Raw genomic sequence first — 52,656 nt, forward strand, 5'->3', positions numbered from 1 at the left:
AGTGTGCGCTCCCTGGTTTAGAGTCGCTGCCTCACAGCGCCAGAGACCCCCGGTTCAATCCCGCCTACGGGCGCTGTCTGTACGGAGTTTGTACGTTCTGCCCGTGACCTGCGTGGGTTTTCCCCGACATCTTCGCTTTCCTCCCACACTCCAAAGACGTGCAGGTTTGCAGGGGTCACAGTGTAAGGATAAGGGGGAAGTCATTTAGGACCGAGATGAGAAAATCATTTTTTACACAGAGAGTGGTGAATCTGTGGAATTCTCTGCCACGGAAGGTAGTTGAGGCCACAGTTCATTGGCTATATTTAAGAGGGAGTTAGATGTGACCCTTGTGGCTAAAGGGATCAGGGGGTATGGAGAGAAGGCAGGGATGGGATACTGAGTTGGATGATCAGCCCATGATCATATTGAATGGCGGTGCAGGCTCGAATGGCCTACTCCTGCACCTATTTTCTATGTTTTCTATGTGAATTGGCTAGGGCATAATATAAATAGGCAACGTAGTGGGTAGGACCCCTTCGGGATTCGGCCCGCTGGTCGGTTTCGGCCTCAGTTTCCTTCGCTCGCATAGATCTCTGCTGCACTACACTAAAAGTTGGAGGGGACCCAGCCATGATCACTATTGAATGGCGATGGCAGGTCCACGAAGCACCTCAAATGGCCTTATCACTGCAGTTTATTGTCACGTGTTTCGAGGTACATGAAAAGGTTTGTTGCATGCTATCCAGTCATAAAGACAATAATGATTATAATCGGGCCATTCAGTGTGTGTAGCCAAGTGCTTAATGACCTGGGATCGCTACCCTCCTACCATCAGGGGGGCGCTACAGCGCTCTCTCTAAACTAAAACCAGCAGGTCAAGGAGCAGCAGGGGGAACTTCTTTCCGGTGGCTGTCACTCTACGTCAACACTTACCTCGGGATGCCAATTGGCACCCCCCACCAAGCCGGACACTTATTATTTTTTTATTCAAATCGTTTGCTATGTCGCTCTTCAAGGGAGATGCTAAATGCATTTTGTTGTCTCTGTACTGTACACTGACAATGACAATTAAAATTGAATCTGAATCTGAATCCGGTACAGATACAGGATAAGGGAATAACGTTTAGTGCAAGGTAAAGCCAGCAAAGTCCGATCAAGGATAGTTCGAGGGGTCACCAATGAGGTAGATAGTGGTACAGCTCTGCTCTCTGGTTGTGGTAGGATGGTTCAGTTGCCTGATAACAGCTGGGAAGAAACTGTCCCTGAATCTGGAGGTGTGCGTTTTCACACTGAGGGTTATTAGTGTCTAACGTTGGGTGGGCCTTCACACCCCAGCCACCGGAAGACTCCACAGAGAAAACCTTCGGTCCTATGGCGTGGCAATCCAAGATGTTCCAAGACACACACATGCACACTGGCACACGCACACACATGTGCATTGACAACCACACGTGTGCATATATACCTACATGTGTGCATGCACACCTACATGCACACAAACACGAGCACGCACACACAGGCACACGCATGCACATGAACACAAGCATGCACGCACACACACGCTCATGAACATATACATGCACGCACATGCACACGTGAACATAAGCATGCTTAAAAATAAGGGGGTCACCCATTTAGGACTGAGACGAGGAAGAACTTTTTTTACCCAGAGATTTGTGAATCTGTGAAATTCTCTGCCACAGAAGGCAGTGGAGGCCAATTCTCTGGATGTTTTCAAGAGATAGCTAGATAGGGCTCTTAAAATTAGCGGAGTCTGGGCAAATGGGGAGAAGGCAGGAACGGAGTACTGATTGTGGATGATCAGCCGTGATCACATTGAATGGCGGTGCTGGCTCGAAGGGCCGAATGGCCTACTCCTGCACCTATTGTCTACGGTTTGGAGTGACATGGGCCAGACACAGGCAGGTGGGCCTAGTGTGGATGGGGCATGTTGGTCGGCATGGGCAAGTTGGGCCGAAGGGCCTGTTTTCCATGCTGCATGACTCTAGAACATAGTTTTTTTTGTTTTTTTTTAATTTTATTAGAAATTAATACAGTACAAAGCAATACAGTGGGGCCTAATTTTAGGTGCCAACTACGTCATAATGTCATACATTCTATGTCCAACCTCTAGTTTTATGCTTTTGAAAAGGAAGTAAAAACAAAATGTTTTAAATAGAGAGAAGAAAAAGAGGAAAAGTAGATAGTAGAAAATAGAAAAAGGTGAAGTGTGTGTGTGTATAGAAAAGAAAAATTACAAAGTAGATATAGGAGAGAAGGCCCCTTAAAAAAGAAAATTTCAAATCTTTGTTCGGAGATGTAGATCTATCCACGACCTGACCTGAAATCAGAAATGGTTACAGTCCCGCTGCATCACATGATTGCAAAAAGTCAATGACAGGGGACCAACTCCTTAAGAATTGGTCATATTTATATATTAGGCAGAGTCTCATTTCTTCAAGGTGTGCTATGTCCATCATATTCCTAATCCACATTTTAATAGTTGGTATAGCTGTATTTTTCCAAAATTTAAGTATCAATTTCTAATAATTGGAAAGAACACAGTTTTAAGGACCCGTTTTCCGAAAACAGTGCAGAGACTTTCTCAAGGGCAACCAGGGAAGGGAGGTGTAGTGTTGGCATTGTTGGGAACTCCCACAGTGTGGCTGAACGCAAGAAAAAGGATGGATTGTCAGCACTTGGGATGAAAAATAAAGTAATTACTTTGACAAGGTCACCAAATGTGGACTCCTTAATTGGTTTATACACCAGTGGCAACTTGGCATTTTCAATGGAGACAGAGAGAAAGATGACTTCATTACTGCACCCACCCCCTGTCAGAGTCCTTGATCACACCGTTGCTTACCAAGTTGAAAGCAAGAGGCAATAAAGCATGACACAAGCACATCTATTTCTCAGCCAGCGCAGCCAGGGGCAAGGGGCTGTGCTTTAAGCTGGGCTGTGGGGAGAACGCAGTGGGTAGAGTCGCTGCCTCACAGCGCTGGAGACCCGGGTTCGATCCTGACTACGGGTGCTGCCTGTACACAGTTTGTACGTTCTCCCCGTGACTTGCGTGGGTTTTCTCCGAGACTCTCACACTCCAAAGACGTGCGGGTTTGCAGGTTAATTGGCTTGGTGGCATTGTAAATTGTCCCTCGTGTGTGTGGGATAGTGTTAGTTGGTGGGGATCGCTGGTCGGCGCGGACTCTGTGGGCCGAAGGGCCTGTTTCCGCGCTGTATCTCTAAACTAAACTATTGATTCAATGAGACGTTCGATGTTGCGAGCAAATGGACGTGCAGACGTTGGTGCGATGGGGAGGAAGGAACTGCAGACGCTGGTTTTAACCGAAGATAGACACGAAATGCTGGAGTAACTCAGCGGGACAGGCAGCATCTGTGGAGAGAAGGAATGGGTGACGTTTCGCGGAGTAGACTTGATGGGCCGAATGGCCTAATTCTACTTTTATGACCTGATGACTCAAAGGGGGGGGAATATTTCTTTAGTCGAGAAACGTCACCCATTCCTTCTCTCCAGAGATGCTGCCTGTCCCGCTGAGTTACTCCAGCATTTTGTGTCTATCTTCGGTGTGTGATGTGACACCTTGGAATGTTTTGATTTGTTAAAGATCCCGATATCTGTGGAACTAGTTTCTGTTGCAGGAATCCCCACTCAGAGGGTTAATGCATTCCTAATATTACTAACAGAGGTGATGTGGCCTTTCTATCCAACCTGCCGAGTGCCGCCAGCATTTTCTCTTTTTATTTCACAAGTCCTGCCAAGGCATTACGTTCACCTTAACTAATGCAGTTTGTAGAACAAGAGGATTGTTATGGAACTGAATGAGGCCATTTGGCCCATCGTCGATTCTTTAGTTTAGTTTAGAGAATTCGGCGCTGTGAGGCAGCGACTCTGCCGCTGCGCCACCGTGACCGCCCATTTCAGCCTCGTCATCCAATGCTGATGGATCGAGATACAGCATGGAAACAGGCCCTTCGGCCCACCCAGTCTACACAGATCCATTCACTGAGAGCCAGGCGAAAGGGAAACAAGAGACATAGATGATGGCATCGAGAGATATAGAAATATCTTTCCTTCATTTTCCATCGCTCCATATTGCCGCCTATATCTCTCGTTTCCCTTCCCCCCCCGACTGTCAGACTGAAGAAGGGTCTCGACCCGAAACGTCACCTGTTCCTTTTCTCCAGAGATGTTGCCCGACCCGCTGAGTTACTGTGGACAAGCATGGACCTTCTTTTAGGAAGGAGATGAGGAGAAATGTCTTCAGTCAATTGAATCTGTGGAATTCTTTGCCACAGACGGCTGTGGAGGCCAAGTCAATGGATATTTTTTAGGCAGAGATAGATAGATTGTTGATCAGTACGGGTGTCAGGGGTTATGGGGGAGAAGGCAGGAGAATGGGGTTAGGAGGGAGTGATAGATCAGCCATGGTTGAACGGTGGAGTAGACTTGATGGGCCGAATGGCCTAATTCTACTTTTATGACCTGATGACTCAAGGGGGGGGGTGGAATTGGAATTGTCAAACTGTCTGAAACTATTCAGCAACCGAGCTGCGATCTCACCAAGGCTGCTTTGAAAGATCAAAGATCACGGGTCTCGGACGACTAAGCAGTTAATCCTTTGGGTGGAGCTTTCCTGGCCGTGACCTCTAGAGGCCGGTGAAGTCATGAAAGGACTGCAGTCACCACTGTGGGTTTCCATTCAGGACGTCACTGTCCGGAGGCATCATAGACGTGGCTCTAATCATCATCATAATCAGACTTTATTAGCCGAGTGTGTTTTGCAAAACACGAGGAATTTCATTTGCCATTTGCCGCACAGTCACACCAATGAAAAGCAACAAGACACACAAAATACATTTTTAACATCAACATCCACCACAGCGACTCCTCCACATTCCTCACTGTGATGGGAGGTGAAAGGTTAATGCATTTCGTTGTCTCTGTACTGTACACTGACAATGACAATTAAAATTGAATCTGAATCTGAAAAAAAGTCCAATCTCTTCCCTTCTTTGTTCTCCCGCGGTCGGGGGCCTCGAACCTTCTGTGGCCGGGACGATCTTGACTCCCGGGGCCTCCTGGTTGGGGCGATCAAGCTCCTGCATTGGGCAAGCCCCTGGGGGGGGGGGGAATCTCAGCTCCCCCGCACCAGGCGATCTACCCCGGGTCGGGGCTAGTCGAACAACGTGAGGCTTTTGGAGATTCCCGACGTCGGTCTCCACCCGAGACTGCGAGCTCCTCGATGTTAAAGTTCACCCCTTCCCGTCAGCAGAGATGCCTCTATCTGACGACCGCCAGCCAACAATGGACCATTGTGGGCTCCACCCATCCTTGGTCATCTGCTGCCCCACCTGCTTTGTTCTGGCCATTTCTCACCTCCAGTTCCCTCCCTTCCTCTTCTTTCAGTCTGAAGAATGGTCTTAACTCGAAACTTACTGACTTATTCCATTTTCTCCAGAGATGCTGCCTGTCCCGCTGAGTTACTCCAGCATTTTATGTCTATTTTCGGTGTAAACCTGCATCTGCAGTTCCTTCCTGCACCACAGATTTCTTGATTATTTCCACCATTCTGTGTTTCGATCCACAGAATTATACGGGGGTCTGGCATTATAAATGAGAATTGTAGTCCAGAGTTCTCTGCTGGGTTCCGCACACCCTATACACCTCTAAGATTTATTCTGCATCAAAGTATCCACCAGCCTTTCAACTTTGTTGTGTCGGAAGATTCAGATTCAGATTCAGATTCAATTTTAATTGTCATTGTCAGTGTACAGTACAGAGACAACGAAATGCATTAAGGAAGGAACTGCAGATGCTGGTTTACACTGAAGTTAGACACAAAATGCTGGAGTAACTGAGTGGGACAGGCAGTATCTCTGGAGAGAAGGTTTTGTCTCGACCTGAAACGTCACCCAATCCTTCTATCCAGAGATGCTGCCTGTTCCGCAGTTACTCCAGCATTTTGTGTCTATTATTTTTTTCTCCACAGCCAAAGGTCTCCAGCAAAGCGACATTGTCAATGATTCCAACCCAAAAATATCATCTATCCATGTTTTCCAGAGGTACTGCCTGACTGCCTGAATTACTCCAGCACTTTGTGTCTTTTAGGTTGTAAGACGGCATCTGCAGTTCCTTGCATCACCAACCATGTCAACTGCTGCTCAGCAGCACCATCTTGTGGTATTACATTGTATTACATAGAAACATAGAAAATAGGTGCAGGAGTAGAGGCCATTCGGCCCTTCGAGCCTGCACCGCATATTCAATATGATCATGGCTGATAATCCAACTCAGTATCCTGTACCTGTCGTCTCCCCATACCCCCTGATCCCTTTAGCCACAAGGGCCATATCTATAAATATCTTAAATATAGCCAATGAACTGGCCTCAATTACCTTCTGTAGCAGAGAATTCCACAGATTGTATATTGTATTGTACATTGTATTGTATATCTTTATTGTCATTTCCTGAGTATTTGCATACCCAGAGGAAACAAAAAAACGTTGCTCAACCAGTGTCCATTCAGTGTACATGAAAAAATAAATAGAAATAAAAATAAAAAATACACCACTCTCTGTGTGAAAAATGTTTTTCTCATCTCGGTCCTAAAAGATTTCCCCCTTATCCTTAAACTGTGACCCCTTGTTCTGGACTTCCCCAACATCGGGAACAATCTTCCTGAATCTAGCCAGTCCAACCCCTTAAGAATTTTGTAAGTTTCTATAAGATCCTCCCTCAGTCTTCTAAATTCTAGCGAGTACAAACCGAGTCTATCCAGTCTTTCTTCATATGAAAGTCCTGACATCCCAGGAATCAGTCTGGTGAACCTTCTCTGTACTCCCTCTATGGCAAGAATGTCTTTTCTCAGATTAGGGGACCAAAACTGTACGCAATACTCCAGGTGTGGTCTCACCAAGACCCTGTACAACTGCAGTAGAACCTCCCTGCTCCTATACTCAAATCCTTTTGCTATGAATGCTAACATACCATTCGCTTTATTCACTGCCTGCTGCACCTGCATGCTTACTTTCAATGACTGGTGTACCTTCAAGGATTACCCCAGGCAACGTAAAAGACATTGGAGCAGAATTAGGCCATTCGGCCCATCGTGTCAGCTCCGCCATTCGATCATGGCTGATCTATCTCTCCCTCTCAACCCTATTCTCCTCCTTCCTCCCCATCACCTCTGACACCCGTATTAATCAAGAATCTATCTATCTCTGCTATAAAAATATCCATTGACTTGGCCTCCACAGCCGCCTGTGGCAATGAATTCCACAGATTCACCAGCCTCTGGCTAAAGGAATTTCTCTTCATGGAGCAGTGCCAAACAATTATAATAAACAGCTAACATTGTTCAGAAATTCTGCACCCCAGTCTCTGAGAAAAAAAATGGAATTGATGTCATTTTATGCACAAACATTCTTGCACATTCATAGGGCATTTGTGAGTGATCGAATAGCCCAGGATATTTCCCCAGTATTACCAAACTGTGGTAGCAACACCAACAAACAATTTTTAAAAAGCCAGAAATACTCAGAAAGTCCCTGTGTCCCACCTGGATGCATTTATTTCTCCCCTGCCCCATCCCCATCCGCCTACATTCATTCCTCTGGCTTCACTATTTGCAAGTCTTCTTTCCTTAGCTTTTGTCTTTTTCATCGCTGGGCTTTGCCAAACTATCTGAGAATAAGGATAAGGGGTAAGCCATTTAGAATGGAGACGAGGAAACACTTTTTCTCACAGAGAGTGGTGAGTCTGTGGAATTCCCTGCCTCAGAGGACGGCGGAGGCCGGTTCTCTGGATACTTTCAAGAGAGATAGATAGGGCTCTTAAAAATAGCGGAGTCAGGGGATATGGGGAGAAGGCAGGAACGGGGTACTGATTGGGGATGATCAGCCATGATCACATTGAATGGTGGTGCTGGCTCAAAGGGCCGAATAGCCTACTCCTGCACCTATTGTCTATTAATAATCCTTGTTCACTTGTATCCACCTATCATATGCCACATTTTGTCCTCTCTTCCAGCTTTCTTCCGTCTGAAGAAGGTGCCTGACCTGCAGGGTCCCAACCAGAAACATCACTTTCTTTTTCTCCAAAGATGCTGCCTGACCCACTGAGTTACTCCAGCGTTTTCTGTGGGTTTTTTCTTTCCCCATCTGACTCAACATCTTGTGTAAGAAAAAACTGTAGATGCTGGTAAATCGAAGGTAGACACAAAATGCTGGAGTAACTCAGAGGGCGAGGCAGCATCCCTGGAGAGAAGGAATGGGCGACATTTCGGGTCGAGACCCTTCTTCAGATTGATCAAGGGTCTCGACCCGAAACGTCACCCATTCCTTCTCTCCAGAGATACTGCCTGTCCCGCTGAGTTACTCCAGCATTTTGTGTCTGACTCAATCTCTTTACCTGGATCTGCCTAACACTCGTGTAGGAAGGAACTGCAGATGCTGGTTTGCACCGAAGATAGACACAACATGCTGGAGTAACTCAGCGGGACAGGCAGCATCTCGGGAGAGAAGGACAATTCGGGTCGAGACCCTTCTTGAGACATGACCCGAAACGTCACCCATTCCTTCTATCCAGAGATACTGCCTGTGTCAATGAGTTACTCCAGCATTTTGTGTCTATCTGCTGAACACTTGCCAGCTATCTCCCCTCTACTCTAACAACCTGAAGAGGAGTTTAGTTTTATTTGGAGACACAGTCCGTGGTCACCAGCGATTATCCTGCATACTAGCATTATCCTACACACTAGGGATAATTTACCATTTTTACCTATTAACCTATAAACCTGTACGTCTTTGGAATGCGGGAGGAAACCAGAGCACCTGGAGAAAACCCACGTGGTCACAGGAAGAACATACAAACTCCATACAGAGGGCACCCGTAGTCAGGATCGAACCCGGGTCTCTGGCGCTGTAAGGTAGCTACTCTACTGCTGTGCCACCGTGCCGCACGCCCTGGGTCTCGACCTGAAAGACTTCTCTCCGTGTCCCTCCACACTTGCTGCGGGACCCGCTAAATTCCTCTACAGTTAGTTGTTTGCTCCAAATACAATGTGTTCTCAGTCTACAGTGACTAAGTGTAGACCATATGGTACACAGATGAACAGTTGGCTCAAGCACCCAGCATTGCAGCCAACTCCTCACTCCCAGGCTAGTGCAAGAAAAAAAAGATTCCAAGCAAGTGTCAATGGAACAACAATCTCCACTTGGTTAGCGGCACCTTTACTAAAAGCACCTCAAACTGCTGCGTGAGATGGCACAGCAGCTGTAGAGTTGCTGCCTCACAGCGCCAGAGACCCGGGTTCAATCCTGACTATGGGCGCTGTCTGTACGGAGTTTGTACCTTCTCCCCGTGACCTGCGTGGGTTTTCACCAAGTGCTCTGGTTTCCTCCCACATTCCAAAGACGTACAGGTTTGTTGGTTAATTGGCTTCGGTAAATTGTCCCTAGTGTGTGTAGGGTAGTGCTAGGATCGCTGAAAGAGTGGGGAGTATTTTTTTCTTCAACTTTGGCTGAGAGTTGAAGGAAATGAGCAGGATTAGTGTACAGGTTTCACAACATAGAACGCAGGTGATGAATTATGGAACAATATTTGCACTACAGTAAGGGGCAACAACCATTTTGCTACCAGTTAGCTGAGGCAGGCCTTTTGGTCCACCGAGTCAGTGCCGAGCAGCAATCCCTGTTACACTACGCTGCACTCCCTGTTGCTATTGAGGGAGTGCAGCGTGGGTTTACAAGGTTAATTCCCGGGATGGCGGGACTGACATGTGCTGAGAGAATGGAGCGGCTGGACTTGTATACTCTGGAGTTTAGAAGGGTGAGAGGGGATTTTATTGAAACATAAAAGAGTATTAAGGGTTTGGACACACTAGAGGCAGGAAACATGTTCCCGATGTTGGGGGAGTCCAGAACCAGGGCCACAGTTTAAGAATAAGGGGTAAGCCATTTAGAACAGAGATGAGGAAACACTTTTTCTCACAGAGAGCGGTGAGTCTGTGGAATTCTCTGCCTCAGAGGGCGGTGGAGGCAGGTTCTCTGGAAACTTTCAAGAGTGAGCTAGATAGGGCTCTTGAAGATAGCGGAGTCAGGGGATATGGGGAGAAGGCAGGAACGGGGTACTGATTGGGGATGATCAGCCATGATCACATTGAATGGTGGTGCTGGCTCGAAGGGCCGAATGGCCTACACCTGCACCTATTGTCTAATAGTCACCTGTGTTGGGTATATGTGACAATAAAAATTCTATTGAACTATTGAAACGTCACCTATCCATGTTCTCCACAGATGCTGCCTGACCCGCTGAGTTACTCCAGCGCCTTGTGTCCTTTCGGAGAATTAAAAGCCCATTGACAGCACAGGTCCATTTCCCTATCCAAATAAAACAAATGTGGAAAATGAGGAGAGGTGGTGTGGTGTGGGAGGAAGAGGGTGGGCCATTATATTTAATCGATCACCCAAAATTAAGGAAAGTTACCTCCTATGTTTTAATCTGGCAGCAGTTGTCAAAATACATCTCATATCAAATCTCCATCACTTCTTCTTCTTGTCGAGTCCACATACAAGATTAGAAGTTGTTCAGCCAGATCTGAACACACTTCTTGGCACCTGCGTACAATGGTGTCTGTCTTGTTGGTTCTTGTATGTGGTGGTGGAAAGATTGGCTGCGACGTGAATGCTCTTTCCTTCTCCCCTCTCCGTCACTAAACCAGTGTGATTTTTTTTACTGTGCAGGAAGGAACTGCAGATGCTGGTTTAAACTGAAGGTAGACACAAAATGCTGGAGTAACTCAGCGTGACAGGCAGCATCTCCGGAGAGAAGGAATGGGAGACTTTTCGGGTGGAGACCCTTCTTCAGACTGAAAGTCATGGAAAAGGGAGAGATATAGACGATGATTTACTGCTAAGATACAAGTTTAAAAAACGTAGAGTCGCATTAAGTGCTAAATATTGTCTTCCGACCACCGGCCTGAGGCCTATAACATCCTGAAGCAACGGTCTCAGGTAGGGAAGTGCCGAATCAGGACCTCCAAGCTGCAGAGTGTGTTTGATCATCCCGACGTCGGAGTTTCGAACATCCCAACGAGACGGCCTGTACATCGGGCCGTCCACAGCAGCAACTACGGAGGGTTCATGGCCCTGACCACAGGTGAACAAAGGAGGAGGACTGGCTGAACTTTGTTGCCTTCCACCACAGTGAAGAATGCTGTGGTGGATGTTTGTGTTAAATTCTATTTAACACAAACTATATTTAAGAGGGAGTTAGATGTGGCCCTTGTGGCTAAAGGAATCAGGGGGTATGGAGAGAAAGCAGGTACAGGATACCGAGTTGAATGATCAGCCATGATCATATTGAATGGTGGTGCAGACTCGAAGAGCCGAATGGCCTACTCCTGCACCTATTTTCTATGTTTCTATGTTTCTATTGTGTATTGTGTGTTCTTTTTTTAAGTGTGTCGCTGCTGGCAAATTCATTTCACTGCACCTTCGGGTGCATGTGACAAATAAAATTGACTTTGACTTTGAATTCAAACAAACTGTTATACATTAAGTGAAACAAAATGCAAATTAAAACCATACTTCCAAAAATCATTTGAACTGTTGGTTCAGATACACATTAACCAGATTACACTGTGTAAATAATGCTTCTGCTGCCAACATGGTATTTTAAAACCTATTACTACAGACAGGATACAGACTCACACTGAAGATAGACAAAATGCTGGAGTAATTCAGCAGGTCAGGCAGCATCTCTGGAGAAAAACATAGAAACATAGAAATTAGGTGCAGGAGTAGGCCATTCGGCCCTTCGAGCCTGCACCGCCATTCAATATGATCATGGCTGATCATCCAACTCAGTATCCCGTACCTGCCTTCTCTCCATACCCTCTGATCCCCTTAGCCACAAGGGCCACATCTAACACCCTCTTAAATATAGCCAATGAACTGGCCTCGACTACCCTCTGCGGCAGAGAGTTCCAGAGATTCACCACTCTCTGTGTGAAAAAGGTTCTTCTCATCTCGGTTTTAAAGGATTTCCCCCTTATCCTTAAGCTGTGACCCCTTGTCCTGGACTTCCCCAACATCGGGAACAATCTTCCTGCATCTAGCCTGTCCAACCCCTTAAGAATTTTGTAAGTTTCTATAAGATCCCCTCTCAATCTCCTAAATTCTAGAGAGTATAAACCAAGTCTATCCAGTCTTTCTTCATAAGACAGTCCTGACATCCCAGGAATCAGTCTGGTGAACCTTCTCTGCACTCCCTCTATGGCAATAATGTCCTTCCTCAGATTAGGAGACCAAAACTGTACGCAATACTCCAGGTGTGGTCTCACCAAGACCCTGTACAACTGCAGTAGAACCTCCCTGCTCCTATACTCAAATGCTTTTGCTATGAAAGCCAACATACCATTCGCTTTCTTTACTGCCTGCTGCATTTTGGGTTGAGATATATAAAAGGAATAGGTGGTGTATAAGATCCTGAGAGGATTAGACGAAATAGATGCACAGAGTCTCTTACTCAGAGTAGAGGAATCGAGGACCAGAGGACATAGGTTCAAGGTGAAGGGGAAAAAGTTTAATAGGAATCTGAGGGGTAACTTTTTCACACAAAGGGGTGGTGGGTGTATGGAGCAAGCTGCCAGAGGAGGTGGTTGAGGCTGGGACTATCCCAATATTTAAGAAACAGTTTGACACGTACATGGATATGGAGAGATATGGACCAAACACAGGCAGGTGGGACCAGTGTAGCTGGGACATGCTAGCCAGTGTGGGCAAGTTGGGGCCGAAGGGCCTGCATCCGCCCGTTATCCCCCTATGACTTTTCGGGTCAAGACCCTTAGTCTGACTTCAGAAATGCAGAAGAAGAGAGACCTGTCCCGAAACGTCACCTAATCTGTTTCTCCAGAGATGCTGCCTGGCCCGCTGAGTTACTCCAACTTTTTGTGTCTATCCCTTGGTGTAAACCAGCATCTGCAGTTCCTTTCTACACACTCACATTGATCATTACAACTACCATCGTACTTTTGTTTTACTCTGGATCCAACTCGCCTTTTAATATCAGCCGTTATCCTCAATTCCCCATCTGCTCGAGTCTTCCACATCACCCACTGAAGCTACCAAGCCCCCATAAGCAGGTGTAACAAATGTTTAAATGTTTTATAAAAAAGAAAAGTGCGTGTGGGTAGAGTTGCTGCCTTACAGCGCCGGAGACCCGGGTTCGATCCTGACTAGGGGTGCTGTCTATACGGAGTTCGCATGTTCTCCCTGTGGCTTCTCTCAGAGATCTCCGATTTCCTCCAACACTGCAAAGACGTGCAGGTATGTAGGCTAATTGGCTTGGCGTATGTGCAAATTGTCCAGCGTGTGTGTAGGATAGTGTTAGTGTGCGGGGATCACTGGTCATGCGCAGACTCGGTGGGCCGAAGGGCCTGTTTCCACGCTGTTTCTTTAAACTAAACCAGAAAGGTGAAATGATCGCCAAATGCAGCTTTTTACCGCAAACATCCAGAGAAACAAGCTGGAGATGATGATGATAAGATACTGATACTTTATGACAAAACTAGCGTTATTGTAAGATATATTTTCCATTTGGTTATTTATAGCGAAAAAAAACATCTTGCATTGTAAGTTGCTACAAATCTTCTTGAAAACTGTTGTAGGAAAGATGTTGTCAAGCTGGAAATGGTGCAGAGATTTGAGGATGTTGCCAGAATTCGAGGGCCTGAGGTATAGGTAGTGGCTGAAAATTTCCATTCAGTTTTAATCTTTCGAGATAGTGTGGAAATAGGCCACTCGGCCCACCGAGTCTGTGCCGTCTGGTAATCACCCCATACGCCAACACCATCCAACACACTAGGGACAATTTTACAACTTACCAAAGCCAATTAACCTACAAACCTGTATATCTTTGAAATGTGGGAGGAATCTGGAGCACTCGATGAAACCTCACGCAGGTCACTCGGGTAGACTCTCAGAAAACGCACGCTGTGATGTAGCGACTCTATTGCAGCGCCACTCTGCCGCCCAATGGTTGAAATAAATTTGGAATTAAAAATCTAGTCCCATGAATAACAACGCAACTGCAATATTCTTGTATAAATCCACCTAATGTTCCTTAGGGAGGGAAACCTACTGCCCTCACAGACTCACAAGAGAACTCCACTCTCACAATACACGTGGCTCTGAATTAGGCTTCTAATAGACAATAGACAATAAGTGCAGGAGGAAGCCATTCTGCCCTTCGAGCCAGCACCGCCATTCACTGAGATCACGGCTGATCACCCACAACCCCGTTCCTGCCTCCTCCACATAACCCTTGACTCCGATATCTTTAAGAGCTCTATCAAACTCTCTCTTTAAAGCATCCAGAATGGAGATGAGGAAACACTTTTTCTCACAGAGAGTTGTGAGTCTGTGGAACCCGAGGCAGAGAATGCCTCTGAAGGCGGTGGAGGCGGGTTCTATGGATGCTTTCAAGAGAGAGCTCGAAAGGGCTCTTAAAGATAGTGGAGTCAGGGGATATGGGGAGAAGGCAGGAACGGGGTACTGATTGGGGATGATCAGCCATGATCACATTGAATGGCGGTGCTAGCTCGAAGGGCCAAATGGCCTGCTCCTGCACCTATTGTCTATTGAATCTGGAGGTGTGCGTTTTCACACTTCTGTAGCTCTTGCCCGATGGGAGAGGGGAGAAGAGGGAGTGTCCGGGGTGAGACTGGTCCTTGATTTTGCTGCTGGCCTTGCAGAGGCAGCGTGAGGTGTAGATGGAGGCAGTGGGAGGGAGGTTGGTTTGTGTGATGGACTGTGTCCACAATTCTCTGCGATTTCTTGCAGTCTTGGATGGAGCGGTTTCCGAACTATGCTGCGATGCATCATGATAAAATGCTATCTACTGCACTCCCCCATATCTTTCCCAGCAACAGCACTTTAAGTAAGTAAGTTTATTGGCCAAGTATTCACATACAAGGAATTTGCCTTGGTGCTCCGCCCACAAGTAACAACATGACAGTTACATATGACTCAGAAAACATTAATAATAATAAAACATTCATGATAAAACACCATTGATCAAGCATGTGAACCAACAAAATACCAGATCAAAGGGAGGCTACAGATTCTTGGCTGTTGAGTAGAGGAACTACTCGTGGATAAAAACTGTTTTTATGTCTGGCTGTGGCAGTTGCCTTCCAGAGGGAAGTGATTCAAAGAGTTTGTGGCCAGGGTGAGAGGGGTCCTGAACATTTCCCGAACATGCACTAACCTCCCAATTATTATAGCACCAAATTCAATTTCGATAATAATCCTTGTACACATCTCCAGCATTCACTGCCTCTCTCTCTTGGTAAACTTCAAATTTCATTGACCATTTTATTTACACCACTCCTTTAGTTAGCTTCGTTTATTATAGTGACATGTACTGCGATGCGGTGCGAACTGTTGTTGCATGCTATCCAGTCGGTGAATAGACTATACCCATGTGAGGCTTATAACTGGACCGCACATTATACAAACAAGAAGATGCAAGAATAGATTTGCTGTGATTAGTGTGTGTATCGAATTTCAGTGAGACTGGGGGTTAACTGATTTCCTCTGCTGGCATATTAATTAAATATTAAATAATTTGTTTTGTTGGGGTCAAGGAAAGAGCATTCACGTCGCGGCCCCGTTTCCACCAATCTTTCCACCAGCACGCACAAGAAGCAGCAAGACAGACACCATCGTATGCAGAAGCTGACAAGTGTGTCAGCTCTGGCTGAACAAGTTCTAATCGTGTGTGTGGACTCGACAAGAAAAAGATTAGTTTTGTTAATTTATTGTCACGCGTACCAAGGTACAGTGAAAAACATTTGTATCCAGTCAGTGGAAAGACTACACATGATTACAATAAAGCTGTCCACAGACAGCAGATACAGGATGAAGTTGTATAACGCTTAGTGTAAGATATGTTCAAACTTGAATGAAAATTAAAAATTGCTGTTGTTGAGAATTTGAAAGGCAGACCCAAAACATTCATTCTGCTTCTTTCCGCAGAGGATGCCAGACCTGCTGTTTCCAGCAATTAAAAAAAATCTCCCAATCATCCATTACTTGCCAGTCCCACCCTTTGTCAGTCGGCACCTGTAGATCAAACTCCCCAACATCCTTCCCTTCGAGAAGGAAGTTCTGAAGAAGGTTCACTCACCTAAAATATCAACCATTTCTCTCTCTGCAAATGTTGCTTTTTTTCCTCCCTTCTGAGTATTTTCTGCACCTCTGCTCATTTGGTTTCGAGCTATGCATTTTGAAGTGTCCTATTAGTTGCAGATGCTGCCAATTGAATGCTTATTAAGATTGCAGGCTTTTTGTGCAACTCCAATTGTGAACAGCTATATTTAATTTGGGAACATTCCAGTTCATCACAGCTGCAAGGTTTGTTGGGCACCTAGAATAATTTAAAAAATATATATAATTGCTTATAGGGTGTATTCTATAGGTATAGACCAAATATCTATTAATCAATTCATTCTGGAAAAATCGAAGGTAGATAAAATTGCTGGAGAAACTCAGCGGGTGAGGCAGCATCTATGGAGCGAAGGAAATAGGTGACGTTTCGGGTCGAGACCCTTCTTCAGCTGTGATGTTTAGCGGGCATTTAACATTACCGGTCGGTTTTCCTTGGTTCTGAAAACTTGTGCTTAATTTTTTTCCCCCAATGAGCCTATGAAAATGCCCAGTCAACAAAGGAGATTAACTAAAACTACCTATGACTACCTACAACATGGCGACCCCACTACCACTGCACCTATGACTACAAAATAATTGATTTTCCCCATTGCGACCAATTTTCAACATTTGCTGCGACCATACTGAGGCCGCGACTAGTTCCCAGAATGCGGGAACGCCTCACGTCCATGAAGGAGAATCACCTGAGACCATCAGCGAACATATGGTGACCATGAGGCGAGCGCAGTCTCCTGCACTCGCCTAAAGATAGCGGAGTCAGGGGATATGGGGAGAAGGCAGGAACAAGGTACTGATATGGTACTTGGCTTCATATCTTCCCATTGCAATGTTGGAAACTAGCTGCAGGTAGCAAAGATTACTTATCAATTTAGTGGACTGTCTTTGGTTGCACTCAGGGCATCTGGTAAAATGTGTAAAGGTGTGCGCTTTACATGCAACAGACAATTGTTTCTTTACTACCACACCATAAAGTTCAGAAATGTTGATGTGCTTTTCACATGATACATCTGGGAGGCACGGTGGCGCAGCGCCCGAGACCCAGGTTCGATCCTGACGGCAGGTGCTGTCGGTACGGAGTTTGTACGTTCTCCCTGTGACCGCGTGGGTTTTCTTTGGATGCTCCGGTTTCCTCCCACATTCCAAAGACGTACAGGTTTGTAGGTTAATTGGCTTCGGTAAAATTGTCCCTAGTGTGTAGGATAGTGTTAGCGTATGGGGAAATCATGGAAAAATGGGCAGTGATTATTAACCAGGTATTGCACAAGGTTCTGGAACATCCAAAGGATATTGAATAATCTTAAACCAATTGACCTACTTTTTATATTTCTAGAATGCTAGATTTCTTCACTTCTTGTGAAAGACTCCAATGTGAAAAAAAAACCCAACAGGTAATATAGGGTCTGGGACAAAATTAAGTAGGATATTTAAGAAATAATATTTAAGTTCGACTTTTTGGAATCATGTGATGCAGCGGTACCGTAAAGATTGCTGATTTCAGTTCATGACGCGGGTAGATCTACATCTCCGAATACAGATTTGAAAAATTCTCTTTTAAGGGGCCTTCTCTTCTATTTCTACTTTCCACTTTCTATCTTCTTTTTATTTTTTATATACACACTTCACGTTTTTCTACTCTCTACCATCTATTATTCCACTTTTTCCTCTTTCTATTGTTTTCTTTTTCTTGGCTTGCTTACTTCCTTCTCATAACATAAAACTAGAGGTTGTACATAGAATGGATTACGGTATTACATAGTTGGCACCTAAAATTAGGTTCCACTGTACTGTTTTGTGCTGTATTAACTTCTAATAAAATAAACAAAACAAAAAAAAAAAAGAAATAATATTTAAGTATATTAAGTATTATTTCAACGAGTTTAAACTTTGAATAACATGGATGTAAATTGTTTGACTGAGCCCCGTAGCTCAATTATGAAACTTTGTAAGCACACCAGGCTCAGGGACAGTTTCTTCCCAGCTGTTATCAGGCAACTAAACCACCCTATCAATGACTAGAACGCAGTCCTGAGCTACTATCTACCTCATTGGAGTCCTTTGGACTATCTTTAAATCTGACTTTATCACTAAACATAATTCCCTTTATCATGTATCTGTACAATGTGGACGGCTCGATTGTAATCATGTATCGTCATTCTGTTAACTGGCTAGCATGCAACAAAAAGCTTTTCACTGGACTTTGGTACACGTGACAATAAACTAAACTAAATTAAACCTTCCTTAAGTTAAATGTCAGGACCGGCAAAATGCCCGAATTTTATCTGCACATAAATCTTAGTATTAAGTGTTAAAGTAGTGATGTGTACCCGTCAAATTTTCCAAGACCTCTCAAAGTAGCTTTTAGTCCATTTGACACCAACTCAGCTATTTATTTATCCACAAGTCTAAATTAAATGCCTTCCACACCTACCAGATGCTTTTTTGAAAGGGGTTTATGGTGCCAAGAAAGTCATAAGATTAGTATCTATTTGCACTCCAGTCTGCATAACTTCAACAACTGAACTTTTCATTCTCCCAAATGTTTCTTTTGAAACATATCTGCAGAAATCAAAGTAAGGCAGTTTGATACACAGCAGGGTGGTAAATGGATTTAAATTAAACAGGTCAAAGCAATATGTAGAGTAGAAAAAAAAATCTTAATATAAAAGTAAATCTTAAACAAATATAAATGGGAGTGGTTGCTCAAAATGAATCCCATCACTGTATGATCCAATCTTCAAAGAAATGCTGAATATATTCAGATTTATAATGTCTAAATTAAAAATAGAGTTACACTCACACTTACAAATGAAAAAGCACTGAAATGCAAACATCTGTTCCAACTTGACCTTTTGAGGGAAAATAAAAATCAGTTTTCGTACAACTGAGGGGATATTTGGACATTCATCGCAAAAAACATCTTCATTTCCCAATTGGCAGCAAATTACAAACTGTTCTGTCTTGAAGATTTTAGAAGCAGTGTTCAGATCCACAGGCAAAGTATCAACACTTCACATGGTGATATACCCTCACAAAATCTGTGGAATTCTCTGCCTCAGAGGGCGGTGGAGGCAGGTTCTCTGGATGATTTCAAGAGAGAGAGCTTGATAGTGCTCTTAAAGATAGCGGAGTCAGGGGATATGGGGAGGAGGCAGGAACGGGGTACTGATTGGGGATGATCAGCCATGATCACATTGAATGGCAGTGCTGGCTCAAAGGGCCGAATGGCCTACTCCTGCACCTATTGTCTAAAATCATTGACTTACATGACAAGCCAGTTCAGAAACCAGTTGTTTAGGATTTCATGTAACAGACAAAAAAATTAAATTCTAATGTACACACGAACACTTTCCCGAGAGCGCTGCAGCCTTGTTGCACACTAAATCACTCCAGTCCGTGTATAAAACCGTTTGTCCAGTCTGAATTACCAGCTGGACATTTTACGTCACTATCTAAAAGAGAGATGCAAAAGATAAAAGGTGGACGAAAATGCTGGTGAAACTCAGCGGGTGAGGCAGCATCTATGGAGCGAAGGAAATAGGCGATGTTTCAGGTCGAGACCCTGCTTCAGACAAAAGATAAAGGTTGTTTTGTCCACCTCAGGAAGAGGACTAGTACTTGAAAGCTTAAAAGCTTGCTAAATTATTTAGTTATCGCAAACCAAAAAAAATACTGTGGGGTATTAAATTAAAAACTCTTTTATTCACATCTCCTAGTAACAGAATCTGCTCAATTTTCTTTAGTATTTACTGTGGAAACATTTATTTAGTATTTACTATGGAAACGTGCAATGCGACTCGTTAAGCTGATGATTTTACCGATATACTTTGTCCACTCGCAATATCATTGCATCTCTACCTCCACCACTCTTAATTCCACACTGGTTTTTCTTAGCTGCACAGAATCAAATCCTTTTGCGTACATGTATAGCAACTGCTGATGATTGTAAATAACTAGTACTACACTAAAAATACTAAACCGTACACGGGTGTTTCACTTACAACAACATTCGGTTTGGAGGAGTTTTCTTAAAGCTGGAAGTTCCAAAGGTTCCAAAATAACAACATGTCAGGATTCTTGTCACAGGGACCTTCGTTTAGTCTAAATGGCCCCAAGAAGAACCAGTCTCTTGCCGAACTCCTGGATCTTTCCCAGCTCCTGCAAGTCCACGTTTTCTTTTTGGCAAAAGATGCAGAATCACCTGTGCTGTTAAGTTTCAAAATGTTTCAGAAGCTCTCAGCATCAATTTAAAATGATCTACAATTCATCAATTTATTTGTTTTCGGAGAAACCCAAATCAGCCCTTGTTACAAGAGAATACAGTGGTATTTTATTAGGAGGTAAAAGTGTTATTGTCTGTCTGAACCAGCCGATAACTGGTCGATGGCAGCACTACACAGTATCCGAGGCATTCCCATAACCAGTAACACTTCAGTTTTAAAACAAACTATACTAATCTGTCAATGTGAAAATAGACATGGTATTATTTGTATTTCGATAAGCAGCACGATTTTGGTCACATCCATGCAATCAAAAACTCGACATTTCACGAAATCCACAAGAAATGAGGGAATTGATAAAAAAAACCACTAGCTTAGCAAGGAAAAATACAATCCCAAGTAGTGAAATTCTCAGACTGTGGTATCCGAACTACAGTATATTACCGAAGGTAGACAAAATGCTGGAGTAACTCAGCAGGTCAAGCAGCATCCCTGGGGAGAATGGGTGACGTTTCGGGTCAAGACCTTTCTTCAGACTGATGTCAAGGGAGGGGGCGGGACAAAGATAGAATGTAGTCGGAGACAGTAAGACTAGTGGGAGAACTGGGAAGGGGGATGGGGATATAGAGGGAAAGCAAGGGCTGTCTGAAGTTAGAGAATGTTCATACCACTGGGGTGTAAACTACCCATGCGAAATATGAAGTGCCGTCCCTCCAATTGGCGCTGGGCCTCACTCTGACAATGGAGGAGGCCCGGGACAGAAAGGACAGATTGGGAATGGGAGGGGGAGTTGAAGTGCTGAGCCACTGGGAGATCAGGTAGGTTAAGACGGACTGAGTGGAGGTAGTCAGCGAAACGATCGCCGAGCCTGCGCTTGGTCTCGCCGATGTAGAGAAGTTGACACCTGGAACAGCGAATACAGTAGATGAAGTTGGAGGAGGTGCAAGTGAACCTCTGCCGTATTAGCAACATGTTCATGCTCACCACTTATCCTACATGGTATTTAACAAATGATATTGCAAACACCTGTTAAAATTAATAAGGGTGTCAGAATTCATCAAAGTATTTATCCCAAAGCATTTTTCACCTTTAAAAATCAGGTTTAGTACATCATCCTCGTCCAATGTCGGGCGAAGCCAATTCGAAGCATAAATGTAATAGGTCTGCAAATAAAGAGTTTTTCCCCCCATTTAATCAAGTTCTTGTGGTGATCAAAGCGGGTTTGTAACAATGGATCTCAAACCAATTTTGGAAAATTTATTTTTTAAATGCAAAATGATTTTATCCTTTCTGGATACAGTGTAAAGTTTGAAAAAAAATGTTACTTTCTCCCTTTTACATACAAACCAGGAGATAAACGTAGTGTGCACATTAAAAGTACCACGGACAGGAAACACAGAACCAAAATTCACAATTCCTGGCTGAAAAGAGGTAAACGCAAAAAAAAAAAAAAAAAAAAAAAAAAAAAAACCTAAGTCAGGCTATGGAAACAGATTTAATTATTTGCTCACAGAATTACTTTGGGAACGAATTTCTGAAAAAAAATATTGCAGCGAAGAGCATCGATTCATTCAAATGCAACGATATGAAAAATGTGATATTTAGGCGGGACAGTATCTTTGGTTCTCAATTTCTCCATACTTGGAGGCTTGTCCCCATCTCCTGTGGCTCTGTTGCACAAATCGATTGCTAGTAGACAGCTTGCATATAACCGTAAGGATATGTAGAAAACAAACTAGATATATGTTCTAGTATAGCAACTCTATTCCAAGCGTGCGAGTTAGAATAGAGCAGTTTGAAATTGTCTGAGCTGTCTATTTTTATATAAAATGTACAGCTAATACTCTTCATCTTTAAATCTATTGCCTCATGCGGATTGCAAATAAACTTTAACACTTTTACTGTGCTCCCTCACCAAATGAGTTCACAAATAGTTTTCAACTCACATCATAGTTTATACTGATGTTATGATATATAATTTATTCCAAATTGAATCATAAAATGAATCTGTAATAAATCATTGCAACAATGTGGTGTTTAAAATAAAAAGCACAAGAGATTATTGGATCAGAAGGGATAGTGGATAATGAGGCAAGATTGGCAAATGCTGCTGAAATAATAATGAAGTTAAATTTGAATACTGGTGCTTCCAAAAAATTAGAAAAATATAATTATGAAATTCAAATTAATTTCAGCATGGATTCTTTTTTTCAACTATTCATATGAAAAAAAACAATGAACAATTCTTAAAATATCCCAAGGGACATCGAGCTTGTTGCTTATAACCATCGACAGTCATATCCAAGTAAAATGGATACCATAATATAAATTGGACATAAAGGGGAGATATCCATCAGTGCTAACGAAATCAACATGAAAAAAACATTTTTCTTTTTGAGTAGAAACAGCACATTTATCATATAGGAATCTCAACCCGTCCTTCACATGGGCCACTGGTACAAGTTAAATTTACAGACTGCCAAATTATTTTAGAGTTTAGAATATTACTATACTCCAGGTAAAGTTCGAAAACATATTCATCAATAGATAAGGCAGCAATATGGGGCTCTTCATAACTACTTTTACCAAGATGCAACCATTTTCTAACCCAAACTCTATTGTTAGAAACACCTGATCAAAACCTTACGAGTGCAGATGACTTCAGTCTATTGGATGGTGCAATATTGTATTCACCCAAATACAATCGCTATCTTAAAAACTTTAAAAGTTTGGACAAAAAAAAAAATCTAGCTTACTATTACGATATACTAGAGTAGATTGTGTTTTTTTTAAGTTAAAAAAAAAAAAATTGGTGTTGGGGGGGGGGGGGATCTAATATACTTTGCACATCATAGGACATGATCCTTATTTTAATTTTTAATTGACTGGAAATGTGGAATGCAACTGGGGTATATGAGAAGACTATCAATATTTTTCAACCTATTACAGAACAGAAAACACAAACACCCAAAATATTCCAGGATACAAATCTTGAAATACAACTATAATGTTTTTTTTTTAAACAGACCTCAGCACAGGCCAAGAATTCTAAGCTACTCTCAAAGTTATAAGTGTACTATACTAATGACCCATTAAAAAAAAAAAATCTCCTTTCCTACCTAATTAAATCTTTTTTTTTTTTTTAACACAGCCTTCAAAATAATTGAGCAAAGAAACCATTTTACATCAGCAGACATTTAATGTTCTGTAGCGAAAATAAAAACAAAAGAAATTGAAAGCCCACTTGAATTGAATGTCAACATTAAGAATTGGCTGTACAAGTTTTTCTTTCTGTAACTTACAAAGATATGGCTGCTTTGACAAAATGCTGATAAAGACAAACAAATGCGCAGTTTTTTCAGGATTCGATCACATTCATTTTTAAATGTTTCAATCTGCAAAAAAACAAAAACAATTCAGTTCACAAGATCAGACCTGATGACTAAGTGATTGTTGGTGGTGCATAGCCGTTTCTCCCCCCCTTTCAATATTAAACACCTAAGTGTTTACGGTAAAAGTAGCAATGAGAACCGTGTAGTAGTGTTACAGGATTATCGCAACCCACACCATCACTCATTTACTTGAGCAACTTGACCATAATATTTTAAATCCAATCATCAGCTGCACTGGAGGATTTCCTTTTTGTGAACCGGCTAGATTTGAACTGCAGAACACCGAGCCCTTTTAGATCCCAGTAGTTTAAAAACAAGTATTGGCTGAAACTAACCGTATTTTTATTTTTTATTAAAATTGTACATTAATTTTCCTTGCAAATTTACACATCTCAAATGAGACTGTAGCAGCTGACTGGGGGTTACATGTTATCATTTGATCTTTAGTTATGCTGGAAAAATGCCATGCGGTTCACATTTTCAATTTAAATGGATGGTTCGGTTCAAGAAGAGTATTCAAATCACGAGATAACTGGCTACAAATGACTAAAATATTTGAGATGAATTTTAGAAAATTCCTTGGGTAATATACTGAGGTACGGAGGGCAATCAGTCAGCATCGCTGCTCATGACAGATGCCGGTCCTTAAGATGCCACAGACACTTTCATTTGGTCTGTTATCACATTTCATTGAAGCCATGTGCAAAAACTACACCTGCTTTTAGTGAAGCTACATTTATAATTTGTTGTTCATTTCGCTATTTGTATTTACAGCATTTAAATTTTACAAGGTTGAGATAGTTAAGCTAATGTTATATATTTACAGGAGCCTTTGATCTTGTTGTTTGTTATCAGACCTTTCAAACAACGGAATCCACAGGAATGATTTATTCAATGGGCAACGCAACAAGAGAACGAGGAAATTTATACCATTTTGCTGACAACATGAATTGAGTGTCATGTTTTATAAAATAAACAAGTTTCATCCATTTCATCCTTTTTTTTGTACCCAATTAGATGCTATAATTGGGAAGTTGTGTTAACTTCTTGGAAGGCAGAGATCAAACAAGCAGAGAGGTTTGCCTGAACATAAGCAGGGTGTTCCCGCTGTTGTTAAAATATTTTTGTAGCTTGGTACGACTTTTCATTTGAAATTGTCATTGAACAGTCAAAGTAATTTGCCAAAAACACGGGCAGTTTCTACCGACTGCAGATTCTAATTTTGAAAAGATCAAAGCAACTCCTATAAAATAGCAAGCCAAATTTAAAATTTGATTTTGTTACAAACTGCAGGATACAAAAAGGGACACAGCCTTTTAAAAACAGCGCACACACACACACACAAGTCCCGTGTCTAAACCTTGTGAACCAAGCTGTCAGTGAAGTTGTATTCTAAGTCTACTTATATAAAAAATATCCCCTTGTATTGTTCAGTCATCCCCAGAATTAACTTCCTCCTCTTCCTCCTCCTCATCTTCTTCCTCTTCCTCCTCCTCATCATCTTCTGGCTCTTCTTCCTCGTTTGTTTCTGGTGGAGGGCTCTTCTCCTTCTTTGATTCTTTAGCAGGACTTTCAGGTGGTTGCCCCTTAGAAGGTGGTGATGCCTTTGTGGCAGCAACCCGTCCTTTTCCTTTGCCTTTTACCGGACTGGGGGTTGCAGGGGTGACTTAGAAATAATTTAAAAAGAGGCACAATTCAGTCATTAAGCACGTTCGCTAATGCAACACAAATCATTTATATTCAAAATAATTCAATACACACTTAAGATTGACAGATTATTAGTACAAGAATAACTTTGATACAACAAGGGGCAGTATAGTGGTGCAGTGGTAGAGCTGCTGTCTTAACAGTGCTGGGGACAGGTTTGATCCGACTACGGGTGCTGTCTGCATGGAGTTTGTACTTTCTCCCTGTGACTCACCGAGTGCTCCGGTTTCTTCCCACACTCCAAAGATGGACAGGTTTGTAGGTTATTGGCTTTGGTAAAACTTGTAAATTGACGGTAGTGTGCGATAATAGACAATAGGTGCAGGAGTAGGCCATTCAGCCCTTCAGCCAGCACCACCATTCAATGTGATCAATGCTGATCATCCCCAATCAGTACCCCGTTCCTGCCTTCTCCCCATATCCCCTGACTCCGCTATCTTTAAGAGCCCTATCTAGCTCTCTCTTGAAAGCATCCAGAGAACCGGCCTCCACTGCCCTCTGAGGCAGAGAATTCCACAGACTCACAACTCTCTGTGAGAAAAAGTGTTTCCTCGGCTCCGTTCTAAATGGCTTACCCCTTATTCTTAAACTGTGACCCCTGGTTCTGGACTCCCCCAACATCGGGAACATGTTTCCTACTTCTAGTGTGTCCAAACCCTTAATAATCTTATATGTTTCAATGAGATCCCCTCTCATTAACACTAATTTATTTCACTAAATAAGGCACCATTGACAAAGGGTGTTTTAGGTCCCTGTGTGTTTATGGAAAAGACTGCCAACCTTTAATAATCTTATATGTTTCAATAAGATCCTCTCTCATCCTTCTAAACTCCAGAGTATACAAGCCCAACCGCTCCATTCTCTAAGCATACGACAGTCCCGTCATCCTGGGAATTAACCTTGTAAACCCACGCTGCACTCCCTCAATAGCAACAGGGAGTGCAGCGTAGTGTAACAGGGATTGCTGCTCAACACCGACTCGGTGGACCAAAAGGCCTGCTTCCGCACTGCATCTTTAAACTAAAACAATTAAATGCTCAGCTAACTGGTAGCAAAAAAAAAAAAACTTGTTGCCCCTTACTGTAGTGTAAATATTGTTCCATAATTCATCATTCGCGTTATAGCCAATTCTATGTTGTGAAACCGTTACACTAATCCTGCTCATTTCCTTCAACTCTCAGCCAAGGTGGAAGAAAAAAAAGTCCCCACTCTTTCAGAAAGTTGTTTGTCAATCATGGAGTAGTTAAAACATGAGAACTTTTCAAAATGCTGAGGCTAAAATAACAATGAAAAAGGCCCGTCATTTTTCTTGGTTGCAGATACAGTTGAGATACAATCATCCTTTGACTTTTGCTCAGGCCCCAAGACATACCAACACACTTATAAGGAATGAAAACTTAAGTTTACCTCCACATCTTATGAACCCAACTTCACAAACCAAGTATCTAGCCTTCTCCTTTGGACCCACTGATTCTGAACTACCCGATCATATGTCTGTCTTTACTTCAGTTTAAGGAAACACGAGACAACCTTTTCATTTAGCTTTTCCGTGATCAGCTTACCTGTAGCGCTGAGTCTCGGCTTAGGTGTCTTCTTTTCCTTTTTCTCAGGTACCGTTTTAGTTTTCCTTCCTTTTTTGCTTTTCTTCAAAGAACTCTCATAGTCGCTGTCATCATCCTCCTCCACATAGAAGTCGGCATCGCTTCCAGAATCCCCTTCTGCAATAACATTGTACAACTGTGAATTTCAGCCATACAATCATTTATTTTAATTTCGATCTGATCAAGCACTATTAAGAATTTTTTGGATCTGTATTGTTTTTTGGGAATTAATAACCATTTGGGGCTCCTTGACGACGCTAACACAAATGGTGCACACCACATTACATGGTGGCAAAACAGTGACAATTCTGGTCAAGAAATAGTCTACAAATTCAAAGGCCACCAGGATAAGCCACGAAACTGACTGACCTACTAAGCAACATGAAGGAGGCCATACATGACCATTTACAACGTTCAGCAATAAAGCTATATCAATTTTAAAGGATTAGCTATGATCCTTTGTCCTTTACTCATCCAATACACAGTAGCCAAAATGAAATTACTCTACATGTATTCTAGTGACACGCACCAAGTTTTAAATAAAACTCATCTAACCTCAGCTCACCATGTGAAAGTTTATTTAACATCTGCAGATAGAAAACTGATACGAATACCATATGGTCGTAAAAAAACAATTAAAATTACTAGGTATTTAAGACCTGTGTACTTTGTGCATTGTATGCAAAACAAAGACTTTCACTGTACCTAGGTACATGCGACAATGAAGTATCATTGAATAACTCTTAATTCAAACCTCAGTTAATAGACAACAGGTGCAGGAGGAGGTCATTTGGCCCTTCGATCATGGCTGATCATCTACAATCAGTACCCCGTTCCTGCCATCTCCGCATATCACTTGACTCTGCTATCTTCAAGAGCTCTATCTAACTCTCTCTTGAAAGCATCCAGAGAACTGGCCTCCACCGCCCTCTGAGGCAGAGAATTCCACAGACTCACAACTCTCTGTGAGAAAAAGTGTTGCCTCATCTCTGTTCTAAAAGGCTTACTCCTTATTCTTAAACTGTGGCCCCCTGGTTCTGGACTCCCCCAACATCGGGAACATGTTTCCTGCCTCTAGCGTGCCCAAACCCTTAATAATCTTATGTTTCAATAAGATATCCCCTCATCCTTCTAAATTCCAGAGTATACAAGCACAGCCGCTCCATTCTATCAGCATATGACAGTCCCGCCATCTCGGGAATTAACCTTGTGAACCTACACTGCACTCCCTCAATAGCAATTAAGTAGATGTTACATCTTTTTAATTAAACCAGCAAATTAACTTAGTACATCTGATGTACAGCAAGCAGCCGCCCAAATTCAATTGACTCACGCAGACCGGAAAAACATATCACATGTTATGATAAGTATCACAAGCCATTAAGGAACAGGTATCAACAGAAAGTAATGCATTCTACTTCCACCCATCGGGCACTGAAGTTTACAAATCTCAAATTGTGGAGTGCAGAGGCAAATAAATAAATTATGGGTCTATATCCCAAACATTATAGAGGGCACTGTATATGCTTCAATCAGGACTAAAACCACAATCTTTTATTATTCTTAACATAATTTTAGGCTGCACAAATTAAATCACTCACTTTCCTGAACAGCCTCTTCATCATCTTCATGTTCCTCTTCGCTTCCACCATCATCCAACAGGATTTCTCTCTGTTTGCTTGCAGCTTTGGACGCAGCTTGCCTTTTCTGACGACCATCTTTCTGGCCTTTTTCATCTTCACTCTCATCGTCGCCTGCTGAAAGATGCAAGTAGGCAGGATTAAAATTTAGGATCACAAATTCATGCCACTGGAAGACGTGACAAATACCAGCAACAAAGGCTTGCACCTTTATGAAGTTGTGATGTTGAAATCAAGACCATAAAAGATGGTGCAAGGCATAGAAAATGTATACCAATTCAAGGGTCTCGACCCAAAACGTCACCCATTCCTTCTCTCCAGAGATGCTGCCTGTTACTCCAGCTTTTTGTGTCTATCTCCGGTTTAAACCAGCATCTGCAGGTTCTTCTTACACAATCGGAATTGATACTGCGTCAACTTAGAGGTCTACAGTAATAGGATTTTTCATACGAAGTTAGACAGGCATACAGTCATGCAGCATGAAAATAGGCCCTTCGGCCCAGCCTGCACACGCTGACCAATATGCCCCATCTACACTCATTCTACCTGCCTGCTTTAGGGCCATATCCCTCTAAATCTACCTTATCCACTGACCCGTCTAAATGTTTCTTAAACAGGTTTGCAGTGATGTAGACATGTTCATTTTATGCAAGATAAAATGAACACCTTACATTTCTCCAAATGCTAACATTGGAATGCCACTATCCTTACCAATGTTCTTCCAAGATACCAAACTTTGCAGGAAATAAATGGCAGCATTGCATATCACCTTAATTATCATTCTTTAGGAGAAAAGACCAAGGAGCTCATTGTAGACTTCAGGAAGTCCAGAGGCGGCACGCATACCCCCATCCACATTAACGGGACGGAGGTGGAACGTGTTTCTAGCTTCAGGTTCCTGGGAGTCAACATCTCCGATGACCTCTCTTGGACCCACAATACCTCTACTCTGATCAAGAAGGCTCATCAGCGTCTCTTCTTCCCGAGGAGACTGAAGAAGGTCCATCTGTCTCCTCAGATCCTGGTGAACTTCTACCGCTGCACCATCGAGAGCATCCTTACCAACTGCATCACAGTATGGTATGGCAACTGCTCTGTCTCCGACCGGAAGGCATTGCAGAGGGTGGTGAAAATTGCCCAACGCATCACCGGTTCCACGCTCCCCTCCATTGAGTCTGTCCAAAGCAAGCGCTATCTGCGGAGGGCGCTCAGCATCGCCAGGGACTGCTCTCACCCCAACCATGGACTGTTTACCCTCCTACCATCCGGGAGGCGCTACAGGTCTCTCCGTTGCCGAACCAGCAGGTCGAGGAACAGCCTCTTTCCGGCGGCTGTCACTCTACTCAACAACGTACCTCGGTGACTGCCACCCCCCCCCCCACCCCCCCCCCCCCCCACCCCCCCCCCCCCCCCCCCCCCCCCCCCCCCCCCCCCCCCCCCCCCCCCCCCCCCCCCGGACACTTTTTTTTTTTTTTTTTTTCAAATTGTTTGCTATGTCGCTCTTCAAGGGAGATGCTAAATGCATTTCGTTGTCTCTGTACTGTACACTGACAATGACAATTAAAATTGAATCTGAATCTGAATCTGAATCTGAAAAGGTCCTCATTGGTGCTTCACAGCCAAGGCAAATTATTTCCTCTGGCACACTGGTTGGGATGTGGCTTGTTATTTGGAAAGTCAAGCATCCAGTTGAAAAGAGATGTGCAGAGACCCAGTTTGCCGAGCTTGGTAACAACTTTGAAAAGGATGATGGCGTTATATGCCAAGATGTAGTTCATTTTCCAGGTGTTTGTAAAAACTCCACCCAGTTGGTCCGTGTTTGTTGAGAGAACACGACCAGGTACACCATCAGATCCAGGCACACTTAGGGTTCATCCTCACAAAGAATCTTCTCCGTTGGCCTCAGCGTCTGAGATTACAATGCCTATGGGGTACCGAGAGGGCACATCAGTGATCTCCCTTCCCAAGTTTGAGTAGAACGCATTGAGCTCATCTGGGAGTGACGTCTCGCTGACGCTAGATCTGCCACTTGATTCATCTTTTAGGAAGTAAATGGGTGCAAGCCCCGTCACAGTTGCTGAATGTCCATCTCACTCTCCAATTTACAGCAAGTCCCTTTCAGCCTTTTTGATGGCCTCGGAGGTCATACTTAAGACTTCCTGTTTGAAACTGTGTTGCCAGGTTCGAAGGGCTGAGATCTAGTTCTCATTTGCAGGCCTCTTGTGGGTCATTTGCAGGTCTGATAGTGCATATAATTTCTGTTTTACTGCAAGAGTTATAATCATATCCAGTATTCCTTACTCCATGGGAGCACCAAGCACCAGTATCCTCCTCATCTAAAAGCACAGGATAAAACATACCTTCAGCTGATTTCCTGGGTTTTTTGAGTGTCCTTTTCTCTTTCTTATCTGCTTTAACCCTTTTTCCTTTTTTGCCCTTTTTCTTTGAAGCTTCATAATCACTGTCGCCGTGATCCCGATCTTCTTCACTCCCCATGTCCTCATCTGAAAGCAAATTGAAGAAAATTCTTACAAAGGCAAACTGGACCAATTACTATTTTGACAAATACACCAGGTAATTTAGTGACAAAACCTAGAGAATGTCTCAGCTGCATTGACAAATGAAACACAAATCAATGGTATTCACAATTTCTCTGAGAAGATGAAAAGAACTAAGATTAAGAGACTTCATTCAGCCCTGTTGTATATAACTCCTCTCTCGAAACTAAGGTTAAAAAAGCCATTAACAGCAAGCCCTGTGACTAATTCGGCTGTAATCAATAATCTTGACCAAATATCCAACATCTGTATCATTCTATCTCTACTACCCCAGGCCCACATCCACTTTGGCCTCTTCCCCATCTTGCAGTCCTGGAATCACAAAGGGAGAGAAAATTAAATCTTGCAACTCTGCACCATATATTAGTCTCCCAAACTATCAGAACGCACGTTAAATCGCTCTAGAGTGCATAGGATGCATAAGAAGCATGCATGGTAAAACAAAAGCAGGACATGCATGCACAATCACCTAGGAAATTTAAGTAGTGCATACGCCTGCAAAAAGGCGAAAAATTAGACTGAAAAAGTGTGACTGCGGTCATAGGAAGCTTTTTCTGTTGGCCCTAGTGTGGCCTTTTAATATTTAAAATTCCCTTGTTCTTGCAAGCGAAAGCGTAAACACATATGATATTCCCTTTCTACAGAGTACACAACTTGGAATTACATTTAGGTACAAGAACTTTGGCTAAAACAGAGCTGAATTCAACCGTGCTACTATTGTAAAGTATAAACTCAGGATTTTGGGGAGGGGGGGGGGGGGGGGGGGGGTCATGTTTGCAGCTAAAAGCCTCCCCTACCCTCCAAAGATTTAAATTTAACGAGTATCATTGACCACAACTGCTAAATTTTGAAAATCAGGAGGGACGAAATAGGACATCATAGCAAGGCAGGAACGTAATTGTCTGGCACTTTTTCTCCTCCTCCACTTTATACCTTGAAACGATATTGACTAGACTAATTCGCAACTAAAAATTATCAATAGCCAACTGAAACAAATCACCAACTAATTTCAAATTATCACACCGTTCTAAGCTGCAGTTGTAGCAACTGTCTACAGTTAGAGAAGTATCGGCTCACAATTGACGAGGCAGGGCTACTGCTTCAAACAGGGCTATGCACTAAGGAAAGCAAAACATTTTCTGTGGGGTTACACACTGTAGCTCTGAAAAGGGCCAGGGTCTATGAGCAAGGCAGATAGAGGGATCCAAGGGAAGCAGTAGCTTTGGTAAATATTGTAGAATGAGACAGGGAAACAATGAACTGGCAGAGATATGAACAAATATTTTGTACAGCATCACTGTAAAAGCATCATAGTAATAACAATATCGGCAGAGAAGGAAAATGTTCAAAAGGTAGTTACTGGAGAAGTATTGGACACATTAATTGAATTAATGTACAAGCCATGTAAATCTGGTGGCCTTTTCTATCATTATCTAAATCGAAAAGCTGCAAAGATAGCGGATGTATTGATTACAAACTAGAAAAAGATTCTTCAGAAGTCCTAATAGTTTTGGAAAATTGCAGAAGTTACTCTCGGATTCAACAATTGAAGGCAAGCAGGATAACAGGCTGGTAACAGTGAGGAAAAGCTGGAATGCACTGTTGGGGAAATGCTGAAGAACATTTAATCATGACACAAGCAGATTTTACTAGCCTGATGAATGGGAAATCACTTTTTAATAAAATGATTAGCAGTCTTTAGGAATGGATAAAGGAGAACCAATGTATTTACATTTCCAAAAGTAATTCAATAGAGTAGCACATAAAGATTGCTGCACTGGTTGAGAGCTTATGACATTGGGGGAAATACATTAACATGGATAGTGGATTGATGAAAGGTAATTGTACTGAAACACAAACTAACAGAAAACAGCTGCTATAAATGTTAGCTTTCCGGTTGACAAGCTGTAACAACGGCATTGCCACAGGAATCAATGCTGAGCTGCAACTATTTACAATCTATATTTAAGGACTTGGATGACGAGACCAAGTGTATTTTGCTGATAATACACGGATAAATGAGAAAGCAAGTTGTGAGCACAAATTTTTTTAAAGGATATAGACAGGTTAAGCGGGCAAAATTTTGGGAGAGGAGTATCATGTCCAGAAATGTGAAGTTATCCATTTTGATAACAAAATAGAAAAGCAGAATATCGTTTAGAGATAGAAACCTATTACACTTAATTTGGATGTACTTGTACATATAAACAACATTGACATAAAGAAAGAACAGGTTAACACTGAGACAAATGGAAAGGTGGTCTCTGTGTCAAAGTAGGGCAGTCTTCCTGCAGTCTCTGACTAGACTGCACACAGATAACTGTTTACACTTCGAAGGTTCATTGCGAAAAGATTGCATAAGCCTGAGTTTGTTAGGATGAAAAGGTAATCATACTGAAACAAAAAACTCTGAGGCAGCCTGTCAAGGTATATGATGGGAGGATATTTCCTTAGTAGAGAAACAAAGAACAAGGGGCATATTTTTAGAAACCTCAAAGCGGGCAAAAGGAACAAGTTTGGAACATGATGGAATACTTTCCACTTGCCTGGAGAAATGCTGATACAATAATAATAATGTCACCTCCACCTCCGCCCGAACCTCCAGACTCAGAAACAGCTTTATTCCCAGAGCTATAGCGGTTCTGAACCGACCCTGCTGAGTGCCCCCCATCCCACCTGGACTGTCTCCCTCGGATGGTCACGTCGCAGTTTATTTATTTAATTTTCTTTTTACATCGGTTGGAAGCAGCATACTAAATCTCGTTGCACTGATGTTACAAGATATTATTCGTTACAAGATATTATTATTATTATGATATGTTCACACCACCCAGAATAGAGGAATAGATAGGGTAAATCAATTTTCTATTTCCCAGAGTGGGGGAAATCAAGAACTATAGGTTTAAAATGAGGGAATAAAGATTTAATAAGAACCTGAAGGGCACCGTTTTTTAATAAATACAAAGGATGGTGGGTATTTGGAACGAGCTGCCAGAGGAGGTCGCTGAGGTAGGTACCATCACAACGTTTAAAACACATTTGTACATATATATGGATAGGATAAGTTTAGAGGAATATGGGCCAAACGCTGTCAGGTGGGACTAGTGTAGGTGGGGCATGTTGGTCAGTCTGGGCGCATTGGGTCGAAGGGTCTGTTTCCACACTATATGACTCTAATAAGGCAGCTTGTTTGCTTGGCACTCCACCATTTGTCTATAGAATGTATCATCTACATATAACATGCTCTGCAGTTATTCGCCAAGGCTCCACATCAGTAGCTCTCGCGTCACGTAATGAAATTAAAGAACTATTACAATATATTGCTAGGGACCAAGGTACCCCAAAGATGTTAAATATAAGTGCAGCAAGTGACTACACGTTTTAGGTGAACCTGAATTTCAAGCACAGCGAGCCATGTCATTTCAGATCTCTCTAACTACAAATCAGCTTGTTCTTTGTTGAAAAATGTTTATTCTGATTTTTAAAAGTTTGTTTCCTACGTAAGTCAGGAAACTGAAAAATGTGCCATATGTAAAAGACCCACATATATTTTTTTGCCCCCAGTTATTTACTTAAAAAAGATTAGCTTGGAATGACACATTGCCTTAGCTCAATTAGCTGCCAAGATATTGGTGTATTCAAAAAATGTATTCTCTCTCCAAAAGACCCATCTCTAGGAATTTATGTCAATCATAAAAAGGTGGCACATTTACCGCCAGGAATAATCCAAACCTACAAATGCAGAGCAATGAGACAGACACCTACACTTACATTAGGTTGCTTCCTTCGGTCTGACTTTTAACCTGTACCATACAGTTTAATGTAAACCCACCAGGTGAATGGGATGTCTCCTTCTTGGACAATGCAATGGCAGCCTTCAGGTCCTTCTCATAAAGCTTGTCGTCTGATTCCTCACTGCCAAATAAATAAGAACACGTGCCAATCCAAAAACTTATACTACATAAATATAATGTGCCATAACTTATTCTAACTTTGACAATGATGCATCACATCAGAGAAACAAGTTTCAGTTCTGGTAATGAAGCTGTGCTGAATGGGGTTTTAAACTGTCAAAGTCTAATTGCTGCTTGCTCATTAAATTAGTCTGTATAACCTGGGTGGTCTCTTTTGTAGGCAAGGGTTCACTAACAACAAATCAGCCAAGAAACCATTTCAGGATTCAAGAGACTGCTGAATCGTGTGTAAAAAAACAAAGCACTAGTGAAGCATTAGATGCACAGAGTCTCTTGTCCAGAGTAGGCGAACCGAGGACCAGAGGACATAGGTTCAAGGTGAAGGGGGAGAGATTTAATAGGAATCTGAGGGGTAACTTTTGGATGTATGAAACATGCTGCCAGAGGAGGTAGTTGAGGCAGGGACAATCCTAACATTTAAGAAGCAGTTTGACAGGTACATGGATAGGTCAGGTTTGTAGGGATATGGACCAAATGCTGGCAGGTGGGACATGTTGGCTGGTGTGGGCAAGTTGGGCCGAAGGGCCTGCTTCCACAATGTATCACTCTATGATTCTATAAACTCAGCGGCTCAAGCAGCATCTGTCCTACCAAGTCAAAACATAGTCCGTGGATTCCTCCACAGATGTTGCCTGACCTACTAAGTTCAACCAGCACTTTGTTCTTTTGCCTCTAGAAACTATTTCTATCATTTTGGCATCCATAGTTGAATTTAAACGTGTGCTTCAGAGTACAAACAGCATGTTTAACCCAAACACAAACCACTATCTGTACACAAAATGAATTGGAAGTGAGAAATTAAAAGCACATTTATACACCTACGCCAACAAAAAGGATCAGAAATGTATCAACATAAGATAGGCTTTTGAAGAAAGAACCAGGAAAATGAAGAGTTCCCATAAAAGCTACCTTTCGTCTCGCGCATTTTTCGCAGACTTTCGTTTGTTTTTTCCTTCCCTGGGAGATGCTCGTGCTTTCTTAGCCGGAGGGGGTGAATCTCTTCCATAGGCTTCATCTACAAGCAGAAATCCAGGTTAATACTGTTATTCTTCCAAAGCCCAAGAAACACCAGAAATAGCATGATTCACTTCCCCATTCTGAAAGAGGAATACAAGATAATATCCAAACCACAGTTTCAATTGAAAGGCAAACAAGATTCAGACCCTATTAGCCCCAAACCATAGTATTTTTATAAACATGCCTCTGCAAAAAACTAAATACAGTAATGGTAACATGGATGCAAAAATAAACCGTATAATTAAAATATCAAGATTGCAATAATAATTTGTGTCCTTTTTTTAAAATTGCATTTCTGGGTTACTCTTCCATAAATCGCCTTCAATGTCAAAACATACTTGGTGCTGTCAATACATCGAGTAGGAAGTACTAAAGGTGAATGTTGGTAGCTCAGTCTTACAGAACCCACTGCTTACACCCAATTATGAAACTACAAAAGAGCTAACACAAATAGGTAAAGTGAAAAAAAATAAGTCATCCAATGAAGGCAAATTAATATTACCCAGCAAGGGCAGAGATAGCAAAGCTACTGCCTCACAGCCCCAGTGACCAGAGTTCAATCCTGACCTCAGATGCCGTTTGTGGAGCTTGCATACAAGCCGTGATCACATGGGTTTCAGTTGGGTGCTCTGGTTTCCTTCCACATCGCAAAGACATTGAATAGGTTAATTACCCAAGTAAAAAAGCCCATAATATATTGATGTGAAAAAAATCCTTCGGGATGACTTGGTGACGGGGGGGGGGGGGGGTTGGATTACTGTGAGTCTAATGACCAGCACGGACCGAAGGGCCAGTTTCCATGCTGTGTGACTTTTTAGAATTAGAAAAAAAACTCCAACTGGGAAGAGATGCAATCAATTGCCAGGGCAATGTAAGTGGGCAACAGGGACATTTGAAAGTAGCACAGTACTGTAAACAACACAGATTACTAAGTTAAACCACAATTAGTGAAGCCATAAGATACTTCCAATGAATATTTTTGACGTTTGTGAAAATAAAGCAGACTAGTGTTCACTAAGTGCTTTTCACAAAATCCAGGCTCCCACAACACTTTACAGTTAATGCTGTGTGATCAGTGTTACAATATAAGAAGCTGCTGTCTAATATTGTTTGAAAATGAATAAACAATTACATCCTATCTGGTAAGATATCCCACACCTACCACTGAGGGCATTGGATTCAACTGGGATAAGATTCACCAAGCAGCAAAGCTCCTTATAATCTCAATAAGTAAACACACAATGTACGAATCAGGATAATTAAATATTGGCAAGCTGCCAAACCAAAAGAGCATGTCAAACATGAATTAAACTCCTTTTCAATGCATGTTCTGTGAAGAGGTTGCATAGTAATAGAATCAAAGGATCCTGGGCAACTTTTACCTTCTCAAGTGTGGAAGCCAAGAGTTGCAGAGATAAACAACTCTGTTGCGACCACAGATCACTCAGCACAGTAAAAGCCAGGGACTTAACCCATGAACTTTGACATGTGCAACCCGAGGAATAAATACACCAGTCCAGATTTTCCAGTGGTCTATATTTCTATCAACATTTCTGATTAAAATGGAGTAAATCAGACAATAACAATCATGTAGAGTAAAAAGAACAGAAATCAGGATTTCTCTAATCTACATAACACCATAAACCTCCTTGAAACAATGCTCCTGGATTGGACACCGAAATAATGAAGGGCACGAGGCTCCTGAATATACCCACTAGACAACAGACAATAGGTGCAGGACTAGGCCATTCAGCCCTTCGAGCCAGCACCGCCATTCAATGTGAACATCCCGAATCAGTACCCCGTTCCTGCCTTCTCCCCATATCCCCTGACTCCGCTATTTTTAAGAGCCCTATCTAGCTCTCTCTTGAAAGCATCCAGAGAACCTGCCTCTGAGGCAGAGAATTCCACAGACTAGGTACCTAAATAATTGATAATGATACCTCTGCATAACTAGCAACTCTTAAGTCTACCATTAAACACAAACATAATACCTCTGAAGGTGTGAAGATCCCATTAATTGTTAAAGATACTTAACATTTCTATACTTTTAATCTTTTTTCTGATGCTTCTGTGTAGTACATAAGCAGGGATGCACTGTCAAAGGGGCCCCTAAGCATTAAATTGCCTGTTCATCTAAATGGTAAATTCTAAGTATTATTTGTTGAAGAATCAGTCATTTCACTTCCCTTATTTTTACCTCTCCAATGGAAAACCCCAACAAATTTTTGAATCATGGGAATATAGGAATGGGATGGTGCCATTAACCTATAAATAAACAGACTGCCTAATATTAAACACAAGCTATATTAACAATAGACACAACATGATTTCCAACATTATGTCAGTGGACATCATGATGGTACTTTCATTTCTGTTAGATGGTGGTGGATTAAAGTCCATGTCCCGAACACACAATCTCATCTTAAAATTCAGTACCATAATTAGGGACGTCGCAGTGTTGTGATCTTTTCTGGGAGACTTAAAACAATTTGCTGGGTATTATACTTGTACAATCCACAGCAGCTGCTGTTATATAATGATTAAACAATTGTTCCTTTCAAAAGCAGAAGACCCAATCTTCAACATGATTGATTGCTGCAGCCAAATCTATTGCCTGTCGACATCGGTGCAGTCTGAACTACATTGTTTTCATCATCTTAGATTTGGTGCAGGTTCTGTGACTCCAATTACTTCAATGGACAGCAGAGAGATAATGACACAAAGTGCTGGATTAACTCAGCGGGTCAGGCAGTATCCTTGGAGAACATGGATAGGCGATGTTTCGGGTCAGAACCCTTCTTCCATGTTCTCCAGAGATGCTACCTGACACGCTGAGTTACTTCAGCACCTTTTTTTGTTTTGCTGGTTTAACAAGGTTAGACACAAAATGTTGGGAGTAAATCAGCAGGCCAGGCAGCATCTGTAGAGAACATAGATAGATTATGTTTCCGGCCGGGAACCTTCTATGGACTGATTGTGCTGGGCCCTGACACAAAAAGTCACCAATCCATGTTCTCCACGAATGCTGGCTGACCCACTAAGTTACTCCAGCATTTTGTGTCTTTTCTATGCTTTTGTTTTATATTTTGTTACGCTATTTAAAATTGCCAATATTGATAAGTATTCATAGCAAATAGGTGCAGGAGTAGGCCATTGATAAGTGTTCAAGCTGGTTTAGCCTAGGATCTGGTTCAATTGGTCAACAAGGCATTTCTTTCGGATTTAGAAACATAGAAAATAGGTGCAGGAGTAGGCCATTCGGCCCTTCGAGCTTGCACTGCCATTCAATATGATCATGGCTGATCATCCAACTCAGTATCCTGTACCTGCCTTCTCTCCATACCCCCTGATCCCTTTAGCCACAAGGGCCACATCTAACTCCCTCTTAAATATAGCCAATGAACTGGCCTCAACTACCTTCTGTGGCAGAGAATTCCAGAGATTCACTACTCTCTGTGTGAAAAATGTTTTCCTCATCTCGGTCCTAAAAGATTTCCCCCTTACCTTAAACTGTGACCCCTTGTTCTGGACTTCCCCAACATCGGGAACAATCTTCCTGCATCTAGCCTGTCCAACCCCTTAAGAATTTTGTAAGTTTCTATAAGATCCCCTCTCAATCTTCTAAATTCCAGCGAGTACAAACCAAGTCTATCCAGTCTTTCTTCATATGAAAGTCCTGACATCCCAAGAATCATTCTGGTGAACTTTCTCTGTACTCCCTCTATGGCAAGAATGTCCTTCCTCAGATTAGGAGACCAAAACTGTACGCAATACTCCAGGTGTGGTCTCACCAAGACCCTGTACAACTGCAGTAGAACCTCCCTGCTCCTATACTCAAATCCTTTTGCTATGAATGCTAACATACCATTCGCCTTCTCCACTTGCTGCTGCACCTGCATGCCTACTTTTAATGACTGGTGTACCATGACACCCAGGTCTCGTTGCATCTCCCCCTTTCCTAATCGGCCACCATTCAGATAATAGTCTACTTTCCTATTTTTGCCACCAAAGTGGATAACCTCACATTTATCCACATTATACTGCATTTGCCATGCATTTGCCCACTCACCCAGCCTATTCAAGTCACCTTGCAGCCTCCTAGCATCCTCCACACAATTAACACAGCCCCCCAGCTTTGTGTCATCCGCAAATTTGGAGATGTTGCATTCAATTCCCTCGTCCAAATCATTAATATATATCGTAAATAGCTGGGGTCCCAGCACTGAGCCTTGCGGTACCCCACTAGTCACTGCCTGCCATTGTGTAAAGGACCCGTTTACTCCTACTCTTTTAAGTTTTAAAGGCCAAACAATCAGAGTTGGGTTTCATGAGGAAATCCTTGCCGGGGGATCTGTACCGAACTGGACCACTTTTAATCGGACAGATGACTGACAAACTGCTCAGAGGTAATTCAGGACTTTCAGGATAAAGTTAACTTTGTCTGATTAATTTATTTCATTATTGATTATAGGACCAGGCTGTATAAAAACTGATTGCAGGGTTATTACAATAGGAATCCTACCATATACTTTCAGGTGTCTTGGGCGCAAGAACGCATGCGTACAATTGTTCACATGAAGATTTTAGTTGGATTTGTCAAGTACTGATTTGCTCGTCAGATACGTGCTGTGCATAAGTTGGCAACAATAAACTAACTTCTTACTAGATCATAAAAATTGTAGGCTCGATCCAATGATCCATGGAAATTATTTGGTTACTACCAGGTGAGCTTGGCTTAAAAACAAATGCAAAAATACTGGATAGACGGGCATCGTCTTGTCCTTTAAATTGCAATGCCCAAACGATAGAATTCCTTTAAATAAATTCAATCAATGCCTCTGTATCTTCACTACATAACGTGAAGCTACGCCACTCAATGCAACATTATCGTGGATTTTATTCCCAGCATCTTGTTATTTGCTGTAGGGAAATTAGAGCACCCTGAGTTTCTCTGCATCATTTGGGCTTCAAGGAGAGAAGAGCCACGGTAATGGGATATAAAACCCATTGAGCAACATCTGTTCCACGATACACCATCTGATCGGATTCTACTTTCCATTTCCAGAAAACACGTTCGCAGAAAGTGTCACCATTACTTATCAAGGATCGCCCCAGTTTCAAAGCTACTGCCAAGAAATTATTTATGAATCCTGTCCTTGAAAGTTACCACTCTCAACCTTCATGAACATGGCCTTCAAAATATTCCAAGCTGAACACACATTCCAACACTCCACCACCTCCTCCTACCTGGAGGTTATTTATCATGTTACCCGTCCTGCATTCATTGGCAAGTAAGCATAAAATAATGAACATACCAATGGCATTGTCTACAACTCTCAGATGCCTTCATCGTCAAACCCAAAACATCATCTATCCTTTTCCTCCAAAGATGTTGCCTGACCTGCTGAGTTACTCCAGTACTTTGTGTCTATCTTTGGAACAACCCTTCTGAGTTGACTTGCCGCTGAAGCCAACAATCATAACTGTGACTGATGACTGTATCCTTCCTGCACTGCCTTACTCACCTATCACAACTGCCCTTACTGACCGAGATGGGCATGAATGCAATATTTGTCTGAGGAAGTGTCTCGACCCGAAACGTCACCCATTCCTTCACTCCAGAGATGCTGCCTGACCCACTGAGTTACTCCAGCATTTTGTGTCTACCTTTAATGCAATATAAATTCGGCCTGCTTGGCTTCAAAAACATCCATAGTGTGTCTTACTAACACTCTCCAGCTCTGTGACACTCCAAGAACACGGCATTTCTAAAACAGGCACCTTGATTTTAAAATTCTCCAACAATAATGACAATGTCTGCAACTCCAACAAATTAAAACTGCGATGTGTTAAACCCAAGAGTTGTGAATCTGTGGAATTCTCTGCCACAGAAGGCTGTGGAGGCCAATTCACTGGACGTTTTCAAGAGTTAGATTTAGCTCTCAGGGCTAATGGAATCAAGGGGATATGGGGAAAAAGCACGAATGGGGCACTGATTTTGGATGATCAGCCATGATCATATTGAACGGCCAAATGGCCTACCCCATGCACCTATTTTCTATGTTTCTAGGACTCCTCCCAACACCTCTCGGCCTCTCCTTATAATTTCTTCAACATTACGAAAACAACAGGAGAACCAAGAAGCTGTTGATGGGTCCCATTCTGAAAAGTCATCTGTTCATTCCCTCTGCAGACACTGCCTGATGCTCAAGTTCCTCCAGCACTGAGTTTTCCTTAAACAACTACCTCTAGAGGAAAGTCCAGACTATCATATCAAATAACTTTTAAGGCCAGTGTCGGCAGATATATTTGAAACAAATTGACGCAACATGCATCTATTTCATAGAAGAATATCAAATTCCATTTTATTAAAATGGCAATTTAGACTGTTAGGTGAAATGTTAAAAGTCACCAATGCCTAATTTTTATCACCAACTTCTGGTCATCTGTCCTAATAACTTCATGCGGTTGAGTGTCAAAATGTGTTTGATAACGACAGAAATAGCTTGGGACATTTTGTCAAGTTAAATGTACCGTGAAAAATGCATGACCCGTTTGAGCCGAATGTGGCATAAGAAAAAGACAATATTCAAGACATTTGTGGTGGATATTCATTAAGTACACAAGGCAAGCTACTTAAAATTACCTGGATTTCATGCACAGTACATACCATCAGAATCTTCAAACTGTGAGTAGTCAATGACCTTCCTATTCCTGAGAAAACAGATACGTTTGTTACTAAAAGCCCACTTACTATTAAAAATAGTAAAATTTGTAGAGACATTTTAAGATTTAAAAGGTCACTTTAATTGTACAACTGTCACAACCACATCATCAGTAGATAAAAAAGGTAAATAGAGATTACTACAAGCATTCTGTTATTTCCTGGGCTTTCCTGTTGGAATAACATTTGCAGAGGTACAGGTCGGGTGCTGTGAGAGAAGTGGAATTTGGTATTGGGGGTGAGAAGAACCCAGAGTAAACAAAATGGAAACTTGCAGTTAAAATAAAACTTGTTTCTGTCAACAATTCTATTTGACATGAAGTGACAAGAAAATACAGATGCTATAGACAATAGACAAAAGGTGCAAGAGCAGGCCATTCGGCCCTTCCAGCCAGCACCGCCATTCAATGTGATCACTGCTGATCATCCCCAATCAGTACCCTGGCATCACACCATATCCCCTGACTCTGCTATCTTTAAGAGCCCTATCTAGCTCCCTCTTGAAAGTATCCAGAGAACCAGCCTCCACCGCCCTCCGAGGCAGACTCACCACTCTCTGTGTGAAAAAGTGTTTCCTCATCACCGTTCTAAATGGCTTACCACTTATTCTTAAACTGTGGCCCCTGGTTCTGGACTCCCCCAACATCGAGAACAAGTGTCCTGCCTCTAGCGTGTCCAAATTCTTAATAATCCTATATGTTTCAATAAGATCCCCTCATCCTTCTAAATTCCATAGTGTACAAGCCCAGCCACTCTGAAATGTCATCTGTTTATTCTCTCTGCAGACACTGCCTGACGCTCGAGTTCCTCCAGCACTTTGAGTTTTCCTTAAAAAACTATCTCTGGAGGAAAGTCCAGACTAACATTTCAAATGGAAGGGGACGGGGAGAGGAGAAAGAGAGGGGATGGGGGTAAAAGGGAAATATGATGGGAGATGCATTTACGAGGCGAAGGAGCAGGGTCACCAGGGTGGGGGGATAAATGTGCATACACTAGGATGGAGAAGAGGAAGGGGAAGGTATTACTTCAATATTCATGCTGTTACATTATAAGTTACCCAGCTGCACATGATATGTTGTTTCTCCAGTTTGTCAATGACTTCACTCTGGCAATGGAGGCAGCCATGGACAGACAGATTACAATGGGAATTAAAATGGTCAGCAACCGGGAGCTCCGGCAAGTGTATGGTGAAACAGCAGCCTAGCCTACGCTTTTTCTCGCCAATGTAAAAGATGTTGCACCAGGAGCACCAAATGCAATAGATGAGGCTGGAAGACTGGGAGATGCACGGGAATTTCTGTCTCATTCGGAAGGGCTGCTGGCGTCCCAGGATGGAAGCTAGAGGAGGTTTAGGGGCATGTGTTATATATCTTGCAGTTGCAGGGCAACGTGTCTGAGGAGTGGGCAACCGGAGAGTTGACGAATTACGCTTCATGGCACAATATACAGTGCCCTCTATAATGTTTGGGACAAAGATCAATCATTTATTTATTTGCCTCTGTACTCCACAATTTGAGATTTGTAATAGAAAAAAAATCACATGTGATTAAAGTGCATATTGTCAGATTTTATTAAAAGCCATTTTTATACATTTTGGTTTCACCATGTAGAAATTACAGCTGTGTTTATACATAGTCCCCCAATTTCAGGGCACCATAATGTTTGGGACACATGGCTTCACAGTTGTTTGTGTTTAATTGCCTCCTTAATGCAGGTACAAGAGAGCTCTCAGCACCTAGTCTTTCCTCCAGTCTTTCCATCACCTTTGGAAACTTTTATTGCTGTTTATCAACATGAGGACCAAAAGTTGCGCCAATGAAAATCAAAGAGGCTATTATGAGACTGAGAAACCATCTCGCCGGGTGATGTTGCTCCGGCGTCGGGAGAGTCCTATCATATCAGAGCAAAGCAAAGTATATGGCAAGAGCAAAGTATGGAGGAGTGAAGGAATCCAAAGATCCAAAGCATACCACCTCATCTGTGAAACAAGGTGGTGGGGGGTGTTATGGCCTGGGCATGTATGGCTGCTGAAGGTACTGGCTCACTTATCTTCATTGATGATACAACTGCTGATGGTAGTAGCATAATGAAATCTGAAGTATATAGACACACACATCCTATCTGCTCAAGTTCAAACAAATGCCTCAACACTTATTGGCCGGCAGTTAATTCTACAGCAAGACAATGATCCCAAACATACTGCTAAAGCAACAAAGGAGTTTTTCCGAAAGTTAATAAATGGTCAATTATTAAGTGGCCAAGTCAATCACCTGATCTGAACCCAATTGAGCATGCCTTTTATTGGCTGAAGAGAAAACTGAAGGGTACTAGCCCCCAAAACAAGCATAAGGTAAAGACAGCTGCAATACAGGCCTGGCAGAGCATCACCAGAGAAGACACCCAGCAACTGGTGTTTAAGAGGGAACTGCAGATGCTGGAGAATCGAAGGTTACACAAAAAAGCTGGAGAAACTCAGCGGGTGCAGCAGCATCTATGGAGCGAAGGGTTCTGAAGAAGGGTTTTGGCCCGAAACGTTGCCTATTTCCTTCGCTCCATAGATGCTGCTGCACCCGCTGAGTTTCTCCAGCTTTTTTGTGTAACCTTCGATTCTCCAGCATCTGCAGTTCCCTCTTAAACCCAGCAACTGGTGATGTCCATGAATCGCAGACTTCAAGCAGCTATTGCATGCAAAATATATGCAACAAAATACTAAACATGACGACTACTTTAATTTACATGACATTGCTGTGTCCCAAACATTATGGTGCCCTGAAATGGGGAGACTATGTATAAACACGGCTGTAATTTCTACTTGTTGAAACCAAAATGTTAAAAAAAAAGGACTTTATTAAAATCTGACAAGGTGCACTTTAACCACATGTGATTTTTTTTCTATTACAAATCTCAAATTGTGGAGTAGAGGCAAATAAATAAATGATGGGTTGTCCCAAACATTGTGAAAGGCACTGTATCTTGCCCCAAATTAAAATATTACTGCCATATATATCATTTAATAGCTTCTTGAAATCACAAAATAAAGTTAATATTCTGCACCCATCAACTGAAAAATGAATGCAATTGAAATTATGATACCAATAGTTTTCCTCCCCAAACATACCTTCCAATCAAAACATTTAATGCCAAAAGCAAGGCTGCAGGTACAACTTTCATGTGCATTAATTAAGACAAAAGTCTGCCAAAAGAACAACTTTGTTCTTTGCTAATTACATTAGTAATTACAATTGTTAGGCTTTCAAAAGTTTCTTATTCACAAAGGATTGTGAACAGTATCTGGAATGCATTCACAGCATGAGCCCATTCCCTCTAACTTACTAGAAACCACATGTCTTTTACAGGATAGAATTCAAAATGGAGACACAGATACTGACTTTGCTCAATAAAAAATGCCTGGGGAAGGAAAAAACCCTCCCAGCTCGAGTTAAAAAGAAGCCCCACTTGAATCTTACAAGAAGTATATACGGATCATGTGCACGCAACTGCATATTACACACACCCCTGCACACATGAAACTGGAAGTGAAAAAGTACACTTAAAACAGCGCAAAAATTGAAAGTAATTTTGGTTACCATAGATTATGGGCAAGAACAGAATCTTGCACAAGTACAGAATCGGATGTGGGGGCGAAATTAGATTAAAATGAACTGATGTTCACTCACACACAGGGCTGGAGACATCAAATAGCAATGAGCTGTGATACACAAGGAATTGCAGATGCATGGATCCGCAGTTGTTGGATTGAGGAGGGAAATAAAGGTTAGGTTTACATCGCGCTGAGTATTATTATTACACGCCAGAAACGACAATAAAGTCTGGAAATGCCCGCGATTAGGGCAAGGGGGGGGGGGGGGGGAGACACAAGGGGGGAGCTTCCCTGCCCTCGGGGGAAATGTGGAGAGCGGGGGGGGAAATGGGTAGGGAACATTTCCATTTGGTATATTTTGGAGGACCAAGAACACCAAGGTGGAGGGGAGTGGGGTTAGTGAGGAAAAGGGGGTTGTGAGGGGGAGTTAGAGGGAATAGTAGGGGGGGGGGGGGGTAAGGAAGAAGGGAATAGGGGGAGTGGTAGGGATGGGGAATTAGGGGAGATAGATGTATGAGGATATGGGGGGGGGGGGGGGGGGAGAGAGAAGAGAGAGTGGGCACTGGGGGGGGGGGGGGAGATGGCGGGCCCAGAGGTGGATGCATCGTAAGAGGTGCAATGGAGGGATGGGGTAGTTAGAGGGAATAGTAAGGGGGTAAGGAAGAAGGGAATAGGGGGAGTGGTGGGGAATAGGGGATATAGATGCATGAGGATGGGGGGGGGGGGGGGGGGGGGGGGGGAGTGGGCACTGAGATGCGGGGGGGGGGGAGATGGCGGGCCCAGGGAGTAAGAGGTGCAATGGAGGAGGGGGGGGGGGGGGGAGTCGAGTAGAGGGAGGGAGTGAGCGGGGTAGGAGATAGTGGGGATGGGGGGGGGGGAAAGCAAGCCTTCTGGGGTGGGGTGGGGGAATAGCAGCCCCTCCACACCTCCCTCTCCCCTCCTCACCTCCCTCTCCCCTCACCTCCCTCTCCTCTCCCTTCCCTCCGCCGCCACCACCAACCTGACAGGCCTCGACATCTCTCTTCGGCGGCAAGGACAGCGTTTTCCCGAGAACAACGCCAGATGAATCTGATCCTTTGCCCCCTCCTCCTCCTCCTCCACTTAGGGGTTTATTTATTTCTTCCCCCCCCCCCCCCCCCAGGGGTTAATTTGTACAATAAACACCCAGCTAGGCCGCAGGCCCCAGCGCACGCAAACCCGACTCCGCGGCCTTTTCCTGCCGCCAACTAGAGGGGAAGGGGGGGACAAAATCACGTTTTTTTTTTCCTTCCGTGCGGCGGTTGGCGAATGCGGCTGTTTTCTGACAGGAAAAAAAAAAGAAAGGGTTTGGTTTGGGGGGGGAGGAGGAGGGGGGAGGTTATGTGTGAATTTGACTGAATTCCCTCAGAAGTGGCGATAAAAGGGGGCGGAATCGATGCAGCGCAACCTAACCTGCTGGCCGGCCTGGTCCCGCCCCCAAAACCCGTCCCGCCCGCCGGGGCTCGAGCCGCCATTGGGCCGGTTGAAAAACAACCCGGGCGCTGATAGGTCGAGAGCGCCGTCGATCACGGAGGCCCCCCCCCCCCCCTAGCAGGTTTGGTTGTCGGCGAACAGCAGCAGGTTTGGTTGTCGGCGAACAGCAGCAGGTTTGGTTGTCGGCGTCCGGCTTCCCGCCCGCACATTTGGCGTCGCTCTTCCCTCCCCCCCCCCCACCACCCCCCCACCCCACGGGCTGAGGGGACACACGGCCTCCCACCATCACCTGGTCAAACACTCCCCTCAATACCACTCTCAAATCCTCATCATTAAACATGGGGTGAGAGGACAATCTCCCCCCCCTAACCCACACCCCTCCCCAATGCCAACTACCCCCCCCTCCGCCCACCCCCCCTTCAATGCCAGCGCCTTTAATTAATTGCACAATATTGCATTTGCTGTTGTACTTAATGCAACAGCATAAATATTTTGTTCCCTCATCCAGCCCCCATCAGTCTTATCGTGAGATTTTGGCGGCAAAAAAACCCTGCACCATCTTGATGCAAAGTCCAGGAAAGTGCCCTTGTCGCCACTTCGACCTTGCAATAAACGTTGGTATTTGTCTGCAAATGTGATGCCAGTTGGTGCCCAGCATTGCATGGTTGATGTTCAGATAATGCATTTGAGGGTCAATCCATTCCCTTTCCCGCAATGCTAGATCACCCACATTTGGTCAACTGCTCTGACCAATTTTCTAATCTCACACGGTGGAGTGCTCAGAGTAACTGCTAAACACAACGTGCTCGGGGTGCTCAGTGGGTCAGGCAGCTTCTGTGGAGAAGGGGTGGGGAATGTGGACAAAAGGCACTGCAAATGCTGGCCAACAACAAAGAAAAAGGCACAAAGTGATGTAGTAACTCAGCGGGTCAGGCAACATCTACAATACAATACAATACAATACCATTTATTTGTCATTTGAACCTCATGAGGTTCAAACGAAATTTGGTTTCTGCAGTCATACAAGAAAAGAACCAAGACCAGTGAATCTCCTCCTCACTGTGATGGAAGGCAAAGTCTTGTCTCTCCCCTGCTCTCCATTCTTCTCCTGATGTCAAAGTCAAAGCTCCCGGCGGGCGCTAGCAAGTCCGCGGCCTCTCTGGAAAACATGGATTGGTGATGGTTTTGTCTGAAGAAGAGTCCTGACGCAAAATGTCATTTATCCATGGTCTGAGAAAGACAAGGTGAGGTGGGAGGGGGACCTGGAAGAAAGGAGGACATGACAAAAGGCTGGCTATAAATGGAGCAACAAAGAACTGCAGATGCTGGTTTACACCAAAGATAGACACACGGTGTTGGAGTAACTCTGGGTCAGGCAGCATCTCTGGAGAAAAAGGATGGATTACATTGTGTGTTAGGACCTTCAGACTCTGCACAGATGTTGCCTAACCCGCTGAGTTACTCCAGGCACCTGGTATTTTTTTCTGTTGAAACAAAGGGCAGACTGATCAGTCCACAGAAATGTTCTGACCGAGAACATTGCCTGTCCATTCCCTTCACTGATGATGCCTGATCTGCTGGGTTCCTCCGACAATTCTGTTTTGTTCAAGATTCCAGCATGTACAGTTCTTTGGTGCTCAGAGTGTGTGTTTAACTGGGCTGGCAACATTGAATTGTGGAGTTTCCACAATATTTGATGGGCCTTTAATTTAAAGATACAGCATGGAAACAGGCCCCTCATCCCACGCCGACCATCGATCACCCTTTCACACTAGTTCTATGCTATCCCACTTTCGTATCCACTCCCTACACACCATGGGCAATTTACAGGTGCCAATTAACATAACATAGAAAATAGGTGCAGGAGTAGGCCATTCAGCCCTTCGAGCCTGCACCGCCATTCAATATTATCATTGCTGATCATCCAACTCAGTATCCTGTACCTGCCTTCTCTCCATACTCCCCGATTCATTTAGCCATAAGAGCCACATCTAACTCCCTCTTAAATATAGCCAATGAACTGGCCTCAACCACCTTCTGAAGAAGGGTTTCGGCCAGAAACATTGCCTTTCTCCTTCGCTCCATAGATGCTGCTGCACCCGCTGAATTTCTCCAGCTTTTTTGTGTACCTTTGGCCTCAACTACCTGAAGCAAACCCACATGGTAACAGGGAGAACTTGCAAACTCTACCAAGACTGTTCCCGAGGTCAGGATCGAACCCGAGCCTCTGGCGCTGTGAGGCGTCGGCTCTACCTCCTGTGCCACCATGTCGACCCTTTGTTATAGAAAGCTAAAAGCAGAAGACAGAAGCACTCAGTGGGTCAGGTGGCAGTCACGGTGGCGCAGCGGTAGAGTTGCTGCCAAAATGCAGCGCCGGAGACCGGCGTGGGTTTTCATCGAGATCTTCGGTTTCCTCCCACATTCCAAAGACGTATAGGTTTGTAGGTCAATTGGCTTGATAAAAATGTAAAAATTGTCTGGTATAAAATTGTCCAACTTCCAGTATAGTCCCTGGTGGACTCTTCGGAAGGTACAAGGTGGCATCTACACAGAGAGAAATAATGCTTCAGAAAGATGACCTATATTATAATTGGTTCCTCTGTCCGACACTCCATGGTCTGGTGACTTAAAACCCAAGTGTACACACATTAACACACAGCGTTCCTTTTGAACAAACAAGCTTTTGAATGTATATCGGTATACATGACAATATAAACCAATACCATTGCAGGTAGACACAAATGCTGGAAAAACTCAGCGGGTGAGGCAGCATCAATGGAGTGAAGGAATAGGCAACGTTTCGGGTCGAGACCCTTACATGTTGACTCCAATTTACTCAACGCATTAAAGTATTTACTTTTCAGAACCCTCGTGAGCTGCCAGGCTATTCCAGCCGATCCTCCCTAAATCTCTTTCCTCTAAGTTACCCTGTGAAAATTATAACAAGATATTGATTCTACCCTATTCTATTACACCCTTTTGTGGCACAATGCCAAATTGTGTGGATAATCTCTTGTAGAGTATTTAAGATTGTTTCCCTATGATAAGAAATACTGTATAAATGTGTAACGTTTTAATACATTTGGCCACTTCTTGGAATGATGGAACGGTTTTCACTTTGACAAATTCATTGTATTAATACTAAAGTATTGAAAAAAAAAATAGAAAATCAAAATCAAATTCATCTCTACAAATGCTTTGTAATAAATTGTAAAGCTTCTGGGATCCACAGTAAATTTTATCTAATGGTTTAATTTATTGTCAGTTAAAAAACTTTGTTGCATACTATTCAGTCAGTGGAAAGACAATATATCTTCCCACTGACTGGTTAGCACACAAGAAGGTTTTTCACTGTACCTCGTATTATAATCCACAGTGTACAGATACAGGATGAAAGCCAAATGTAGACTTTAATCACTAAACAAATGGGAATTTATTCAAGTAATTGTTGGTAATTAAATACATGAATTCTACTCACTAAGCTTTACATAATTGCATGCCAATCAATCGATAAGTGAACCTTTGAAATTAATTGAGAAACAGTTAATGTTTCAGGTCAACGACCCTTCATCAGAACTGTTCTGCTGAATGCTTCCTGCATAAATTATAAATGAAAGATCTGCAGGTGGTGGAAATTTGAAAGAAGTAGTTGATAGATCAGGCAACATCTGCGGAGTATATTAACATTTCAGGTAAACGAGGAATGCAGTTTAGTTTAGAGATACAGCGTGGAAACAGGTCCTTTGGCCCAACTTGCCCACACCGAACAACATGCTCCATCTACACTGGTCCCGCCTGCCAACTTTTGGTCTATATTCCCTCTAATCCTACCCTATACATTTACTTGTCAAAATGTGCCATAAACGTTTGGATAGTCCCTGCCTCAACTGCCTCCTCCGGCAGCTTGTTCCATACACCCATCACCCTCTGTATAAAAAAAGTTACCCCTCAGGTTCACATTAAATCTTCCCCCCCTCACCTATGTCCTCTGGTTAGCAATTCCCCAACTCAGGGCAAAACACATGGTGCTTACCTGATCTATTCCTCTCATGATTTTGGCCACCACTGTAAGATCACCCCTTATCCAACTGCACTCCAAGATATACAGCCCTAGCCTACACAACATCACCCTATAGCTCAGTCCTTCGAATCCTGGCAATATCCTGGTAAATCTCTGAATCCTTTCAAACTTGACAACATCTTTCCAATAACATGGTGACCAAAACAACACTATATCGTAATGTAACTTCACTAATGTCTTATGTAACCTGACCTCCCAACTTCTATATTCAATATTCTTATTGATGAAGGCCAATGTGCCAAAAGCCTTCTTGACTGCCCTTTCCACATGTGATGCCACCTTCAAGGAACTATGTACCTGCAAGTTCTAGATCCCCCTGCTCCACAACACTCACCTGAACCCTACCATTCACTGCGCAAGTCCTGCCCATGTTAGACTTCTCAAAATTCAGCACCTCACATTTCTTTGTGTTAAATTAAAATTAAATATAAACAAAATATTTTGAAATTTCAG

The 52,656-nt window shown here is 43.0% G+C and overlaps 1 protein-coding gene across 1 annotated transcript; it reads right to left on the minus strand.

Annotated features, from left to right (window-relative positions):
- Positions 1 to 23,632: 23,632 nt before the first annotated feature.
- nucks1a (nuclear casein kinase and cyclin-dependent kinase substrate 1a) lies at positions 23,633 to 48,047 on the minus strand. The gene is made up of 8 exons (XM_055654955.1): positions 47,671 to 48,047; positions 43,016 to 43,059; positions 36,235 to 36,340; positions 35,184 to 35,266; positions 31,154 to 31,297; positions 28,755 to 28,910; positions 27,115 to 27,270; positions 23,633 to 25,511 (listed from the first exon to the last, which is right to left on the minus strand). Exons 1-8 carry the CDS (start codon positions 47,685 to 47,687, stop codon positions 25,276 to 25,278), a joined length of 942 nt encoding a protein of 313 aa, XP_055510930.1. The 5' UTR covers positions 47,688 to 48,047; the 3' UTR covers positions 23,633 to 25,275.
- Between the last annotated feature and the right edge of the window lie 4,609 nt (positions 48,048 to 52,656).

The sequence above is a fragment of the Leucoraja erinacea genome, chromosome 24, assembly GCF_028641065.1.
Source record: "Leucoraja erinacea ecotype New England chromosome 24, Leri_hhj_1, whole genome shotgun sequence".
NCBI lineage: Eukaryota > Metazoa > Chordata > Chondrichthyes > Rajiformes > Rajidae > Leucoraja > Leucoraja erinaceus.

Excerpts from the sequence above, each read along its gene's own strand:
- nucks1a (XM_055654955.1), bottom strand. Across the intron at positions 31,298-35,183 it reads GGAGACATCCCATTCACCTG|ATGAGGACATGGGGAGTGAA; the intron begins GTGGGTTTACAT and ends ATTTGCTTTCAG. Across the intron at positions 27,271-28,754 it reads TGAAGAGGCTGTTCAGGAAA|AAGGGGATTCTGGAAGCGAT; the intron begins GTGAGTGATTTA and ends ATGTTATTGCAG.